Here is a 72089-nt window from a genome sequence, read left to right on the forward strand (position 1 = left end):
CCATATCTCTTTAGTCTTCCGTTGATGCGGTCATCTTAGAGAGACATTGTGAAAAACCTATATTTACTTATTTTTTCAAAAACATCGGTCATCTGAGGATGGTAACCGACAAGAGGATTTATTGTACCTATATTTTCTTTTTGTAAAATTCTGCGTTTACATTTTCTAGATCTAAATTTAAATTTGATCTTTCTCAAAAAAATAGTGTGAAAATGAATGCATTTCCGTTAATAATCTATTCCGTTAATAACTCTATCTGGCTGCAGTGGTCCAGAGGTAAAGTCGCTGGTAGCTAGACCCAGCTAGACCCAGCACAAAAACACGCTGCTTGAGAATTTTGTGGTTTTTCTAATGTGTAATGTGCGTACGAAACTTTTCCTGAGAAAGTCCTCCCCAAAGTAAAAGAGCCCTAACGTGCTCTTCCAATAATCCAATAAATTTAAATACGGTACTGAAATATTACGTAGTTCATCCTGACTTGTGTCATCACAACTAACGAATCGCAACATGCAAAGGATACTTATATAAAAGGATTACTTTGAAGAAGCTGAAGGAAAAAGAACAAAAGAAGTCTTAATTTTATTCAAAGAACATAATATTAGAAATTTCATACATGCATAAAACTTTTAAATACATTTAATCTAAAGTAAATGCTCCTTTTCCCTTTTTTAATTTTTTAAAAATATATTGTTCATGAAGAACTGCCAATACAACTTTATGAAATGACTTAATTAAATAATAACGTTTAATAGGTAAGTAAATAAATTTAAAATTCTCTTAAAATAAAAAATAAAAAACTGCGTAGTACTCCCATACGTATCATTAATTTTCTACTTCCTTTCAACTTTTCAATGCAAGAGTTCCTTCTTGGATTTTTAGCAAAAAATTATTAATGAAAGGAAATATATGAAATATAGAGGTAAAAATATTCCTCATTCTTACTCGCACCTAGAATTCATTATTCGAATACGCACCAGCACCTTTTAAAAGTAGAAAAGATATATCTGCAGAATAATCGTCATGCGATTATTTTATTTACTCTCTTTTATAGGAATATATTTTCCACGACGATATTTTTAAACTGCGAAGTTTTGGAACCGCTTTCTGTTCTTCGTCGATGTTTTGTACCACGATTGTTTTCTTCGATGATGTTTTAGACTTACGATATGTTTTCCTGCCTTCTTTTCTCCCACATGTTTTCTACAACGAAGTTTCCGTCTTACGTTGTTTTCTCCGCTACGTTTTCGTCCGCGATGTCTTCGTCGGACCTCCTAGAATTCACTCGCAAGCAAGCGAAGTAATCGTTCCATTTAGACTCTTGTCCTTCGATAAAATAATACCTGGCCCATTATGGATTTATGCAAATGTACAGAGACGTATAAGATTATGGGGTTCATTTAAAAATGACTTTTCAGTCCACTTTCATATTAGTTTGATTACCATTAAAAACGAACATGAGAAAGGTGTCTAAAAATTTGCGTCTTATAATTAGGAATTTTTGAATAAGATTACAATCAAATTTTTTTTCTTATGGTTGGCACTTGCCTATGTCGGCATCGTCCTGCCCTAAGGCCAGATCGGTAGTCTCTTTATCATGGAGGCGCCTAGTAGGCGGGCCATCATTGCCTCCTATGAAGGGACTTACAATTTTACATCCATGCCTTCTCCGGGATTCGAACCCGAGCCCTTCGGTATCGCACTAAGTTTTCCTAACCACCATAACGCTAAAAAAGGCTTGCAGCTACAGATTTGATTTTATTCTTGACTTATCATTATAATCGTTAGAATATTTTATTCTCACAATTAAATATTGTTTTTTTTTTCTTTAGCTTGTACAACGATGATTCAAATTTTAGTGTTTTTCCAGCATCAATGCGGTGCGCACATTGATTACAGACATGTTGTTTAAAAAAATAAAATTTACGAAAAAAAATGCAGATCAATTTTTTAACAGTGGGAATCAATTTTTCGTAACTATTTCAGTAGTGTCAGTTAGGTCAGACTTGTAGAGATTAATATTAAAATATTAAAACTGAGACTCGGTCTTTCAGAAAGCCTCACAAGTACTTTCTCTCTTTCCATAACAATGTATGTTATTGTCGTTATGTCTGATCAATACCAGTATTGATCACCGATAATTTTTAAGAAAATCTGTGATAACTCTTTACCGACTTTTAAACAAAGGAATGAAGCTTATACAGTGTGAGCTGTCAAGTACTTCAGAAACTGTGCTCTTAAACGTTTAAAAATATTTCATATCTTTTAATGAAATACATCTGACACTGAAGCATGTCTCCATTCGATGTTGCCACCGATGCTTGAAATTATATTCACAGTTTCAGCATGTTTATAATAAAAATTGTAACCAATGTGCTACTCACTGGTTTTCTCATATACTCCTGCGCTTTATGTACTTTAAAATTACAAACGGCTACAACTGTGTCTCTGTTCACCTTGTTTATTTAATCAAACTACTTTGTCTTTAACTGACAGAGTGTTGGCTTTATAGTAATATATACTTCTCACACTTCTGCTGCTTTGTTTTGTGTTAAAAATGTTTCTTCAGTTTTATTTGGACCGTAAACTCTTCAAGAAAGTAATTCAGAAATCTGATTTAGAATGTGCGTGTTGATGATTGACTGATTCAGATGCTTGATTATTTTCTGATTAGATCTCATTTGCGTCTGCAAGAAGTGCCAATAATTAGGTAATAAATCTATGCAGACTTTCGTCAGAACTCGTTGGTATGCAAGTAAATAAAATGCTTACACAAATGAATAAAATACTCCTCATATTACCATTTCGACGTTTCATATACAGATAATTTGACTAAAACCTGATAATAATTTATATTTTCTCTCTCATTGTAATGTTTCTTTATACTTTTATAAACGTTCTTCCAAATAAATGTTTCCACAAAATTATTACAATAGGTTCTCAAGCATTACCCTCTTAACCTTCTAAAACCGGGCCGTAATTCTCATATTATAGCTTTCAGACCAGCGCGATCCGAAACAGTTTTGCCCCCTCTTTGACGTTTTCCTAATGAGAAAAGTCGTCAGTTCTCCTCCATGGATGAAGTAAAATTTACATGTTTGTCGGACGCCTACGTCCCATAGTAGAGGAGTTGCTAGATTTGCAATTTTTTCGATGATTATTTTGCTTTCATATTTAAATGAAAGCAAAATTCTAAATAAATAGTGCATAAATAAATGTGCAGTACTGGATGCATATCCAGTGCACACTTTATTTAGAACAAAATGTATGCAATGTTTATATTTCATTCATTATTTCTAATCAATCTCGTAAATAATTTGTGAATTTTTTAACTTTGTTTTCACTCTTCATTTATATTCGCGTATTTTCGTATTAGAAATTAGAAAGCGAGAACAAAATTTAATGAAATATAGTAAATACAGACTAGATCTGTAAGTCTGCAGGCCGGAATGCGATTTTTAATAACATATTTTCATTAATAAAATAATGGTAATGACTAAGTTAATGAAAAAATAATAATAATATTTATTACCATTAGATGATTAGAATGAGATTCAATACAATTAGATTTTGAGATGAACTTACAGCAATAGTAAAGCTTTACATAACAATAACAGAGATTTAAATCTGCTTTTTTCGATAATTTTGTTATTATAATATAAAAATCAAAATCCGAGATACATTGGTTGCGTTTAATAATTAATTTTAACAAATATTACATTGGACTATCAGGCAAAGAAGGTATATCTTTAACGAGAATTTTTCTTTGTAAAATTGGCTTTTGTTTATGTTAGCCGAGAAAAAAATTCGTGACTTATACATGCAATCATCAAAAGAATTTTGAGAACAGTTTTAAATGTTCATGAAGAATTAATTATACGTCAATTTCTTTCCATAGGTAGAAATTTCGTCTAAAACTATCGTTATATCCAAAAGTTGAAGTCTATATCATTTTCAACGAATATTCTATTTGCACATAATATATTTTCTAATTTATTTTAGAAAGAGTAATCTTTCACGTTTTCAAAAGATAGGGAAATATTCGGTGTAGATACCATGTAGTAAATTTGTTTTTTATATTTCTTCCAGTAATGAAAACGATTACACTGCAATATTTTCAAAGCAAAATTAAGAAAACCGTTTACGCCAAATTTTGCATAAAGTATCTTCTCGTGTATATTTTTATTTAAAGTGTGGAATTTTCTCTTTGAAAATATCAAAAATCATGAAGAGCAAAATTAATTCATGAGAAATAACTTTGAAATGCAATAATTCCATTGTAATATGACATAGTGGATAAAAGTCCAATACAGTTTATTTATTCACAAATAATCCCCCTCATATGCGTAATTTATATACTGCCGATTGAGAAATATAGGTTAGTAAATTAAACCGGTTAATTCAATACTTTTCCTTTATCAATATTTTTACCTGCTCTTCAGTAAAGCGGTAAAGGTGGCTGAACACTTATAGCTCGCTTGGATTTGAATCCCGGATAAATAGTTGGATTCATGGTTTTTGTGTAACGTAAATGCAAGCCAGCTTCTCTTAGAAAGTCCTCCGCGAAGACATAACTCCCGTTATACAGGTAATCGTTGGGTGCTTTGATGTAATTCAGTAAGCGAACAAATTAATCCAATCAATACCGAAAAACGGGTTGATTACATGTGGAGTTTTCCACCAGGAATGTAAATGCGAGCAATTTTCTCTTAAAAAGGTTTACACGAAAGCATCCATTCCCTTAAGCAGATAGCGTTCGCGTGCTTTTCCGTAATCCAATCCTAATTTTCATACATTTAGTAGTAAGTTGACATACACCTTATTACAGACAAAATAACAACTTTTTTTAAGATATTTTTTATCAACTTGTCTGAATTCTCTCTATCTCTTGAAGAGTATAAGAATTTCAGCAAATAAAACTGGCCAAAATTTTATAACATTTTACTGATGTTTTGATTCAGTTTAGAAGTAACGTGAGCTTTACTGATATTTAAATATTTTTTGGCAGATCTCATCCTAAAATAGGGTGTAAAGATAAATTAATTTTATTTAATTTACAATCAATGAAAATCATTGAAAGCAATCACTGAATGAATGAAAATCAGAAAAACTCTTATTTAATTGTCTCTTATTTATCTCCTGATAAATCAGACAAAATTGCCTGCATAATAGAAGCACTTTGAAAGAGTTGACAGTTCTTAAGGGTTTTATGCACTCCACAAAACAATGTCAAAATAAAATCTTATTATTCATAAGTATGAAAATGAAGTAAACAAGTAAACGATAAAAACGGTTTTACCTATTTTCTAGAAGGGCATTAAATCTAAAATATTAATCTATTCTTATTTGTTATGATTAAAGAACATTAAATATGGTATGCTTAAAGAGCGTGCAAAATCGCTGACGTTTTAATCATAGCAAAAGTCAGTACTAAAAAAAATAGCATTAAAATTATGAGACAGATTGAGAAAGAGATGGCCTCTATTTAATTTTCAAGTATATTCGCGCGAGACGAAACCTGCGGTTTTTGCCAAAATGTAGCTAAACTGATAAGAAGAGGGAAATAATGCGTAGCCAGCGGCTACACTGAGCAGCGACAATGGACCACCCAAAGATCTACAGATAGGCGATTCTCTAAAATGGGGAGGGCATGGATGGTACGACAGTTGTACCAATGCCGGCGTCTGAGAAAGTCATTCTCCTTGTTCAACTGCTGTACCAGCCGGCTTCGAGAGGTTAATCGCATTTACGTTTACTCGACTGGAGAACTCAGTAAAGGACTTCTTACCACAATGCCCACAGTTGGATAATCTTCGGTTTCTGGCAAGTACTATCTTAGCTGGTAAAAGGCAGCAGACCAACAATAAAGTGCTATTCACATTCAATGTTCCCATGTTTAGCTATTGTCTATTTTGCCTTTCTGCTCCCTTTTCGAATATTTGATTTTGAGTGAAACGATCGTTAAGATAGTAGGTGCTTTGAAATTTATAATCATTCATCCTTTGGTATTTAAATAGGAAAATTCTCATCGGAAGACTCAGTGTGAAAGTAATTCAGCTGACAGGGAAGTACTGCAATATGCGGTAGAATTACATTTGCATAAAGGTATAAAACCGGCCCTTTAAAAGAGCTTCAATGTTTTCATATGAACGTGTATTTCTGTTGAAATTCAACTAGTTGCAAAAGCACAAATCTTCATAATTTATTTTGAGATGGTGGAAAAACAGTGCTGATGTGTTATCAAGCTAAAAAAAAAAGGGGGGAGGACTGTGCTATATCTCCCGTTCTACTGGGCCGATTGACAAAATTCAAACTGCGTTTTTCATGTCTCGAAAGCGCGACTTAGGAATATATTAGATTTATACACAGCACTATTCTAACATAGGCATCTAACATAGGCATGTGTTGAAATCTTACTCCAGCTTTGGATTAGCGTGAAACGTGATTGCTTACAAGCTCTTTTGCGATTTCTAAATTTCTTTTGACTTTTTTGAAGGTGCTTTTATTATAACATTGCAGTTTTTGTTTAGTATTTTTATCACCTGATAATTATGGAAAATTGTAAGGAAGATGTAAAAAATAAAAGGTCTTATATTCATCGACCAAAGAAAAGAAAGTTCCAGGGAAATCAGCATAATGATACAATGAATAAGAAGTGTGGTGTCAGTTATTCGTTTAAAAAATTATATAGTGACACTGTTTTGCCACCAAGAGATAAAGATAACTTTAGAGCCTAATTTTAGTGGTTATAGACTATTTGATTTGGATATCCTATTTCAATTTATTGAAAATAATTTATGTTGTAAAATTTGTAATGTTCATTTAAGTGAACTATTTCATCATGGTTTAAGCTCAAAATTTGAGTTACTATGCTCAAAGTGTTCATGTGAAAGAACTTTCAGAAACTCTAATATGATGGGTGTCCGAAAAAATATATCAGAGCTAAACAGAAGATTTACGTATGCAATGCGAACTCTTGGTCAAGGGAAAGCTGCTATGCAGAAATTCTGCTGCGTTATGGATCTCCCTCCTGTGATTGCACATCGTTCTTTCAAATTCGTCGTTAAATGTGACTGTAAGTGGAGACGGTACGTGGAAGACTCGAGGACATACGTCTTTGGTTGGAGTCTGTTCCGTAATAGGGTCAGAAAGCAACACAGTAATCGATACAGAAATACTGTCTTTATATTGCAAAGGTTGCGAGTCATTTCTAGGAAATGGCGTAAGTGAACACAAGGCCTGTTTGGAGAATCATGCTGGTTCTTCAGGAAAAAAGGAAATGAATGGAAAGATAAACAATTTTTCATGTTCCATGGAAAAAAGAGGTGTAAAATATACTTCTTATATTGGTGACGGTATCAGGTTCAATGTTCTGTCTTACTTTCTTCGGGAACATGCAAGGACCTGACTCGGAACAGAGAGCTTACTAAAGCTATGTTCAATAACTGTGGGAAGTAGACAGGATACACAAGAAGGGTATACAAAACCCTTTGTTTTTCTCTCTTTACAATAATTTCCGTACTTTGGAATACAAAGACACACTACTTGTGGTCTAAACGTAAGAATATAAAAATATTTAACTAAACTCTAACTTAACTTTGGAATAATAAACGTGGAAGATTGGCCGTATATTAACAGGAAGCCGTATGTAGTACAGAGAACTGTTAACACTACAATACGTTTAAACATTATCACGAGGATTAAAACTCTGGCCTGGAAGGCAACCAGCAACTGAGTAAAACTTCTAAGGTAAGCGGCCTGCTTCGACTAACTCCTTCCTCTCTCTCGCTTGGCAAAAAGCCACATCTTAAGTACTTGGCGTTCTCCAGACAAATTTTGCTTAAATAAGTTAACGCTTTTAATTCTGGCCGGAAGTAGAAAATAAGAAGTGATAGTAAAGATTTAAAATAAAATAAACGTTAGTAAAACTTAAGATCCTTACATACTTCCCGCCAGAGTTAATTAGTTTTAAACTGAGGTCTAAAACGACCTTGTTGAAAACTTTTAGCTCTAGAATCTAACGCGAGGCCTAATCTTTTACAAACATTTCTCACTAGAAACTTGAAATTAAAAAAAAAAAGAAATTTGTTTTTACAATAGCAGCTCCAGTTTTTTTTTTTTTTTTTTTTTTTTTTTTTTTTTTACATCTCAGAATTTGTTTCTGAGCTCTGAAAATATTTTCCCAGCCGATCTCATTTCGTTTTTCGACTTTCACTTTCAACTCTTCTCTTTTTTATAAAAGTATTTCGAGTTTCTGTTCAAAACACTGTGGGCTGTTGAAAAGGTAACACATCTCCCTCTCTATATTAATGGGGAATCCTAGATGTTGTAAAGAAGAATTCTTTGAGAATCTCTTAACCTTTCTGAACTTTAGACGAGCTAGCTGGATATTTCTTCATTTCTTTTTCAAGTATGGGTTCAAAGGATTCTTTTAAATAGTTGCAAGTAAGACGTTGTATTATTTTCTGTTGATCATGAATCTATTAAAAAATTTCAATGCCTAATTTTAGGGCTACCTATACTCGGCATGATTCATATGTTTTACTCTACGTTTTAGATGAGACCCTCTCTTAAAAACATGATTTTCCTATTCAAAGTTGAAATGAGTTTCCAAAAGCATGATCCTTTTAAAAAAAACATGTGTGTTTGTGTAGGTGTGGTGGGACGGTTAGCTTTCTTCCTTACGAGATAGTCATCTCCACGAGATGTGTTTTGGATATCTTCTCCAGTCTCTCTCTTTACCCAATCTCATGATATTCTTTAAGAATTTCTTAGCCATTTGTCAAAGAAAAGGACTATAATTGAAGAATTTATGAATTTGGGAACATGTCACCATGGCAAATCTAAAATCTTGGCACTGGATACTGGAAAGCCCCGCTCTGATTATAATTCTGAGTTCTAGCATGGGACATTTTTTAAATCAATAAGCTAAACTATTTTTCTAGTCTCATATTCTCTCGTGACTAGGGTTCCAGATTTGGGTAGAGAGAGACATGTTGCCTCATCAACAGCCCGCACTGTTCTGAACAGAAACGTGGAATGCTTTTATAGAAAAGTGAAGAGTTGAAAGTGAAAGTCGAAAAACGAAATGGGATCGGCTAGGAAAAATTTCTCAGAGCTCAGAAAAAAAATCTGAGATGTTAAAAAAAAAAAAACAATCTTTTTGTTAATTTTTATCATGTCTTCTAGACATGATAAAAATTAACTCACCCCCCCTTTTGTATGGGAATGTTGTCTCCCACTTTCTAAAAATAGACAATGACTCATTCTTTCTAAAGAATACAATTCCAAGAAAAGATTGGATGAGTCATGGTCTATTTTTAGAAAGTGGGAGACAACATTCCCATACAAAAGGGGGGGTGAGTTAATTTTTATCATGTCTAGAAGACATGATAAAAATTAAAAAAAGATTTTTTTTTTTTTTTTTTTTTTTTTTTTTTTTTTTTTTTTTTACATCTCAGAATTTTTTTCTGAGCTCTGAAAATATTTTCCCAGCCGATCTCATTTCGTTTTTCGACTTTCACTTTCAGCTCTTCTCTTTTTTATAAAAGTATTTCGAGTTTCTGTTCAGAACACTGTGTGGGCTGTTGAAAAGGCAACACGTCTCCCTCTCTACATTAATTGGGAATCCAAGATGTTCTAAAGAAGAATTTTTTGAGAATCTCTTAACCGTTCTAAACTTTAGACGAGCTAGCTGGATATTTTTTCATTTCTTTTTCAAGTATGGGTTCAAAGGATTCTTTTAAATAGTTGCAAGTAAGACGTTGTATCATTTTCTGTTGATCATGAATCTATTAAAAAATTTCAATGCCTAGTTTTAGGGCTACCTATACCCGGCATGATTCATATGTTTTACTCTACGTTTTAGATGAGACCCTCTCTTAAAAACATGATTTTCCTATTCAAAGATGAAATGAGTTTCTAAAAGCATGATTCTTTTAAAAAAACATGTGTGTTTGTGTAGGTGTGGTGGGACGGTTAGATTTCTTCTCTTACGAGATACCTCTCGTGGTCGCTTAAATCTCGTGATGGCTCAAGTGAAAAGAGTTCATTTATTTTGACTCACAACCACGTTATATTTTTTTGGATATCTCCTCCAACGACTCGTGGAACTCTTTTCCCTGAAATGAGGTATGTTTAGCAGTGCACGCCCTCTGAAGTGAAGCTCGGAATACTTTGACAAATCCTGTCGAGTGGATTATGAAACCATTTTTAAAGGACCTCAGAGAAACACCCATGAAGACCATACCAACGTGTCGTTTTTCAGAAAGCATGAAGGTGGTTCATGGTGAGAGATGAGATGGTAAAATAGTTTTTTTCTTAGAAAGTTGAAAAAATGGAGAGTAGTAAGACACAGTCTCTTTTTTTCGAAACTGAGTAGGAGGGTCATTTTGAGATGAGCTGGAAAATATTTTCTGAGAGATTTAAAAAAAAATTTTAAAAATAAAAAATATATATATTATATAATATATATATTATAAATACTTTTTGTTCATTTTTATCATGTCTTCAGACATAATAAAAATGAACGACATCTCTCTTTTTTTCTTTGAAACCTCTTTCAACCTATCTCGTCCTGTTTTTCAAGTAACATTCCTTTCCTGAAAAGCTAATTTCTTTAGAAACCTAAGACAACTCTTTTCCTGAAAAGCTAATTTCTTTAGACACCTAAGACAACAGGTAGAGACATACTTCGAACCAAAAAGAGAGTAGAGATCCTTTTGAATAATGTCGAATAGACAAAACACGAGTAGCCATTCTAGTTCTATGCTTTTTTTCCTAGGGACGATCCACGAAAGGGTCCTCTTTTGTTCACGACCCGTGGTTCACCCATGAATTAAACACGTAGGCTCGAAACATCTCTACCTCCACGGTGCAGTTTGAAAGGAAGGTGACCCACCCATCACCCCAGCTATGAAATGAAACGTCAAAATAGTGCACACGTTCTAGAATAAGAACCCTTGTAGACATTTGGGGGCTCTACAGCACAGACTCAACAGAAACAAAACCATAAAAACTTTCATAGATCCCAGAGAGTGGATGCTTAAAAATAAGGTGATGTCTCGTCGATCAAATCAGCTGTAAATAAATGTCTAAGAGCTGTGAAGAATGGATGGCCTACCTTCACAAAAGCTCTTTCTAGGAGGGAAAAGTGTGTATCCAAGCAGAATACAGAGCACACACTGATGTTAAGTCGAAACTGGAGTGATTTCAATACACAAGTATGAATTCGTTCTAATAACACTTTAGATAGGTCTCGTTTGACTCGTCGAGTCGAGGGGGAAAACATTGACGTGTTGCCTTTCCAACAGCCCACACTGTTCTGAACAGAAACGTAGAATGCTTTTATAGATAAGAGAAGAATTGAAAGTGAAAGTAAAAAAACGAAATCAGATCGCCTGGGAAAATTTCTGAGCCGAGAAAAAATTCTGAATCAGAAAAAAAAAACTCTTCCTTTTTCTTTATAAATTTGATGTCTTCACTTTTTGACTTTCTACAAGGTCAAAAGAGTGAAGACATCAAATTAATAAAGAAAAAGGAAAAGGTGTTTTTTTTTTTTTTTTTTTTTTTTTTTTTTTTTTTTTTTTTTTTAATCTCATAATTTTTCTTGAGCTCTGAAAAATTTTTTCCCAGCCGAGATCCCATTTCGTTTTTTGACTTTCACTTTCAATTCTTCTCTTTTCTATAAAAGTATTCCGCGTTTTTGTTCAGAACAGTGTGGGCTCTTGAAAAGGTAACACGTCTCCCTCTCTCTTTACCCAAATCTGGAACCCATGATGATCTTAAGAAGAATTCTTTAAGAATCTCTTACAATTCCTGAAATTTAGACAAGCTGAATGTTTCTTTTTTGTATTTCGAAGCTATTGATGGATCAAAGAAGAAGATTTCAATGGAATGACTTCATCGTTCTAGGATAGAATATTTTTTCGAAATCTCTTCCTACTTTCGTCTACACAGAAATGCTTTTCACGAAAGTTTGGTCCTCTTTTACATTTACTTTTTAAATAGTTGTTCAAAGGGATTTTCGTTCTGCTGATTCAGGTTTCCCGCCCTTCACGCTACCCATCCTCACCCATTTCTAAAGGATCTCAGAGAAAATTAAAAGGGAAAGAAATAGCCTCCAGTGAACACAACTCCAACAACGACAGTGGATAGTTTTTTTTTCTGTCCTTCCAGAGATATCACCGGTGACCGATAGGTTGTTCAGCCACACGGGTGTCGTGAAAAGGCACACCATGCCTGTTTCCCTCCCGAAAATGTTTCTTCGGAAAAGGGAAAGTTTTTTTCCCACCCCTTTGGAGATTCCTTTTCCGCATCGATACCCAAACCCATCGGCCAGAAAAATAAATTTTTTTAAGAACATTTCCATTCTTGAAACTCAATATAAGATACGTATTCATTTTAATATTTTTAATAAATTATGCATACATGTATTTTACGAGCTTATCTATTATTTCTTACAATGCTTCGTCAATCTTACGTAAAGTAGCTTGGAAGAACCGTATTATTATTTCTTTCTTCTAACCTCTTACAACTATATTGTTTAAAGTTTCTAAGGAATTTCTAATACATTGTATATACAATTTAGTTAAAACCTGTGACAAGATGAATTTAATTCCCCCCCCTCAAAACAATTTATATACAGTCAGTTTGAGTTAGCTGGATCCGTGTAAATAGTTAGATAATATTTATGTCGCGTAAATTATTTGCTAACATAACATATTTTTCCTTCTTATCATGCTATTTCAACCATTTTGTTTAGCAATTTTCCATCTCAAATAAAAAGGATTTGACGAGACACAATATACTTAAAAGATTGATGAAATAACACTAAAATCTCATGTTGTTGGAATCATTTAAGAAATTTAGAGTTTACAGACTACTTCATCCAATGAAGGTAAAATATTAAAATGAATACGTATGTTTGTAATATATTTCAGAAACCTAATGTTCTTAAAAAAAATTTATTTTTCTGGCCGATGGGTTTGGGTATCGATGCGGAAAAGGAATCTCCAAAGGGGTGGGAAAAAACTTTCCCTTTTCCGAAGAAACATTTTTGGGAGGGAAATAGGCATGGTGTGCCTTTTCACGACACCCGTGTGGCTGAACAACCTATCGGTCACCGGTGATATCTCTGGAAGGACAGAAAAAAAAAACTATCCACTCTCGTTGTTGGAGTTGTGTTCACTGGAGGCTATTTCTTTCCCTTTTAATTTTCTCTGAGATCCTTTAGAAATGGGTGAGGATGGGTAGCGTGAAGGGCGGGAAACCTGAATCAGCAGAACGAAAATCCCTTTGAACAACTATTTAAAAAGTAAATGTAAAAGAGGACCAAACTTTCGTGAAAAGCATTTCTGTGTAGACGAAAGTAGGAAGAGATTTCGAAAAAATATTCTATCCTAGAACGATGAAGTCATTCCATTTAAATCTTCTTCTTTGATCCATCAATAGCTTCGAAATACAAAAAAGAAACATTCAGCTTGTCTAAAGTTCAGGAATTGTAAGAGATTCTTAAAGAATTCTTCTTAAGATCATCATGGGTTCCAGATTTGGGTAAAGAGAGAGGGAGACGTGTTACCTTTTCAAGAGCCCACACTGTTCTGAACAAAAACGCGGAATACTTTTATAGAAAAGAGAAGAATTGAAAGTGAAAGTCAAAAAACGAAATGGGATCTCGGCTGGGAAAAAATTTTTCAGAGCTCAAGAAAAATTATGAGATTAAAAAAAAAAAAAAAAAAAAACACCTTTTCCTTTTTCTTTATTAATTTGATGTCTTCACTCTTTTGACCTTGTAGAAAGTCAAAAAGTGAAGACATCAAATTAATAAAGAAAAAGGAAGAGGTTTTTTTTTTTTTTTTTTTTTTTTTTTTTTTTTTTTTTTTTTTTTTTTTCTGATTCAGAATTTTTTCTCCGCTCAGAAATTTTCCCAGGCGATCTGATTTCGTTTTTTTACTTTCACTTTCAATTCTTGTCTTATCTATAAAAGCATTCTACGTTTCTGTTCAGAACAGTGTGGGCTGTTGGAAAGGCAACACGTCAATGTTTTCCCCCTCGACTCGATGACTCAAACGAGACCTATCTAAAGTGTTATTAGAACAAATTCATACTTGTGTATTGAAATCACTCCAGTTTCGACTTAACATCAGTCTGTGCTCTGTATTCTGCTTGGATACACACTTTTCCCTCCTAGAAAGAGCTTTTGTGAAGGTAGGCCATCCATTCTTCACAGCTCTTAGACATTTATTTACAGCTGATTTGATCGACGAGACATCACCTTATTTTTAAGCATCCACTCTCTGGGATGTATGAAAATTTTTATCGTTTTGTTTCTGTTGAGTCTGTGCTGTAGAACCCCCAAATGTCTACAAGGGTTCTTATTCTAGAACGTGTGCACTGTTTTGACGTTTCATTTCATAGCTGGGGTGATGGGTGGGTCACCTTCCTTTCAAACTGCACCGTGGAGGTAGAGATGTTAGAAAGTTTCGAGTCTACGTGTTTAATTCATGGGTGAACCACGCTTCGTGAACAAAAGAGGACCCTTCGTGGATCGTCCCTAGGAAAAAGCATAGAACTGAAATGGCTAGCCGTCTTTTGTCTATTCGACATTATTCAAAAGGATATATACTCTCTTTTTGGTTCGAAGGATGTCTCTACCTGTTGTCTTACGTGTCTAAAGAAATTAGCTTTTCAGGAAAAGAGTTGTCTTAGGTTTCTAAAGAAATTAGCTTTTCAGGAAAGAAATGTTACTTGAGAAACAGGACAAGATAGGTTGAAAGAGGTTTCAAAGAAAAAAGAGAGATGTCGTTCATTTTTATTATGTCTGAAGACATGATAAAAATGAACAAAAAGTATTTATAATATATATTATATAATATATATTATTATATAATATATATATTTTTTATTTTTTATTTTTTTTTTCAAATCTCTCAGAAAATATTTTCCAGCTCATCTCAAAATGACCCTCCTACTCAGTTTCGAAAAAAAGAGACTGTGTCTTACTACTCTCCATTTTTTCAACTTTCTAAGAAAAAAACTATTTTACCATCTCATCTCTCACCATGAACCACATTCATGCTTTCTGAAAAACGACACGTTGGTATTGTCTTCATGGGTGTTTCTCTGAGGTCCTTTAAAAATGGTTTCATAGTCCACTCGACAGGATTTGTCAAAGTATTCCGAGCTTCACTTCAGAGGGCGTGCACTACTAAACATACCTCATTTCAGGGAAAAGAGTTCCACGAGTCGTTGGAGGAGATATCGAAAAAAATATCACGTGGTTGTGAGTCAAAATAAATGAACACTTTTCACTTGAGCCATCACGAGATTTCAGCGACCACGAGAGGGTGGAGATGACTATCTCGTAAGAGAAGAAATCTAACCGTCCCACCACACCTACACAAACACACATGTTTTTTTAAAAGAATCATGCTTTTAGAAACTCATTTCAACTTTGAATAGGAAAATCATGTTTTTAAGAGAGGGTCTCATCTAAAACGTAGAGTAAAACATATGAATCATGCCGGGTATAGGTAGCCCTAAAACTAGGCATTGAAATTTTTTAATAGATTCATGATCAACAGAAAATAATACAACGTCTTACTTGCAACTATTTAAAAGAATCCTTTGAACCCATAATTGAAAAAGAAATGAAGAAATATCCAGCTAGCTCCTCTGAAGTTTAGAAAGGTTAAGAGATTCTCAACGAATTCTTCTTTAGAACATCTTGGAATCCCAATTAATGTAGAGAGGGAGATGTGTTGCCTTTTCAACAGCCCACAGTGTTCTGAACAGAAACTCGAAATACTTTTATAGAAAAGAGAAGAGTTGAAAGTGAAAGTCGAAAAACGAAATGAGATCGGCTAGGAAAATATTTGAGCTCAGAAAAAAATTCTGAGATGTAAAAAAAAAAAAAAAAAAAAAACAATCTTTTTGTTAATTTTTATCATGTCTTCTAGACATGATAAAAATTAACTCACCCCCCTTTTGTATGGGAATGTTGTCTCCCACTTTCTAAAAATAGACCATGACTCATCCAATCTTTTCTTGGAATTCTATTCTTTAGAAAGAATGAGTCATTGTCTATTTTTAGAAAGTGGGAGACAACATTCCCAGACAAAAAGAGAAGGGAGTTAATTTTTATCATGTCTAGAAGACATGATAAAAATTAACAAAAAGATTGTTTTTTTTTTTTTTTTTTTTTTTTTTTTTAACATCTCAGAATTTTTTTCTGAGCTCTGAGAAATTTTTTCTAGCCGATCCCATTTCGTTTTTCGACTTTCACTTTCAACTCTTCACTTTTCTATAAAAGCATTCCGCGTTTCTGTTCAGAACAGTGCGGGCTGTTGATGAGGCAACATGTCTCTCTCTACCCAAATCTGGAACCCTAGTCACGAGAGAATATGAGACTAGAAAAACAGTTTAGCTTATTGATTTAAAAAATGTCCCATGCTAGAACTTAGAATTATAATCAGAGCGGGGCTTTGCAGTATCCAGTGCCAAGATTTTAGATTTGCCATGGTGACATGTTCCCAAATTCATAAATTCTTCAATTATAGTCCCTTTCTTTGACAAATGGCTAAGAAATTCTTAAAGAATATCATGAGATTGGGTAAAGAGAGAGACTGGAGAAGATATCCAAAACACATCTCGTGGAGATGACTATCTCGTAAGAAAGAAAGCTAACCGTCCCACCACACCTACACAAACACACATGTTTTTTTTAAAAGGATCATGCTTTTGGAAACTCATTTCAACTTTGAATAGGAAAATCATGTTTTTAAGAGAGGGTCTCATCTAAAACGTAGAGTAAAACATATGAATCATGCCGAGTATAGGTAGCCCTAAAATTAGGCATTGAAATTTTTTAATAGATTCATGATCAACAGAAAATAATACAACGTCTTACTTGCAACTATTTAAAAGAATCCTTTGAACCCATACTTGAAAAAGAAATGAAGAAATATCCAGCTAGCTCGTCTAAAGTTTAGAAAGGTTAAGAGATTCTCAAAGAATTCTTCTTTACAACATCTTGGATTCCCAATTAATGTAGAGAGGGAGATGTGTTGGCTTTTCAACAGCCCACAGTGTTCTGAACAGAAACTCGAAATACTTTTATAGAAAAGAGAAGAGTTGAAAGTGAAAGTCGAAAAACGAAATGAGATCGGCTGGGAAAATATTTTCAGAGCTCAGAAAAAAATTCTGAGATGTTAAAAAAAAAATAAATAAAAAATAAAACAATCTTTTTTTTAATTTTTATCATGTCTTCTAGACATGATAAAAATTAACTCACCCCCCCTTTTTTATGGGAATGTTGTCTCCCACTTTCTAAAAATAGACCATGACTCATCCAATCTTTTCTTGGAATTCTATTCTTTAGAAAGAATGAGTCATGGTCTATTTTTAGAAAGTGGGAGACAACATTCCCAGACAAAAAGAGAAGGAAGTTAATTTTTATCATGTCTAGAAGACATGATAAAAATTAACAAAAAGATTTTTTTTTTTTTTTTTTTTTTTCATCTCAGAATTTTTTTCCTGAGCTCTGAGAATTTTTTCCCAGTCGGCTTGATTCACAAAACCAGATATATTCAAATTATTTCTATAGAGGGTTCTCATCTATTTAAACCACTCGCGTTTCTGCTTTAAATCAGTCTGTGCTGTGCACTGGAGCTGAATACACGCTTCTTCCTCCTGAAAAGAGGTTTTGTGAAGGTGTGTGGAGATATTGTTTTCAGCTGTCAGACATTTTTTCCAACAGCCGACTCGATCGTTCAAATGACACCGTGGAAGTTGGAGAGAGGTCAAGTCGATTCGGAGGACGGTAAAGCATTTGAGGGCTATTTGCCTTAAGAAATGCCTTCGTGGAGGACTTTGGAAGGGAAACTGGCTCGTATTCACGTTACACATGGGGAAAAACCACGAAACAAAACACCCATGCAGCCAGCTTGAAAGTCAGTCGTTCACGTTTTACAAAATATGAAATGGATTTTATAAAAACATATTGGGATCGTATTCAAAATTGGATCATTCTGTTGTTTTATCAGAATATGCCAGGTATACGATTGAACAATTCTATTGAATAACATGATCTTGCCTTCTTGAAAGTCATTTGTTAACGTTTTACAAAATATATATCAGTATAAGATGGAACCATCGTGATCCGTTATCCTGACTGATGGAGTCAGCTGTGAATCACAAGACCTTGCCTTTTTTGAAAAGGATTTGTTAACGTTCCACAAAATATATTAGTATACAATGGAACTATCGTGATCCGTTAATTCTGACAAGTCTAGTCAGCTGTGGATCACGAAATCTTGCCTTCTTGAAAGTCATTTGTTAAAGAAGTTTCACAAAATATATCAGTATACAATGGAACAATCGTGATCCGTTAATTCTGACAAGTCTAGTCAGCTGTGGATCATGAGATCTTGCCTTCTTGAAAGTCATTTGTTAAAGAAGTTTCACAAAATATATCAGTATACAATGGAACAATCGTGATCCGTTAATCCTGACTGATTGAGTCAGCTCTGGATCACGAGATCTTGCCTTCTTGAAAGTCATTTGTTAAAATTTCACAAAATATATCAGTATACGAGGGAACAGTCGTGATCCGATTATACTGACTGCTCTAGCCAGCTGTGGATCACGAGATCTTGCCTTATTGAAAAGGATTTGTTAAAGAAGTTTCACAAAATATATCAGTATACGATTGATAAAATCGTGATCCGTTAATCCTGACTAGTCTAGCCAGCTGTGGATCACGAGATCTTGCCTTGTTAAAGTTTCACAAAATATATCAGTATGCGATGGGACAATCCTGATCCATTGATCCTGACTGCTCTAGCCAGCTATGGATCACGAGATCTTGCCCTGTTGAAAGGGATTTGTTAAAGTTTCACAAAATATATCAGTATACGATTGATAAAATCCTGATCCGTTTTTCCTGACTAATGGAGTCAGCTGTGGATCACGAGATCTTGGCTTCTTGAAAGAAATTTATTAAAGTTTCACAAAATATATCAGTATAGGATGGAACAATCGTGATCCGATTACACTGACGGGTCTAGCCAGCTGTGGATCACGAGATCTTGGCTTCTTGAAAGGAATTTGTTAAAGTTTCACAAAATATATCAGTATAGGATGGAACAATCGTGATCCGATTACACTGACGAGTCTAGCCAGCTGTGGATCACGAGATCTTGGCTTCTTGAAAGGAATTTGTTAAAGTTTCACAAAATATATCAGTATATGATGGAACAATCGTGATCCGATTACACTGACGTATCTAGCCAGCTGTGGATCACGAGATCTTGGCTTCTTGAAAGGAATTTGTTAAAGTTTCACAAAATATATCAGTATATGATGGAACAATCGTGATCCGATTACACTGACGGGTCTAGCCAGCTGTGGATCACATGATCTTGGCTTCTTGAAAGGAATTTGTTAAAGTTTCACAAAATATATCAGTATATGAAATAATAGCATGTTTTCTATAAAAACAGCTATTGAGTAAAACATTTCTAGCCTTGAAAAGCAAAAACAGTAGCAGGGGGAAAAATATTACCCTACCTCAAAGTATTGAAAGGAAATAAGAATACATTTCAATAAAATGGGTGACTCAATAAATATTTGTAGTCTATGAAATACAAAAGAGTAAGAAAAAAATGTTCACATACCTTCACAGAAGCTCTTCCCAGGAGAGTGAGAAGCGTGTATCCACGTTGAGTGCACAGCACAGACTGATCTGAAACTGAAACGCAAGTGGTTTAAATACATTAACGAGTTGCTTCTAGAAACCGACTGGGAAAAATTCTCAGAGCTCTGGAAAAATTTTAACACATTTAAAAAAAAAAAAAAAAAAAAAAAAAAAAAAACCTTCCTTTTTTTCTTTCTTAATTTGATGTCTTCACTTTTTTTATTTCTACAAGGTCAAAAGAATGAAGACATCAAATTAAGAAAGAAAAAGGAAGTTTTTTTTTTTTTTTTTTTTTTTTTTTTTTTTTTTTTTTTCCAGCTTTGAAAATTTTCTTCCCAGTCGTTAACATTTCGTTTTTGGACTTTTACTTTCAATTCTTGGACCCATGATGTTCTTTTCTTGATGTTCTTGTAGTATATTTCTACACAAATTCACTCCTTTTCCCCAAAAAAGATACCTTTTTTTTTATTTTTTTTACCTTCCAATTTGTATAGCTATATACTGAAAACAGGCATTAAAGTCAGTTTGTAGTATATTCCTATACAAATTCACTTAATTTCACGAAAAAAAAAGATGTATTATTTTTATTTTTTTTTACCTTCCAATTTGTATAGCTATATACTGAAAACAGGCTTTAAAGTCAGTTTGTAGTATATTCCTATACAAATTCACTTAATTTCCCGAAAAAAAAAAGATGTCTTTTTTTTTATTTTTTTTACCATCCTATTTGTATAGCTATATGCTGAAAACAGGCTTTAAAGTCCGTTTGTAGTATATTCCTATACAAATTATCCCCCCGAAAAAAAAAAGATGTCTTTTTTTAATTTTTTTTTACCTTCCAATTTGTATAGCTATATGCTGAAAACAGGCTTTAAAGTCCGTTTGTAGTATATTCCTATACAAATTCACTGCCTTCCCCCCGAAAAAAAAAGATGTCTTTTTTTTAATTTTTTTTTACCTTCCAATTTGTATAGCTATATACTGAAAACAGGCCTTAAATTCCGTTTGTAGTATATTCCTATACAAATTTACTCCCTTTTCCCCAAAAAGATGTCTTTTTTTTAATTTTACCTTCAAATTTGTATATCTACATACTGAGAACAGGCGTTCAAGTCCGTTTGTAGTATATTGGTATACATGGTCTATTTTTAGAAACAGTGAGACAACATTCCCACACAAAAGGGGGGTAGGGTTAATTTTATCATGTCTAGAAGACATGATAAAAATTAACAAAAAGTTTTTTTTTTTTCTTTTTTTTTTTTTTTTTTTTTACATCTCAAATTTTTTTTTTTTCTGAGCTTTGAAAAATTTTTCCCAGTCGGCAACCAAGTGAAAATTCTCCAGCCAAGACGATTGGTCTTTTACTTTCACTTTCAACACTTTTCTATAAAAGTATTCTACGTTTTCTGTTCAGAACTGTGCGGGCTGTCCAAGGTGCAGCATGCTTTTTCTCTCTCTACCTCATCTGGACTCAGGACCACTCTTCTAGAAAGAGCTTCTGTGAACACAAGCTTTTTTCCAATTTTTGACGTCTCACAGAATAGAAATCATTCCTCCGTTTAGGGGAAAATGTTTCCCATTTGAAAAGCTAGGACCCCTCGTTTGGATTTCATCGACGGACATTGAAAGATATTTTCCCATGACGAAATCTCTCTATCCCACACCTTCTTGTAAAGTGAAGTTAACGAGATTTTTCATACCGGGTTTTCAATTTTCACCTCAAACCATACCGTTGACGACGTGTGACACACAAACCGTGACATAAATTTCAGTTTCCATGACAGCTAAGAGTCTTGAGGTTTAAACAAATGTATGAAAGAATTTATTTTTGATCCGTTTCAGCGATTGAGTGGGCTGGGAAAAAAGGCTCTTTCCATGACAGCTAACACGCTTGAGCTTTAAACATGTATGAAAGAATTTATTTTTAATCCATTTCAGAGATTGAGTGGGCTGGGAAAAAAGGCTCTTTCCATAACAGCTAACACGCTTGAGCTTTAAAAATGTATGAAAGAATTTATTTTTAATCCATTTCAGCGATTGAGTGGGCTGTGAAAAGAAAAAGCTCTTTCCATGACACCTAACACTCTTGAGCTTTAAAAATGTATGAAACAATTTGTTTTTAATCGACTTCAGTGATTGAGTGGGCTGTGAAAAGAAAAAGCTCTTTCCATGACACCTAACACTCTTGAGCTTTAAAAATGTATGAAAGAATTTGTTTTTAATCGATTTCAGTGATTGAGTGGGCTGTGAAAAGAAAAAGCTCTTTCCATGATACCTAACACTCTTGAGCTTTAAAAATATAGGAACGAATTTATTTTTAATCCATTTCAGCGATTGAGTGGGCTGGGAAACATTTTCTTAGAGCTCAGGGGAAAAAAGGCTCTTTCCATGACACCTAACACGCTTGAGCTTTAAAAATGTATGAAACAATTTATTTTTAATCCATTTCAGCGATTGAGTGGGCTCGGAAAATTTTCTTAGAGCTCAGGGAATGTGTCTCCAGGTTAAATGCACAGCACACACGGATGGGAAGTCGAAACTCGAGTGGCTTAAATAAATATACGAAATTTGTGTCATCGAGTGACTAGGAAAAATTCTCAGATCTCTGGAAATAATTCTGAGTTCAGGCATCGGACATGAGAACAGAAATATATTACAATCATCATGTCCACGTTGTTTTCGAAAGCCAAAAGAATTCCTCATGAAAGAACATCTTATTTTCCTGGTTGTGGGATGGAGTAGAGTTGCTGCATCTTGAACAACCCACACTGATCTGAACAGAAATATGAAATGTTTTTATAGATATAAGAATGAACTGAAAGTGAAAGTAAAAATGAAATTGTATTGGCTGTTGAATGGGGAAAATATTTCCAAAGCTGGAAAAAAAAACTCTTTCTTTTTTTCTATTAATTTGATGTCTTCACTTTGTTTACTTTGGAATGTCCTAGAATGAGTCATGGTCTATTTTGAGAAACAGGGAGACAACATTCTCACACAAAAGGGGGGTAGGGTTAATTTTTATCATGTCTTTAACAATTTTTTTTTTTTTTACATCTTATATTTTTTTTCTGAGCTCTGAAAATTTTTTCCCAGTCGGCAACCAAGTGAAAAATTTCCAATCGGCTTTTACTTTCACTTTCAACTCTTTTCTATAAAAGCATTCCACGTTTTCTGTTCAGAACCGTTCGGGCTCTCCATGGTGCAACATGCTTGTTCTCTCTCTACCTCATCTGCAGCTCTATGACAGCTAACACGCTTGAGCTTTAAAAATGTATGAAAGAAGTTATTTTTAATCCATTTCAGCGATTGAGTGGGCTGGGGGAAAAAAATGCCCTTTCCATGACAGCTAACACTCTTGAGGTTTAAAAATGTATGAAAGAATTTATTTTTAATCCATTTCAGCGATTGAGTCTGCTGGGAAACATTTTCTCAGAGCTCAGGAAAAAAAAGGCTCTTTCCATGACAGCTAACACTCTTGAGGTTTAAAAATGTATGAAACAATTTATTTTTAATCCATTTCAGCGATTGAGTCTACTGGGAAACATTTTCTCAGAGCTCAGGGAAAAAAGGCTGTTTCCATGACAGCTAACACTCTTGAGGTTTAAAAATGTATGAAACAATTTATTTTTAATCCATTTCAGCGATTGAGTCTACTGGGAAACATTTTCTTAGAGCTCAGGGAAAAAAGGCTGTTTCCATGACAGCTAACACTCTTGAGGTTTAAAAGTGTATGAAACAATTTATTTTTAATCCATTTCAGCGATTGAGTCTACTGGGAAACATTTTCTTAGAGCTCAGGGAAAAAAGGCTGTTTCCATGACAGCTAACACTCTTGAGGTTTAAAAATGTATGAAAGAATTTATTTTTAATCCATTTCAGCGATTGAGTTTGCTGGGAAACATTTTCTCAGAGCTCAGGGGAAAAAAGGCTCTTTCCATGACAGCTAACACTCTTGAGCTTTAAAAATGTATGAAAGAATTTATTTTTAATCCATTTCAACGATTGAGTTTGCTGGGAAACATTTTCTCAGAGCTCAGGGAAAAAAAAGGTTCTTTCCATGACAGCTAACACTCTTGAGCTTTAAAAATGTATGAAAGAATTTATTTTTAATCCATTTCAGCGATTGAGTCTGCTGGGAAACATTTTCTTAGAGCTCAGGGGAAAAAAGGCTCTTTCCATGACACCTAACACGCTTGAGCTTTAAAAATGTATGAAAGAATTTATTTTTAATCCATTTCAGCGATTGAGTGGGCTGGGAAACATTTTCTTAGAGCTCAGGGAATGTGTCTCCAGGTTGAATGCACAGTACACACGGATGGGAAGTCGAAACTCGAGTGGCTTAAAAAATAAATATACGAAAGTTGGGTCATCGAGGTGACTAGGAAAAATTTTCAGAGTTCTGGAAATAATTCTGAGTTCAAGCATGGGACATGAGAACAGAAATGTATTACAATCATCATGTCATCATTGTTTTCGAAAGTCAAAAGAACATCTCATGAAAGAACATCTTATTTTCCTGGTTGTGGGTTGGAGTAGAGTTGCTGCATCTTGAACAACCCACACTGATCTGAACAGAAAAATGAAATGTTCTTATAGATATAAGAAATGAATTGAAAGTGAAAGTAAAAATGAAATTGTATTGGCTGGAAATATTTCTTGGCTGTTGAATTGGAAAAATATTTCCAGAGCTATTTAAAAAAAAAAACTCTTTCTTTTTTTTCTATTAATTTGATGTCTTCACTTTGTTTACTTTGGAATGGAGAAACCCAAAGACTTTTTAAAACATATCCTTTTTAAAAACTTATAAACTTTAAACTCATCCTTTTTAAAACATATAATTCCTAGAATGTGTCATGGTCTATTTTTAGAAACAGTGAGACAATATTCCCACACAAAAGGGGGTAGGGTTAATTTTTATCATGTCTAGAAGACATGATAAAAATTAACAAAAATTTTTTTTTTTTTTTTTTTTTTTTTTTTTTTTTTTTTTTTTTTTTACATCTCAGATTTTTTTTCTGAGCTCTGAAAATTTTTTCCAGTCGGCAACCAATTGAAAAATTTCCAATCGGCTTTTACTTTCACTTTCAGCTCTTTTCTATAAAAGCATTCCACGTTTTCTGTTCAGAACCGTGCGGGCTCTCCATGGTGCAACATGCTTTTTCTCTCTCTACCTCATCTGCAGCTAGGGTGTTTTTCCTTCTTCAAGAAGTGGAATTCTTTGGGAATACTTTACAATTTCACGAGCTAGCTGTTTCTTATATTTCGAGGAGATTTCAATGGAATTGTTTATAGATGTCACCTATTGCAGATGGGGAAATAGTCTATACTGGATCGCTGGAGACATCTCATCCAGATAGGTCACGTTATATTTTTTCCCACACCTAAATAAACTGGACATGAGCCATCCTTTTGTTTTCTCATTCAACAAAGATAGACACTGCAGACCGTTTTGGGTTTTCACTCTTCGCGAACCGAGACGAGCCGCAGCGACACTTTGCGTTTTCTATGAGCGCTATAATGGATTACGTGAGCAGCCATTTTGTTTCCCATCTCACCCAGATAGGTCATGTTGTATTTTGTTTCATGTACCTAGCCAATTTTGGACATGAGCCATCCTTTTTTTTTTTTTTTTTTTTTTTTTTTGCCTATCGAACCAAGATGGACTCTGGAGACAATTTTGTTTCTCAACGGAAAAGTAAATTTTCTGAATGGGTACCGGTGTTCGAATACTTTTGTGGCCGACTGTACGTAATAATTTAAAAGGCAAGTCTTTGTCATTTGTGTAAGGTTTTCAAAATTAACTCTCATTTTTAGTTAGTTAGTAGTTTGCATATTTTTATGTTCAGACCACAAGTCTTTGTATCCCGAAGAGCGGGAACGCCAGTAATATCGTGGAAAAAATAAAGAGTAAATAAACCCTTTTCATCTTGTCGTCTCCCCTACACTTCATATGACATAGCTTGTAGTCAAACTCACCGTCTATTCAGGAAACGTCATGTTCGCCTAGGAGATTAGGAGAATTTAAGGATTAGGAGAATTTAAGGAGAAATACAAGTCCTGACAAAGAAAGGTTCTTGTTACGAGAGTAATGTAACAAGCAACTTGTTTTCGTACAACTGCTAACGCACAATTACACGTTGCTTTTGAAATTTGAAATGGCATTCTAAAGACTCTGTTTTGACTGAATCGATTAGACTTTCACTGAGCGAAAACAACAGAAGCTCCTCTTTTGCACTGCCCATATGTTGAAGTCAAGCAATAGTATCAAAACCAATGAGAATGTTTTTTGTAAAATATAGGGCTTTATAAAAATATCCTAGTTAGTAACAATGTGTCATTTTTTTTGGGGGGGTGGCATCTTTTTTTAAATATAATATGAATTTCGAAAAGAAAATATTATCTGGAATAACTTCTTGGCAGGTGGAGATGTTTGTGGAAAAAAACAGATAATTCAGTTCTGGTAAATTAATGGCAGACATATTAAATCAACGAGGAAAGAAAGGAACAACTGGATTATTACTTAAATATGATGGCTGGCGTCCCATAAAAATTCCTGAGTGATAAGAGAAAGATATATATATATATATTTTCACTGAGAGATTACTTGTTTTTTAACACTTCTTGTACTTACATAAACCAATATCAGTTGTAGAAATGCACGTGCATTAGATATTATTAAAAAAAATATATATGCAACTCGATCCTTTATTTTTTGTAGCTTCATTGCAAGACAACAGCTTAGAATATAAATAAACGGCATTATTAAGGAAACAAAGTTTTATATAGGTTTTATTGTTATTCTGATCACTAGGATTAACTTCAATCATGAAATTGTTTTTAATAGAGGTATGCCTATTAAATGATATAAAATGCAATTTTGTTTATTTGCAGTTCTAAATGAACTTTGCATTTTCGTTACAATGTACAACTTATCACTTAAAATTTCTAAAATCTCCTTCAGATTTTTCTATATAGTGATTTCGAAGCTCATTTAAGTTTATAAACTTTTCAGTCCCAAGAAATTATCTATATACTGTCTAAATTATGCAATTTTAAAAAGAAATTTTATTTTTATAGTTGCTATGAACAAAACAAAAGATTGCAGCCCAATCTGATGGTATATTCAATGATAAATTTATGTATAAATTGAATGATTAGTTTGATGTTTTAAATTTCATATTGAAGATAGAGTATACTTATGAATGGCTAAGTTGAAAGGCACATTTTACATTTATGTGGAAGGTAGCATTGACAAATCTCTTGCATGTGGTTTGCTTGATTTTCTATAGACTTTAATAAAATTGTTAACATTCAACAGACAATTCATTTGGATATGATTTATTCATAACAGACATTTCGAAACAATATGGTGTAAAAATTTACAAGGGTCATGAAGAAATATTAATGAATTTAAAAAAAAAATTGAAACACACCTGCACACCTAGGAGAAAGCTTTATTTTTATTTACTTATTTATTTATTTATTTATTTATTTGTAAAAGCTTATAAGAGAGAATAAAAACAAACATTATTTAGTAAAAATATGAAAATAATATTTCATACTTTGAGGATGGATAAGTTTGTCAAACATTAAACTGGATCAGATTATGAGTATAAGTTTTTAACACGCATGTGTGAAACGAAATAAACACTTAGATAACTTTTACTTTCACATACCACATACCATCTTGTCGATTCTTAAGACAAAAGCCTTATAGTTTGCATTCTATCCCATATGATTATAATTTGTCAATTAACTTACAATGTTACAATGACTAGGTATGTAACATTCATATCAGTCATCATTAACAGAGAGGAAGGACACGGGTGAAGGCCATCTAAGACATGAAAAACTCTGTGAAATAGAAGAATTTTGAATATTGTTGGGTGGGTCATCGTAACAAGCGATTGTAATATTCCTAAAAATGCCTTCCTCGCGTGGTAATTTATCAAGAACTTCATGAAATAATACTTTGATTAATTTTAATAATTTACTTTTTAAGAAAATACGGTACCACTCATCGCCATATCGATCAGAGTGGAGTATTGAAAAACGCAGCATGTGACTAACTCGAATTAGACTAGGCTGAAAGCGTTTGGATTTAGAGGATGCCTCTTAAAATTTCTTGAAATTTTAACAGATTTAGCAATTTTACCAGATTAGGTTTAAGAGCAAATCAAGCTTTGATCAGCTAATTAGTAGATCAGTCAGAAATCAAGATTTAAAACTCTGGGGATTATCCACCTTACTCTCATTCGCAATACAGAAAGCCAGTTTCCGAGTCAAGTTTCACAACAGAATAAACTAATTTTCATTGCGCACAGAGATTCAAGTTTAATGTTACTTACTAAACTGAATATCTCCGATAATTTGATGGGTTTTAATAATGGCTAAATCTTGCGGAATATATTGATTTACAAGTACAATTAGCAAAGATATGGAATATTTTTGGACTCGGATTTCTTGTATTAATATCGAAATCGGATCTTATTGACATGGAAATCTTCTGATTTCGAGGTCAATTAGATGCATCGACATGTACAGAGGCTGTTCGCACATTTTTTAGACAATTTTGGAAAGCGGTAATAAAAATTGTTTGCTGCAAAAGAAGTAATTGAAATTGTACTATGTTTTTAAAAGTCCAAATTATCGTCTGTGGCTTGAAAGTTTTGTGTTTATTCAAAATGGCGAATTTAACAAAGCAGTGGTTCGAAGGCTACATTTGCGCTCTTTCCGAAGAGATATATGCATACTCCGTTATCCAAAAACGATGTGAGAGTCACGGTTTTGTGATATATAAAGCGTCGATAGGTAATATCATCAACAAGAAAGGAAAAAAACATCAAATTGGAGCCCCAAGTGGGACAAAAATTCCAAACAAGTATCCAAGGAAAAAACGGGCATCTTCGACTATTGCAAAGGTACGTTGTTTAATGTTAAAAGAAAATCCCGCTAGTCAAAGGACAGTTGCAAAATCATTAAAATGCTCGGTGTCCACTGCAAACAAAATGATAAACGTTGATTTAAATCTTAAGAAAGCGAAGAAACGCAATGTGCATCGTCTTCTTCCAAAGCATATCGCTCAACGCAGGACACGCTGCAGAATTCTATATGAAAAACACTTATCCAAAGAAAAATGGAAAACGGTTGTCACAATAGATGAAGCATGGGTGTATTTAAATGATTGTAACAAAAAAAGAGCCATTTATTATCATAAAAGGGGAGAAAAAAAATTTAAGTACATGGTTCAAAGAATCGAAAGAACGTTTTTCTAAGGGATTCATGATTGTTGCTGGTTTTCTTATAATGACAAGTTAAAAATAAAGAGTGCAAAAAAATGTCAAGATTAACTCCAAATACTATCACGAACATATTTTATCGCCAATTTTTCTGAATGAAATACCATCGCTTTATCAGGTTCAATGTTCCGTCTTACTTTCTTCGGGAACATGCAAGGACTTGACTCGGAACAGAGAGCTTACTAAAGTTATGTTCAATAACTGTGGGAAGTAGACAGGATACACAAGAAGGGTATACAAAACCCTTTATTTTTCTCTATTTACAATAATTTCCGTACTTCGGAATACAAAGACCCACTACTTGTGGTCTAAACGTAAAAAATAAAAAATAAAACTAAACTCTAATTTAACTTTAAAATAATAAACGTGGAAGATTGGCCTTATATTAACAGGAAGCCGTATGTAGTACAGAGAACTGTTAATACTACAATACGTTTAAAATTATCAAGAGGATTAAACCTCTGGCCTGGAAGGCAACCAGCAACTGAGTAAAACTTCTAAGGTAAGCGGCCTGCTTCGACTAACTGCTTCCTCTCTCTCGCTTGGCAAAAAGCCACAACTTAAATACTTGGCGCTCGCCAGACAAACTTTGCATAAATACGTTAACGCTTTTAATTCTGGCCGGAAGTAGAAAATAAGAAGTGATAGTAAAGATTTAAAATAAAATAAACGTTAGTAAAACTTAAGATCCTTACATACTTCCCGCCAGAGTTAATTAGTTTGAAACTGAGGTCTAAAACGACCTTGTTGAAAACTTTTAGCTCTAGAATCTAACGCAAGGCCAATCTTTTACAAACATTTTTCGCTAGAAACTAGAAATTTAAAAGAAAGACATTTGTTTTTACAATAGCAGCTCCCAGGACACGCAATTTTTTCATCTGTACTGCATCTAAACAGGAGCTTTTATTCAAATCTGGTTCCTACCAGAGATCTGGAAGGAAAACTAGTTTAATAAAATGTTAAACAATGAAATGGCAAGTAACATGTATAATTATATTTCTCTTAACATTCTTATTTCATTCATGACTATTTTAACTATCTCTCCCCGTGCTCTCTGACATGTGTTGTAAAAGAACACCAAACACGAATGTGTTTATGTCTACGTGTTCAACACTTCCTCCTATAATCAAAGCACTAACGTGTTAAAAATTCAACATACCAAGACCTCGTAACACACCCTAACTTCAACTGTAAACCCTGAGGTACTATTCTGAAAGTGGATAACTCTGAAGTGTAGCGTCAGAGAGCCTAACTACATTCATTCAACCTTTAACACATATTCACCATGATTTGGTCTTTTTACAGTCACACGAATAACAAATTTTTAACATTACTTTCACTTTTACCATATCACGGTATTTCTTAACATTTGAAATAACAGTTCACATTATATATAAGAACATATTAACATGCCGTTAATTTTACGCATTTGACAACATACATTAGTAGTACATTGTTAACTTCTATTCTTTTCAAAACAAGTGCCAATGCTTTCTACATTGAAATACTACATTACAAAAAGTCTTTCAGACTAAAACTTCTTTCTTGCCAGAAAGTTTTAAATAAAATTTATACAATAACATTTACAATATTTAAGTCTTTACACATCGCTATTATACATCAACTTTAGTTTTACACGCGAGTAATTGAAAAACATAATACCAAAATCGGTAACAACTCATTTCTCGCCCTTTTGGCGATAAAGGTAGACCTCGCATGAGGTAAAACTTCTTGAAATCTGCCACTTGCAGTAAGAATGAAAGATTAACTTAAGTTTGCAAAGTAACATAAAATTTTACTTATCTTTGTGATATTCGGACATTCTTTTCTGAGCCCAGTCCTGGAAAGTAGCGTAGATTCTTGTTTGATTTATCCTCCTTCGTGTGCGGGCTCGCCCTTCAGTGCCTTCCTCTAGAAGCTTTCTTTTTTTTCCAGTTCGGTCACCCTTGAATACCTTCTTTTTCGCCTCTGCCTGTGGTCTTGGCCGTTTGATGGCAGCTGGTCTTGGCGGAACCGGGAGACTTCTTTCGCGTTCCTGCTTGGACCTCGTTGCTGGCCGTTCAAATTTTCCTTGTAACTTTTCCTCTGCCGCTGATGGCCCTTCCGCAGTTCAGCGACATTTGCTGCGGAGAGTCCTGTCGGATGAGTAGATCTTCCGTTTTAGAGCCGGATTATAGTTGCCGTCATTTCTCCTGGCTCTCTTTGCATACGTCGTCCTTCTCCCTTCTTCATTCTGGGGGTGTTCGTGAGCTCTCTTTTCTGGACGGTGGAACGGCTTCTTTTTCTTGTTACCTTCAATTTTCCCGCGGGGAAACTTTCTTTTCACTTGCTCCTGCCTCTTAATGGCTTGCCCTTGTACTTGTCGTTGTTCCACCTCTAGAGCTTGTGCCTGCGGTGTCTGCCGTGCCAGATCCTGCAAAAGATTTTGAAAATTTCCATTTTATTACGATCATAGTAGGGTTTGATTTGATCAATGTTTGCGGAGCAGGTTTCTCCATTCCTGGCTTTTAACACTACTACAGCGTGAGTTATTTTTTCTATGACATATGGTCCTTCAAATCGTGGAAAAAAATTGGCAGTTTTATCTTCTGGTGCTGAAGAAAGTGAATGCTTAATTTTTAATACTTCATCCCCTACTTTATAAGTTACTTCCCGTCGTTTCAAGTCGTAATACAGCTTTTGTTTTCTCTGTGCTACTTCCGTATTCTTTTTTGCTTCTTTAATTAATTTTTCTATATCACCCATTTTAAATTCTGGGGCTCTTTGTTGCACATAAAATAATTTATCTAACGGCGTTATAATCTTTCTGCCTAAAAATAACTCAGCAGGAGTTTTGCCCGTTGTATCATGTTTTGCGGTCCTAAGGGCGAAAGCAAATTCATTGACATAGTTATCCCAGCTTTTATGAAAATTTTTAACATAACTACGGATAATTTTCACTATATTTCTATTGACCCGTTCCGGTATATTTGATTGCGGCCGATACGGGACCATTTTTAAATGACGTGTGCCCAGTTTTTGGCACATGTCTTCAAATACATTACTTACAAATTGAGGACCATTATCCGATATAACTTTTAGGTCGCCCCGTATTTTAAAATATATTTATTTAAAATAGAATCAGTAACTAATTTCGCGGAGGCTCGTTTTAAGGGAACAATTTCGGTCCACATACTAAAATGATCAACCATAACAAGGAGATAGCGACTTTTATTTAACTGACTTTTTGGGAAAGGGCCCAATAAATCGATGCCAATTATTTCATTTGGAAATTCGGATTTAATACTATTTAGAAACCCGGCCGGGCGGAAATTAATATAATTAACTGCTTGACATGTTGGGCAGGACTGGACATACGCCCTTGTTAACTTTTGCAGTTCAGGAAAATAGACTGCCTCGCGTACGCGTTGGATAGGTTTTCGAATACCAGCATGAAAAGCTAAAGGGCTGTCATGGAGCTCCTGCAGGATATTTAATCTAAGACTAGCTGGGATAACAGGTCGAAATTCGTTGTTGGAATTCGTAGTTTTTGTATAAAATAATAGACCATCTATTAGTTCGTAATGGGCCGCCCTATTTCTTATCGCCACAATATCTTCGTGGCTAAAATTTTCAGGATCCTTTAAATACTCATAAATGCTTCCAAACTCAGGATCCTTACCCAGTTCGGTTATTACAGTTTCTCGGGAATTTATTGTACATGCTGTGAGCATTGCCACCTTTACAATATTACCTTCTTCATCTATTTTAATTCTGGATAGGGCATCTGCTACGATATTTTCCTTTCCGGGGATATGCTTGATTACCAGATTATATTCTTGTAGCTTGAGTGCCCATCATATTAACCTTGGGGATAAGTTTTTCCCTGAGTACAATCTAGTTACCGCCGCATGATCAGAGTACACTGTTATTGGCGCCTTTCCAAAATAGACTCGGAACTTTTGCACTGCTAACAGAATTGCAAGTGCCTCTCTCTCGGTCGCGGAATAGTTTCTTTGTGTTTGATTTAAAGTTCGGCTAAAAAATGCCACGGGCTGCTGATTTTGCGAAAGTACCGCTCCTACCGCATAATCCGAAGCATCCGCTGAAATTTCTAAATTCTCATCCTTTTCAGGAAATTTCAACACAGGGGCTTGCGTTAATGCTTGTTTTAATTTTTCGAACGCACTATTGGCTTCGGCCGTCCACGAGAATCTTGTCTTTTTCCTTTTTAATGTTAACAATGGCTCAGCAATAGCTGCAAAATCTTTTATAAAGGACCTATAATATGAACAAAGTCCTAGAAAAGAAGAGAGCTTCTTCGCCGTGTTTGGAGTCGGATACTTTTGTACAGCGATTATTTTTGATTCGTCTGTCTCAATTCCTTTCTGAGATATTTTGTAACCTAAATATTTTAATTCAGGGGCTGCAAATTTGCACTTTTCGACATTAACTTTTAGACCGGCCTCATTTAATAAAGAAAACACCTGTCTTAAATCCTATACATGTTGGTCGAGATTATCACTAGTAATAATGATATCGTCTAAATAGATAAATGTGGACTTTCCAAGAACAGGCCTTAACACAATGTCCATACATCGCTGAAATGTTGCCGGTGCCCCTGAAAGGCCAAACGGCATACGCAAAAATGCATAAGTGCAAGACTTGGTTATAAAAGCAGTCTTAGGCACGTCCTCAGGCCTAACCCCTATTTGAAAATAACCAGTCGTTAGGTCTAAAGTCGTCATATATTTGGTGGTTGTTATGTTCCTTAGAATTTCTTCAATAATAGGTAACGGATATACCGGATATTTAGTTATGGAGTTTAATTTACGGTAGTCAATTGCGAATCTCCACCTTTTTGGATGTGTCAAAGGATAGTCATTATTTTTATTACATAAAACCACCGGGCTAGCATAACTACTTGAGATGGGCGTTATGATCTTTTTACGTAGCATATCGGTGATATGCCATTCTATAATTTTTTCCTTATTCTTATCATACCGGTATGCTTTGTGGCGAACTGGCATTGAATCTCCGGTGTCAATACTATGGTTAGTAACCTGAGTAAATCCTGGAATATCACTAAATAACGAAGCAAATTCACTTACCACTTGTCGGATTCTTCGTTGCTCGTCATTAGGCAGGTGGTCAAGATTTAACATCGGCGGTTCAGCCTTTTCTCCACGAACTGGTTTCATCGTCAGCTTAAGGGACGCTTCATTAAAATCCAGCGTTGCCTGTGCCTCTGAAAGAAAATCTATTCCTAAAATTATATGTGCTTGCAGATTCTTTACTATAAAAAACATCACCTTTACTTGTTCGTCCTTGATACGGACATACAGCGGTACTTTACCTATACACTTACATTTTTCTCCTTGCGCCGCTAACACTGTCGTATTATCCGAATTATATATGCGGTATTTCCGAAAATACTTCCTAAAAAAATCTTCTGCCACACAGGAACACTGCGCGCCTGTATCCAGGAGTGCGGTGGCTGGGATAATATTCACCAACACTTCAATCTTCGGAAGAGTCAAATTTTTCACCATTACTGTATTTAACTTGAAGGAAGAGGGGTTTTCGTGGCCTCCCGTCAGCAGAAATCCGTTTTAGTTTAAATTATTTTTCATTTCCTTCTTTTTCCACTGGCCTTGAGACTTTTTTCCTGGATTGCTATTGAACTGTCGACGTTCGCCGGCTGTTTTTGACTGCTCGGGTTTCCTTGCCCACTGATTCGCTTTGCTTCTGTAGCCGTGTGCTTGAGTTTGCTGTAGTCTTGGCGCACCAAATTGGTTTCGCTGTTGATATTGGCGTCTTCTTTCAATGTCCGCCGTTCTTCTACTTTCAAACTGGATTGCTAGCTCAAATAACTTTTCCACTGTAGTCGGATTTCTAATTCAATAAAGTCTTGCACTTGGGGCAGTAACCTCGGCAAAATCACTTGAATTATCTCAGGATCCGGACGGTTTCCATACAAGAGTTTGAAGACGTGAATTTTTCTTAAAATAAAGCTTGAGAGATTTTCGATTCTTTGCTGATATATACTGAAAAGTTCCGTTTCTAATTTCGCACGATCCCTTACAACAGGAAAGGCTTTTAGTAGGGCAGTCTTGAAATTTTCGTAAGTATAGGTGGGACTTCCTGCTTGACCCAAGAGACTTCTGCCTATACATTTGAACCAGTTAAGCGCTTGGCCCCTCAAAGCGCTGGTAGCTAAGGTAACTTTTTGAAATTCGTGCACGGGGTAGAGCATGAAGTGGTCATCCAATTTTTCCAAAAAACTGGTTACCGGTGAGTTTCCATTAAATGTTGCTTCTGGTTTCATCGAAGCGCGCATGGTTTGGACGATGTAACCAAATCCTTCCAGGGCGGCAGCTGGCATTTCTGGATTCTGAGCCGCTTCTGCAGGCAGCACAGGTTCTTCTTGAAACTCGGCCATGGTTATTCTTCTTCGTTGGACGCCACTATCAGGTTCAATGTTCCGTCTTACTTTCTTCGGGAACAGGCAAGGACTTGACTCGGAACAGAGAGCTTACTAAAGCTATGTTCAATAACTGTGGGAAGTAGACAGGATACACAAGAAGGGTATACAAAACCCTTTATTTTTCTCTATTTACAATAACTTCCGTACTTCGGAATACAAAGACCCACTACTTGTGGTCTAAACGTAAAAATATAAAAAATAAAACTAAACTCTAATTTAACTTTAAAATAATAAACGTGGAAGATTGGCCTTATATTAACAGGAAGCCGTATGTAGTACAGAGAACTGTTAATACTACAATACGTTTAAAATTATGAAGAGGATTAAACCTCTGGCCTGGAAGGCAACCAGCAACTGAGTAAAACTTCTAAGGTAAGCGGCCTGCTTCGACTAACTGCTTCCTCTCTCTCGCTTGGCAAAAAGCCACAACTTAAATACTTGGCGCTCGCCAGACAAACTTTGCATAAATACGTTAACGCTTATAATTCTGGCCGGAAGTAGAAAATAAGAAGTGATAGTAAAGATTTAAAATAAAATAAACGTTAGTAAAACTTAAGATCCTTACAGCTTTACCCACAGTGCCATTAATCTGTGAGACTCCATCAGGACAAATCTAGCAGTCACACATCAAAATCCACTATAAATTTCCTAAAAGAAATGGAACAAAAAACTGGTATCAAGGCCATACCCTTCGCTGATATCCCTACTAAATCTCCCGATGTGTCACCCATGGATTTTTTTTCTTTCGGACTTTTAAAAACTGCATTATCCAAACGTTGTCCCAAAACCCTGACAGGACTCTGGAAAGCTGTTCGGGAAGAATGGGATAGAATACTTCTTCTGCCACTTCAAAAGGCATTGTTATCCTGGAAATTGCGGTGTCGAAAGATAGTTCAGAATAAGGGATGTCAAATAGAACATTTAAAACACAAGAATTTTATGTAATTTAGTTTTGTGAGTACAATATACATCGTCTAAAAAATGTGTGAACAGCCTCTGAATTACAGTTGTATTAAATTGTTATAGAAATCAATATCAACAAGATAATTAAAAACTAATTGGGAAAACTAATTATACCTTTTAAAAAATGGATTATATTTCACAATATGTGTGATGAATATTTCCAGGACATCAGTCTTTCTTTTATTTCTTTCGTTCTTATTATGGAACATGGATAATTTAGTATGGAATAACATATGTTACGATTTACAGCTTACTGTGGCAATGTGCTGATGTAACATGATCTGATGAAATAATGCGATATGTGATGGGCTTTCATATTTAATTGAAAAAGTATTTGTAGTTCCGAATTTCTACTTTGTTCTACCATTCTGAGGGAATTTACCAAAAGCTTATGCTCTCTCTGCAAGAGATGGAAAATATCTAAATCTGAGTTTCGTATGCTATATTCCAATTACGATGTATTCGAAATACCATATTTACAAAACTCCGAAAGTCAAATTGTAATCCTCAAGAGAATTAAAAACATATTATTTTGGACAACAACCAGGTATCCCAACGAAGAATTTATCGAGTAACCAGTTTGTTATTCATACAACTGATGAAATCTTCTTATTAGCGGATTATATTTCACTACAGGAGCTGTGGCAACAGCTTTTCTTGGCCTTAGGTTTAACTTTATTTTTTTTTTTTTAATTTTTTTATTCTCATTTCCGTAATCCAATATGGAATAATATAAGATGCATGCTGTAGCTTTGACGTACCAATGAAATTTCATATTATCTTTTTAAAATTAAATTTATGCTATGTTATATATTGCGTATTAAGAGATGCAAATAAAAGTAAAGTCTATTGCCATGACGACTTGCACAGTTATTTGCCACATAAAAACCAGAACTTTAATACGTTTACCCAGTATGATGTGGCTACTTTTAATTCTTCCCATGCAGTTTGATTCTGTTCCTACATAATGATTTTGGTTTAGAAATTTACGCAAAGTAAATTATACATAAACTGAAAAACCTTCTCATAAAAACGCGACTTACTCAGAGGTACAAAAAAGAACTATTTATTTTATAGTAGTTCCGCCCTTTGCCCATAACTGCCGTAAAGCTTCTTCCAGATCTCGACGGTAAATGTCCACCGAAGTGGTTAAGCTTAAATGCAGATGTTGGCAGTCCGGTTCTTTAAATAGGAAGGCATCGTACAGAAATTTCCGAAGAGCTCTATTTTCACTTTTTGCAATTTGCAGCTGATCCTGAGCGGCCCTGAATTTCAACGCTGTCATCTTTCCGACTTTAGGTTCTTCTCTTTCCCTAAAACAGGGGACCGAAATGGATTTTTTTTAGTAACATGAGCAGAAATATATGATTACAGTTTTATGGTCATTTTAAGCACAAAAATTGACGTTACAATTTTTTTTTTTTTTTTTTCTCCTCTCAGCACAGAAAAGGTTACAGCCGAAACCATCGCGCACGAAAACGTCGCGGAGAAAACAACGCAAGGCGATAACGTCGTGGTACAAACCATCGTGGAAGAAAAGAAAACAAAGAGAAAACATCGCAGTAAACATTGTGGTACACAATATCGTCATCAAAAATAAATCGGTTCAATAACTTCGCAGTTTAAAAATATCGTGGTAAAAAATAAAGCTCCTACAAATCATCACATCACGATAACATCGCAGGCATGGGTTTTTCAGGCTTTAAAAGTTGTAAATGCATATTCACATAATGATTTGTGAGCGCAAGAAGGAAAGAAGAATATATTTACTTTTATAATTCATAATTTTGAATGAACTAATACATTATTTGCTAAAAAGGTGAGAAGAAAACCTAAGTATTTAAAAAATGAAAATAAATAGAAAATTAATGCAACTTATAGATAGCACTTAACAGAAGTTTTGAACTTACATAGTTAACTAATAAAGGTCTATAAAAGTTGCATTAATTTTCTGCTCATTTTCAGTTTTTAAATGCTTAAGTTTCCTTCTCACTTTTTTAGCAAAAATGTATTAGTTAATTCAAATGAATTATAAAAATAAGTAAATTCTTTCCTTCTTGCGCTCACAAATCATTATGCGAATATGCATTTACAATTTTTAAAGTCTGAAAAAAGCATATCTGCGATGTTATCGTCATGCCATGATTTGTAAGTGCTTTAATTTTTACCATGATATTTTTAAATTGCGAAGATACTGAACCGCTTTATTTTCGGCAACGATATTTTTTACCACGATGTTTCCAGAACTGTGATGTTTTCTCCTTGCTTTCTTTTCTCCCACGATGTTTTGTACCACGATGTTTTTGTATTACGTTGTTTTCTCCGCGATGTTTTCGGCGGAGACCCACAGAAATATAGTTATACTCTAAATTTCTATGTGAAAAAATGCAATGCTAGTCATATTTTACCTTTTCGGGTATATTTAACTGATTTGCTCAAAAAAAAAAAAAAAAACGAAGATAACTTATTAAAAAATAATCTGCACTGATGTTTTTAAATAATAAACTACTCATGGGACTAATCCTAAATTTTCTCGAATCCGAATCATAAGTCTCTCGAATCTTTCATATAAGAATAACATGGGGCGAAACCTCTACATAATATTAAAAATTTTTTAGCCAAACCTAAATCTGAATTCTGCATTTAACAAACCACAAAATTATAGTTCAAAATATTTTACTCAATAATAGTACAGTCAAAAGTCGTTAATTCAGACACCCATAATCCGGAATGATCTATAATCCGGACCTCAAAGCTACAAACTTTCTGCGCATGCGTCGCGGCTTTTACGTGCGTGCGTAAGACCTTCACGGCTGCGAATATGCTTGTGCGCATGCTCATAAAACGTTTACACATGCGCGTTTAATATATAACAGACGGTGTAAGCTAAGCTAAAATTATCTAATTCAGTTAATGTTGCAGATTGCGTTGTTCCTAAATCTTCGAATTGGATCCGGATTATTATTTTTTGCAGACTGTTAGAGCAATTTTATAAAAGTAAGCTTGAACTTTCGATTATATCAAATAGAATTTCCGATATATATTTGTTAATATGTAAAGCATCTAAAGCGAAAGTATGTTTCGAAATCCGAAATCTGTTTATCAATTTCCCGCTGCTCGGTGGGGGGAACGCCGCGGCGCGCAATTAATTGGAAGTTAATCTGTCAGCACTATCCTTATCTTCAGGGCAGATGTTTTTATTTTATTTGGCTTATAATTCCTTACCAAATGTAGTATTTCATCTCGATGTACTCCGTCTTTGATATGATTTAAAAAAGTTCCTCGTCATTATAATTCGCTTCCGATAGTGAAGAAAGTGACAGAGGTTATTGAAAACGAAAAAATTTCGATTGACAAATTAGTCGGTACTCTCGACACAGCAATTATAGGACTTGAACAGCGGAACTTTGTAAATAAACAAGAAATTATGTCTGTTTAATAGAATTAAAGAGAAAGTATTATCACATGAAACGAAGCAACTTAAACAACTTACATTGAAAGAAATGTTTAATAAAGTAAACAAATAAATATTAAGCTTTTTCTTTTTGTAAATTTTGATACCCTTTAGATCATAATTGTTCTTTATTTCATAAATTACGGTTTCATATTTTTAATTTTGTAATTTCTGCATGCCATCTTACCAGATTTAAACCGATGATCTAAAATCCGGAAAAATCGATAATCCGGAATCGCCGAAGTCCCGACGAGTCCGGATTAACGACTTTTGACTGTATATCAGTATTTACTTAGAGAGAGAAGACACAGAGGACAGTTAAAATTCTCAAACTTTGAGGCTCGTTTTCTCAACGTAAGTTAAAAAAATATTTGAATAACTATATAAATTTTTTAAAGCAATTTTATGAATTATTTTTAAATCAAGGCAAGTGTAGAAGGGAAAGCATTATTTCAAGATTTAACAGAAATAAGTACTAAATACGGAATAATATTTATTTCCAGAAAATTTTTTTTAAAAAATAAATAAAAACTTGTTTATTCGTAAAAGTGTATTTTCTGTGGTTCCACTCCATAAGGGTGCCAGAACCCTTACACAGGTCCGCCGCCGCTCAAAAGATAAAAAATCCTTCGTAAGGGTGCTTCGGCATAACGGTAGGTGCGCACTTGTCAAGCCTTTCATCCCTTGATTTCCATAAAAAAGCAACCTTAATAAGGGTGCGAGCAGCCTTATACAAAGACGCTCTTATGAAGTGGGATTTTCGTTTGCATTATTGATTATTTAAAAGAAGAGGGTGAAATAAATCTTCCGCAACTTTATCAGAAATTGAGACTTTGCATAAGGGTGCTCGCATCTTTATTAAAAACCCTGAATTGTCATAAAGCTAGGTGCAGATTTATTGAAAACATTGGCTTGGAATGTCACGCAGATGATATAGTGGTTTGGGGAGCCTACTACGGTAACGGTACCGAAGGGCCCGGGTTCGAATCCCGGGTAAGACATGGATGTCTGTATATAGTGTCGGTGCGACATGGCGGCACTTTAAATATGCGACGAGCCAAAAGTCCTCTCGTGTGGACTGGTGGGAAAGGACAGGGGTGGGAGACCCCTGGATCCCCTCACGGGGTGCTCTCCCACAAAATCGGGGGTGGAAACATAAATAAATTGAAAAAATAAATAAAATTTCATAACTTTGGGATTAAACACAGTGATTGAATTTACTTTCTTATCTATCATATTGACGTTTATCATTCATCAACAAACTAAGTCGTCCCAGATAGAAAAAAGCTCTATCCAAGCCATTAATTTACCAAAGTAACTGAGTTCCCCATTCCAAACCTAGTCACTTAGTCATTTGTATTTTCATATCACATTATACAGGGTATCCCGTAAATGTTGCGACAAACTTCTGGGGAAGATAGGACACATCATAAGGATTAAGAATTGCATAGGAACCCATGCCCGGAAATGCCAGGGATAAGTTGTAGCAGAGGTAGAAGATGGGAAAAAAACAACATTTAGTGGTGTGAATGGTGTGACAGCTTGAATGCTACAACAGGTGCTCGAAGTTTGCACAATCAGACGCCAAACATGCCTGAACGGATCTTTTATTGCTGGACATGTTCTTTGATTGCAGCAGGTGCGCAGGCGAGTCTTCCAACGAGATTCCTTTCAGACACAACAAGCACGACACTTTTGATGGCTTCCAACAAAAAGAAATCAAGGCTGGATATATCCGGTGAACGTGGGGGCCAGGGAACTAGTCCACCACGCCCAATCCATCGATGCGGGAATAATCTGTTAATCTACTATCTGTTAATCTGTTAATCTACGAACATACAGTCCACTTCTTAATGACTCGCAGTCGCACAATCTTTAATGCAGACTTGCAAACAAGCCGTGGTTTGGTTGATGTCTGTCGGAGAAGCGCTCTCGGTAAATACGTGCAGCGGTTCGTTCATTACCCTCAACTATTCCATACACTGAGTGCATGTCTGCAAGCTCCCGGTTTGTATATTGTTCCATGCTCTTCATATGGTACTTACCGCTCGAATGAGGCAATCCTCACTTTCCACTAGCACTCTCCTGTACAGCACTCCCTGATGGTGTACGGTGACGTTTCTGGCTTCCTATGCAACCCAGAAATGCGTCGAAGCGTTTCTGGGTTCGTTTCTATGCGTCGAAGCGTTTCTGGATTTCATGGGTTCCTATGCAATTCTTAAACCTTATGATGTGCTCTACCTTTCCCAGTTGTTTGTCGCAACATTTACAGGACACCCTGTATAACGGTATGTTACCCAAGTATACAACTGTATGGCCGAATAAACCACCAACTAAGCTATTACATGCAGAATGTGCGTGAATAGATACTGTAAAACTGGTCAGATTGTGTCGAAGGTTAATTGAAAGTACTCTGCATCTTCTTTAAAGCAAATATTTAACTCATTTTCGGCTCCGAATGCTAAATTGTAAATGATTGTGTAATATGGCGATTTCTATGCATAGATAATTTTTTGGATTGAAAATTCGGCACATCTGCAAAATCTAAGCTTTTATGCACAACTTTATATTCTGTACTTTTATCTGATGTGTGAGCTACAGTTTCCTAATATATACCGGAATGAAGGTTAGCTTTTAAAGCCGTCTTTAAAATAATTTGTTTTAAAAGGTGTTGGAACCCAAAAATCTTCAAAAAAAATTTTTTTTCGGATTTTTGCATTTTCAAATTCCTTGCACTTTTATCTTTCTAAAAATACCATTCTTTAATTTCTATGAAAATTAGAACTGTAAAAAATATATTTTTAATTTGTCATCGAATGCTTTGATATATGAGGAGTTTTACATTAAAAACGCGTTTTCCTCCAAACGTGATTTTTTTATACTCGATATACCTTTTCTCAGGGACTACTGCTCACAGGTATCTAAACTTTTTATGGTCGTTTTACTGAAATGAGCTTTTTGTTATAAACTAAGAAAAAAAAAATTTTTTTAAATTTTTGTGTAAGAAAAGTGCTAAATTTTACTCTGCCTAACAAAATATTCTGTAAATTACTCTAAAATTCAAAATGTTTCAAAAGTTCATTTCAGTATAGGGTGGCCCAGAAGTCACTTTACATTTTGAAAATTAAATAACTTTTTCTTAAATGACTGTATTTAATTAATTCTTTCTTATTTTTTGCTTATTCACATGTCCATTCAAATGGAAATGAGCTTCATCTCCCATGATCAACTTGTGAATAAACTCATTGTCATTTCTTGCAGTTCTCTGAAACCTGACAGCATAATTTAATCGTTTCTGAAAGTCTGCTGGTTTTAAAGATTGCTCTAATTGAACCTTGAAAACGCGTCACTAAGTTCCTTATTGCAGGCCTACTAGGGGGATGTCGAACATTAAAATGGCGCATATATTGCGTTACAACAATTGACCGTCCATTTTCAAAGTAAAATTCAATTATCTTCGCTCGTTGTTCTGTTGTAAACTTATCCATGCCAAAAATTTCCAGGGATTATATTTTTTAATTCTGAAAAGAGAAAAAGAAATATATTAATAGAAAAAAAGTTATTTAATTTTCAAAATGTAAAGTGACTTCTGGGCCACCCTATATAATCAAATAGGTATACTTTAATTACACAAAAAAATTCAAGCGTGGATCTACAGCAGATTTTTAGAAAAGGTACATCGAAAATGGGCAATTTAACATTGCTCAGTATAGGGGTTGCTGATACCCCTTAAGTTTCTCTGCGTGAGTTTTTTGTGTAACGACATAAGCATGATTCTATTTATCAGTATCCCAACAGATTCATTAGAAGTATTCATTAGTAAAATAGGAAGTGGATGTAATAATGAAAAAAGTAGAGCATGAAATGAAATTCCACCTTTTAGTGATTTTTGGCGACTTCAGGCTTTGGAGCTCTCGCTGCAGCTCTTGTATGCGGACCACATTGCGAGCACACAGTCTTTCAGCTTCGATTATCTTTTTCTTCGTATCTTCAATCCTTTTCCTGAACTGGCACATCACTTCTTTCGCTGTTTCCTTTTCCTGCTCGTTAGCCTCCCACTTGGCTTTAAAAGTTTCCAGCTCATTGTTCTCGAGAGAGGACTTTTTCTCTAAAATCGAACAGATACTTTCATAATTTCATGAAGAGTGCGTCATATATGTAACATCATAGCTATCATATGTGTGAACCAGTACTGTGCCAAAAATGAGACGACTGAAGCTCTTTCCTTAGGTAAAAGTTACGAGCGAACCCAAATTAAAATTAAAAGGAATTTTCAAACTCTCCCCGTGAGCGTTCTTGTGGAATGATTAGCCCGTTAAGTTAATCATTAGAATCTGTGATTCGAATTACCGAAAGTACAACTGAGTTTTGCCTGTTTCCATCCTCGAAAGCCTAATAGTATTTAGTGGTGCTCGAACTAAAATATAATGGACACCACCTGAATTTGGCTGAGTGGATCTCTTTCCCCACGCGCTTTAAGTAGGGGAAAATATAACTAACTATTGTATTCCTTCATACATATTCTCACAATGTAAAAGAGCTTAGCAAGTCCAACTAGCACATGGAGGATTCGTTGTTCGAATCCTGCGAATGCATGGTCATTTTTCATGTTTCCTACTTCCAAAAATATAGACGTCTCTGCAGTGATTTCCAAATTTAAATATGGTGGGCACAAATTTCTCACCACCTGGACTGTCTCATTTTCCTCTCCTCATGAGTGATTTAGCAGTGTAAGTGAGTAACATGTCCAGATGGCAAAGGGGCAGATCTTGGTTCAAATCTTTGCTACGGCACAGTTGAGTTTTTACGTTTCTAGCTTCAAATAGCCTTATGGTTTCTATAAAGTATAATGAATGACGAATTGATATGAAATAACTAAATACAAATAAGATTCAGTAGGCTATAATTTTGAGATTCGCCTCAAGTGATAAAATCCTGCCAAGATCGCTGTGGAAAGTAAATATGACGTAGAGTTTTAACTACACATAATACAACCTCAGCTGCATCTCTAATACATTAGTAGAAGTGAGCCCAACTACATAAACTATTTACTTTCTATAGTTAGATTAGTAGATATAACATGGCAGCATCACAATGGATTTTATTTCTGCCTTGTGAATCCCACCGTCTTACTATTGTAAATAATCGTCTCCACCAGCGGCCGAACAGTAACGTCGATGAAGGCAGGCAATTCAACTCTGGTTCGAATTCCGACGAACAGGCAGGCTGCATAAGAATTTTCATGGTTTTCCCAATGTGAAACATGTATCCAATTCAGTTTCCCTTAACCTTTTGATGGTCATCAACGAACTCAGCTCTCATTCCAGTTACGCACTACAATAGGCGCAAATGAAAACAATTCGCATTACAAATTTACCACTGATATAGATACACTCATGTCCATAAATTAAGGATAATGGGGCAAAGGAATAATAAAATCAGGCAAAGGAGGAGTTAGAAGCAAAACAAATTTGACTTATTTGTAAAGTTATTTATTAAACAAAAGGTAAAGAGCAAAAATGATGTTATATGTTTAATATTATTAAATAAATTAGCAATTTTTTCTCCCTGGAGCAAATTTAAAAAAAAAAAAAAAACCATTTACAAAAAACCAATATTACATGGTTGGTATGATTGTTAATACATTGTATGTCTCCCAGACGACGCAATACAGTCCGTACAACGCCTAGGCATGCTGAGTATCAAATTATCGATCTGATCTTGGGGGGATATTACACCACTCAAAAAGCAATGCTCTCCGAAGTTCCGGTAGACATGTAGGAGGAAGTTGACGGGCTGCAACTTGTCGGCCAAGCATGTCCCACTCGTGCTCTACTGGATTGAAGTCCGGTGAGAGAGCTGGCCAGTCTATACGGGTGATATCATCCGATTGAAGGCATTTGCTTACGAAGTTTGCACGGTGAGGACGGGCGTTGTCATCCATAAACACAAATTGTGCGCCCATGGCGCCCCGAAACAAACGTACATGTTGTTCCAGAATGACGTCCCGATAGATTTGGCTTGTCATGGTTCCAATTTGAACATGCAGGTCAGTTCTGTAATCCAGAATAATTCCACCCCAAACGAGCACTCCTGCACCACCGTATCGGTGTCGTTCAATGGTGGTAACGGGTACCTGGAGCTCTCCATATGAAAGTCCGGCGAGAATCAGACTGCAAGCTAAACCTGGACTCGTCGGAAAACATCACATAAGCCCACTGTTGCGGTGTCCACAATGCATGCTCTCTACTCCAGGTTAACCGCAGGCGACAGTGAGTTGCAGTAAGTGGAACGCATCTGACAGGTCTACGATCATATAGAACAATCTGCCCTAAGCGTCTGTACACGGTCTGCCTTGAAACTGTCGTACCAGTGGCTGAAGAGAGCTGACGAGATAGGTCTGAGGCTGTGCTCCGCCTGTTTCTTTTGGCAGTAACTGCCAAATACCGGTCCTCATTCGGTGTTGTAACTCTGGGGCGACCTGTGCTGTAACGTCTACTCACATTACCATCATCTTGGAATCGTTGCCAAAGCCTGGAGATGACACTCTGGTCAATTCCAAGTTCGTCTGATACTTCCAGTTGGGTACGCCCACATTCCAGACGGCCGATAATTCTACCACGTAAAAAATCATCCAAATGCGTCCTTTGTGTCATAACTATTCGGTTATTGCTCTGAAATGCTTATAAAACGCCTGCGAACAATTTTACTTCTTTGCCTGTATTCCTTATATATCACTCTCTTACACTCTCGTCATTGTGACGTACCATCGGTGTCATCTTCTTACTTCCTGAAATTTGCATATGATTCTTGAAGATGTGTGTAGTGATTTTACAGGTGATATATCTATTTTAGATTTCGATTTCCACGTGACTCCGAATTATCCTTAATTTATGGACATGAGTGTATTTGGGAAGAAAGAATATAGCTTAATTTCGCAACCACGGAAGGATTAGAAAGTCCTCCACAAACTCCTCTCACAAGCAGATAGCCGTAGAGTTCCGTTATCTAAACCAATTAACTTAATTTCACAAAGTGTTCCGAATTTAGCATGCCTGTTCATACTCATGTACCATCTCTCGTAGTTGAACTATATTTATCAATCTTATTTAAACAAAAATTAGATAAATTATAACTACTGTGGGAAAATAAATACTTTTATTGCCAAGATCTTCACTGAAATTAATTTTCTCGAATATTTGCTAATTTTTTTTAAAATCCTGATGATCTAAATTATAATATTAGGACTTCAGGCAGATTCTTAACAAATTTTGCACAAGCTTGCACATGTTTTGCTTGATTACCTTTCAGACCGACTGTTCGCATCAGTTATTAAGCTACGTAAGATTCCCGCTTCCCCTTGAAGGTATATATTTGGTTTCTAATTATTTATTGCTGCTTTTGGATTTTCTAGTTATTTACAGCTAGAATAGGGCGGAACTAAATTTGTAATTGTATATTAAAATTAAGGTCTATGTTTGCACTCGAGTTCAAAATATTTTAATTCAAAAGCTGCATAAAAATGAAAAGCATTTTTATGTTATGATAATAATGCGAAAAAATGCATTTATTTCTTCTCATAGATAAAACTTGTACAGATTGACATTATTCCTTAAACGTAATAATATAGAATAAATTCCATGCATTTGAAATAAATCAGATTTAAAGACTATCCCAGAAGATGAAGGAATACAATTGTGAAATGCTAGTAATTTTTCACGTCGACTGCGAAATGTATTCTTTGAAGAGGTTTGCTGTAAGGGATTATCCCAATACGAAATGGGAATAAAAGCAAGTTTTCCTTTAAGACTTCTTCGAATGTTGTCAATTCAATCGGTAGATAGCTCTTTGCCTTTTGCCTTAACAAACTTGCTAGAAAATGTCGTCCGTAGTGGTTAATATAGCAAGAGGACGGTGTATTTTTAATGTTCCTGCCTTCCAAAAGGCTAATTATATCTGCAAATTAGCCAGTCAAATTAAATTCAATAATTATTCTGGAAGGAAGCTATTTCTCACCTGTTTCTTCTGAATCCACTTTTCGGTTCGGATCGTCCAACGTTAGTGTTACTGGATGAGAATCAGAAGCTGGGCGTGTTATCAGGAATTGCATTAAAAATTTGTCTTCTTTTGCCTTTTCGCGGACTTCATCTATCTGGAAATACATTGTATGAATTATTCTTACTGCGCAAAAGGAAAAAAAAAAAAAAAAAAAAATGGGTGGGGGGACAGTTCTATTTCTCCCGTTCCTACTGGGTCGATTGACGAAATTGCGTTTTTCATATTTCGAAAGCGCGACTTAAGATATATATTAGATTTATATATAACATTGTTCTAATATAGTATGATCTTTATTTTTTAATTCCCTTAGTGCGAAATCGAGTTATTCTACTACTTGCTCATTTGCTGCAAAGTAAGTTAATAATAATTTATTTACTAAAGAAATATTGATTATATTATCTCTTAAGATTAATTTCAGTAAAATTATCTTAAAAGAGTGAATCCATAGTTAGTAAGTTCAATTTCGAAAATTGAACTTGAATGTAAATTGTTAAAAATGTTTAACGGGGACTTGAATTAAATCATGAATAACAAAATTTCAATTGTAAAAAGAAATAAATTAAAAGCAAGTAATTATAAATGCAAGAAATCATTGCCATTGATCGGAAATTAGTTGACTTTTCAAGGGGAACAAACCGACTCCCGCTCAATGAACAATAATTAAGAAACAAATACGAAGGTGTTTCGTCTTTTACTCAGGTAATAAGGCGATGCCAAACCGGCAATTCAAGCTAGGCCAAATATTTCTGTGAACAGAAGGCATCAAGAACCAATGCAGAGCACCAAAGAACTCATTCCGATTAAGCATTTTAACTCATTAAATTTTGAGTGAAAAGCAATTTCGGCAGTAAAATTTGATATTACTCGAGTAATTGTCCCCCGACACCCTCGTGTTTATGCATTTTAATTCAAAACTATTTGTAAAAATTAAACATTGGAAATTTGCATTATGAAATAGAACTCAAAGTAATTGGAACAAACATTAGAAAATTACAAAATATAAGAAATATAATGCAATCTGTAAAAACAAATTAAAAAAAAATTTAAATTAAAAAAATATATAATAAGAAAAAGGAGTGTACGTGAAGATATAAAAGGCCAGAAAAAGCATTAATTAACTTACGTTCTTTCTAGTGGGAAGTGGGCAAAGTGTTTTCTTCGCGTCTGACTCAGAAGGGTTGTGCTTCCGAAATTCTTTATCGGCAGCGGGGGCTTTGAATTATATCAGTCAGTAAAACTTGTGTAAAGTAATTTATGGGAGTGGGAGGAACTAGTAATTCTTGAGGGACGTATGTTGTGGAGTTCTTATTTGAGTGAAACCGTCTGTTAAAATTTTTTTTAAAATAATAGTGAATGGAAATTAATTAATTTCTGGCTAATTGTCGTGTCGTAACGAGGAAGAAATTAAGAAAAGGGAGAAAAAAAGGAATTTTCACTGTCAAAGAGCTATTTGACATACTAAAGATTATGAAATAGGCCCATTTTTTTAGTAACAGCATAAGTCTGAAGACAATTAGCTTTTTACATTATATACAGCTTTGTAATTATACTATGTACAAATCCTTCAACTGATAGTCATCCAACTTATACCGCCTTCTCAGGTTTAGGAACAAATTATCATATCCCTATCAGTTAAATGATTTAGAGTATTTAACGCCTTCTCTTTTAAGGCAATGGTTAATAAATTGATTAGGTATTTGATTATTTTTAAGAATTTTAATAAGGAGCAACACAAAATCGGACCTTTTCTGAAATGACATGGTAAGTTTTTTCCATATTTCAATTCTACGGCTCAATTTATGCCTAAATATTAAATTTTGCAAAATTTAGGGCGAAATTCACGAAGAAATTCAAAAATTTATCTTGGCGCAATTATTTTAAATTTCCGCCAAGAAAAATTCACATGGCGAACTTCTTAATTTACGGCAACCTATTTTCCTTTCCCTTTCTGCATTGTGAATGAGCGGAAAAAAAGTCACATCGTTCCTACTTTCAAATAATTTTAATGTCAAATGTGCGTAAACCACATTTGACGTTGGTGTCTCTTTCAAACAAATATGTCAAATTTCAAAACGTGCCAGTATATAAATTCAAGTATATCTTTTGAAATTTCGAATAAAAAAACTTTAATTATTTGCAGGTATGCTTAGAAATACATCTACTTGATTGAACATGATATTAAAAATTTTATAGGCTATATAATACAAAAAGTTTTTCGAAAAATTTATAAAAATTATTTAGAAATACAAATTTTAAAAATAAATCATAAAAAGCGGACGAATGAACTGAGTGTATCCATCCAAAGAAGCATATTGACATACTGCTAGAAGGTAACTGGTTTCAAAGAAAAGCTACGAATTCGATATCAACCCAATTAGAAGATGGAATATTTCTATTTTTCTGTCACTCGAAGAAATGGTTGATAGTAATAAGTTTGTAATTCCAAAGCGTTTGTGCAGCAATTGTGGATCATTTCAAAATATTATCGAAGTTATTTGATGAATACTTTAAAGGAGGACTGAATATTTCGGAAACATTGGATTATAAACTTATAATCTTTCAATTTGGATGATACTGATAGATAATAGAACTGATAGATGACAGATCTTTTACAACCGCTCACAAATCGTGCTCTTGAAATGCAGTTTGAAAGCAATACTTTGAAACTATATTGGTGTTCGGCAATGGATAGGTTCATAAAAATTAGTGAAAAGGCGCTAACTCTGCTCATCCCATTTGAGACGACATATTTTTGCGAATCTGGGTTTAGCACCTTTTTCTGAATCAAAAGAAAATTCAGAAATCACTTGGATGCACAAAGCGGATATACAAACTGCTATCAAGTGCTGCACTTTGAAAATCGCTTATGTAATAAATAAGAACACAAATGTGATTAATTTTTTAAAGGTTTGCATGCTAGTTTTCGTAAAATTTTCTGATTTCCATATTTCATTTTTTGTTTATAATTAAAATTTGATTATATTACTTTATCTTAGTTTTTTTCAGAAATTTCTTTAGAGGGTGCGAGAATATATTAAAAATGTTTTAAGGGTGCGGGACATGAAAGAGATTGGGAACCCATGATATAGATATGCCGGTACCCTTGAAACGATTCACTTTTCTTTCTTCAATCAATTTTTTAGAAATATTTTGCTCACCGCACATGTAAACATATATTCAGCTGCGATATGACAGAAGAACTGACCAGTCATTTATGGGCCTTAAAAGAAATTTCTGATGAAAATACCTGATTTCCGAAATTGGCCTTGGAGTCGCCAGGAATGCATCTCTTTAACTGTAAGTGTCTTTTGTTTGTAAAACTTTTTTTTCCACTGCCAGAGAGTATAAGAGGTTTCTTCTCCTTTTATCTCGGAAAATTAGCGTGCAATAAACTTGCATTTAAGATCATTTATACAAATTATTCATATGCTTTTTCTTTTACGACGTCTTCTATAAATATGCAACCAAATTGTTTATAATTATGGAAATTGAGGAAAAGGTGGTAAGTAATCCGGAAAATGCCTTCATGGTGCGGCATTTTCTGTGTCAAGTAGTGTATTAGGCAGGTTCTTTTTTGTTCAATACGAAGTAGCATAATAAGGCTAAAAGAAAAGGGAGAAATTTAGGGTTCGAAAATATTGCAAAATTCAGCAATTCTGAAAATCATTTTATTGTAATTCGTATTGAAGACCTACACTGTGCAAAAGACACTTTGTTTTGTATGTGTTCCGGTGCACCGGAACAGAACAACTCAACCTGACTCTTTCGCTTTTGGAACTATGCCAAAGAACATTTAATTCAGTTGAACAGTCAGACTCAGACGAACGATTTCGCATGGCAGCTGGAATGCTGTCTATTTTTCATTATTTTTGTTGTGTTCTCGTATTTATATGTCATTTTCTTGTTTATACTTGTATTGTGCAATTATTTAATATAAGTTTTGTGTTTAAAAAGAGGACATGTATCGAGTTCATTCACATTACATCGCAACAGTATGTGAAATCAACTATTTCGCTGATTTTGCATTAAATTTGAAATATACATTAGGAACCGTATAAAGCAATAATGTATTTTACAACAACTGCATTCAGAGAAATGAATAAAAAGAGCAGTTTGAGACTTGGTAGAAAACTGGAGTTTGTGTACCAAATACAAATCATCCTCAGCAACAATTTGTTGTCATAAGTACCTAACCAGAAATCACTTATCTGAGCAAAGAGTTAATAAATTTGATTATTTTAATTAAATGCAGATTGCAAATTTGTTGAAATAAATTATAAACAAGACATAAAAAATTTTAAAAAGTTTGCTCATTATAAAATGGACAATACTCAATTAATTAGCTGCAAAATAGATGTAAACTGAACGCTAAATACATAGATATAACTATGTTTGGTAATGTAGTGCTGTTTTGTCACTTTCTGAAATTTCAAAATTCTGCTAGATTTCATCAGAAGGTTTTGCTTTGGTTACCAAATGTATTTCACAATTTTCCTGGGTTGTGTATAGAGATTTTACAGTGAATTTCATCTGATATAATTTTTGCAATGCACTGAACCATCTACATTATTTCCCTCCCCCCAAATCAATCTGGAGCTGAAGGTTGAAATGGTAAAAAAAAATATGGTTTTCCTGAAAAGCGAAAACGTGTATGTATGTATTACCTGTGTCATGCTTTAAAACAGAAAACTTTATGACTGCCTCTTTGTTGCTTCAGGACATTTTTACACTAAGGCACACATATATTATTAAATTAATTTTCGTCAAGAAAACTTTATGACCATTCTGTGCATTGGGATAATCATCTTTTAACAAACCCAGATACTTCTATAGCAAGACACGCCAGAAGAATCGTATTATTAATTTTGAAGCAACACTGGTTTCCACATTACCTTCTTTTTCAATGCCTTGATTTCTTCTATCATAATCCTGTTGTGCTTAAGTTTTTCTTGGTAACTGGTCTTAAGCTTCATGTATTCTTCTATGCTTTCTGCCGCCCTTTCCTCACCCTCTGTGCGAAAAACACAGTAGTCTTCGTAAATCTGCTTTAGAGATTTGCGTTGCTTTTCGGTAAGAAGGTCTTCTGCAGAAGCGGAGGTCACCTCTGGATCACACTCGGGATCAACCAAGTTGCTGAGTCCAGTTTGTCTCAAGGCGTCCACAAGTTTCATCATTCCCGACTTTAAGCAAATGACTTCTTGCGCCCTGTCTGAGAAAATGTTTTATAAAAAATAAATCTACATTAATTGGAAATGAATCTCATCCACGGGAAATGTTACTCAGAAGTTTGGGCCAAAATATAAAAGAAAAACCTGGATATGCACTAATGGAAAATGAAATTTCAAACCCAAGAAAGAGTTAAGTTGTACTAGATAAATGAAATTTAGGAGGCGTTTTATCACATATGAAAGATGACGTCTATTCAAATTTTGCGCTAGACGAATAAGTGTGGAACTAGAAACCACTATGAACATGCAAATCATGTTTGTTTTAAATAAGCGATGTTAACTTCGTGTGCTTTATTTATCTTCCGCATTTGGCTTTGTGAGAGAGATTTGAGTCAAGAATGTCTTGAAGACGACGAAGAAGGTAGTATCAGCCGCTTAATGAGTTTGAAAGACGCCGTGTAGTACCGCTACGAAAATGTGGATTTTCTTTTCACGATACTGCAGAATGACTTGCCAGGGATCTATTCACTATGCATGCGTGTTGACAGCAGTGGTCAAGGAAAGGTACTCTTTCAAGAAGGCAGGAGTCCGAACGCACCCGTGCAACCACTTGAAAGGAAGACCATCGTACTCGCCGTATGTTTGTGGCTCATCGCACTGTATGTGCAGCAGATGTTATAGTTTTACTGTCATCAGAGTGACACAGAGAACTATCGGATGCCCCAGAATTCTTCCCCTGACTAAAAATATTCATAAGGCTCAAAATATGACAAATACATTTTATCTTGAATTGCATGTAATAATTTCAAGTTTTGGTGTACATGCTCACTATTACTTTAATTGTTGGATTACAGTGCTCGTTATGACTTTGCTATCTGAGAATAAGAAAGATGTTGATTATCTGAAAAGTTGCCTTTTCTCAAATGAGGCCACATTTCATTTGAATGGTGATGTCAATCGACACAATGCTGGAATCTGGAGATATTAGAATCCCCCCCCGTTCCCGTTGTGTTTCAGACCATCAGGGAGAGCCCTAAGCTGAACGTGTGCGATCTCATGCACAATCAAATCATAAGATCATTTTTCTTCACGAAAAGGCGATCACAAACAATACCTATCTTGATATATTGCAGTTATCTGTTGTGCCACAGATTCAGGACACTCTGGATTTAGTTTTCCAACAAGATGGCGCGCCGCATCATCATTAGATGTCTGTGGCTATTTGGATAGAACATTTCTGGGAAGATGGGTCGGGCTTGATGGTCCCATAAACTGGCCTCCGCGATCACTGGACATAACACCAATGGATTTCTTCCCTTGGGGTTATGTCAAGGACCAAATTTAGCAAACACCAGTGAACGACATCGCAGTATTACGGTGCAGAATTCCTTAAGTCATAACATCCATTCTTTACGTAATATTGATCAACACATGTAATTGGAATATCGCCTGGATATTCTTCCAGCAACGAATGAACCACACGTAGAAATTTATTAATTGGGTACACAAAAACTTGAATATGTTACATGCATTTCAAGGTAAAAAGGATTTGTTTATGTGTCATGCCTTGTGAATATTTGGAATCGGGAAAAGAATTCTGAGACACCCTGTATAACAATCGATTACTTGAGGGACAACTTTGTAGCTGCCTTACCACTAGCTCTAAATCCCCGCCATCTGCGACTTTTGTGGTGTCAAGCTAGTACTCTTTGGAAGGCGGAGTGGAGATCTGTTATTTCTCAGATGAGAGTCGTTTTTGTGTTGGTGTCAGTAGCCGTATTGTTACGCTTTTCTCTTCCTGACACCAGTTGTTACGTTATTTTCTTCCTTCACGTTCGTACGGGTTCGTAGACTTAGGGTGAATAACGGCGACACTTGATGAAATATCGAAACGCACTTTATTGGCCAATATTGTCAGGACCGCTCCAAAACACGTTTTACAGTCGTCGAACTGTTATAGACACGTTCAGCGACACAGCCTTCACACTGTCAGGCAATAACGGTGGAGACAGCTTCACCGCAAAGCACCCGAGTACAGCTCCCAATTCTGCTTGGTCATTTTCGGAATTCCACGTACTCTTGAGACTCCACGTGATGCACTCGACGATACACAAGAGTATAGCTCTCGACTCAGCACAGTCTAAGACAAAACTCGACGATGCACTAACTCGCGATGCACTAAAAGACTCTCTCGATGCACTCGACTACCAACTCGACGCTAGACTTCGAGATACTCGCTCAATGACTGACTATCAGCTCGCTAGAAGAGGCACACATACTCTAACTGATTGCGGAACCAGCTGGGTTTATATAGCTTTCGGCTTGTGTTCGGGAACATTCTGGGCTAAACCGGTAAGAATTCGTTCCAGAAGGTTCTCCGACCGTCCATGGTATATCACCAATTTTCTCGCCAAATGTGGCAACCCTGTCTTCCCTTGCCATTTTATGGCAACCCTAAAACCGGTTTTTTGGGAAACCATCTTACCTCGCCTGTACATTTCGTAACAGTATATTAGTTAGGAGGAGGCAATGTGAGAGCTTGGAGCTAAGTTGTTTGCAGCTTTTAGACACATTGGACAATCTGGCGAGCTGGAGATAAGAATATTTTTTGACAGTGTTACCATTTCTCCCTTTCAAATCGCTGAGTTTGTTATACAAAAATTTGTTAACATCGTTTCATTATTCTGACACCGGTATATTCTGTCTATATGTATATATGGAGAGAGAGAGCTTTCTTCGTGAGGAAACGTAAGCAGTTCTGGAAGCTTTGAGCAAAATAACTGTCAAATATTCGAAAATGCATTTTATGGAAACTTTCAGAATATCATTAAGTTGGAGATAATAATCCTCGCCAAGGCTAGTAGAAGTGTTTTGTCTATATCTTTGACTTCAATGTAGTTTTCCTTATAATTCAAGTATTGATTGATTCAGAATTACAAAAAATTGTAATGTAATTTACAAAATAAACACTTCAAATGCAATAAGCGACCATAAATTATATTGAATTAAAACAAACAGAATTTTTTTATATTATAACGATTAATTTTATTAACAGTTAAATTTTGAGTTAAACTCCCTTTCCTATCGCTTCTTAATTTCAACTTACTACTTCCGGCCAGAACGTAATCTTAGAATCACGTCTGAATGCTAATGAGGAAGAGCGGTATTTAACCGCGAAGTTCTACTGTTTTAATGAGAGAGATACCAGATATATTCTGGCTGCACGCGTCCGCCTTTTTAGACTACTCTCTCGTAAGCTATTATTACGCTCGGCCGTACTTTAGGCCCTTGATGGCTTCGCAGTCAATTAGCGTTAAAGAACCAACTCTGTTAGAATCTTGATAGCTTCGGCTATACCTCTTTAGTTTAGTTGATTCTTAGTCTCTTAAGTTCAAGCCCAAGTGTCGGCTTTATTGTACAATTCCAAGACGGAGTTCTGTTAAATCTTATTTGAATAATAAAGGGTTTTTTAACCCTTTCCAAGCATACTTATTGTCTCATGAACTCAAGCCATTATTCGCTTACTAGTTCTTAAGATTTTTCACTTTTAACTGTAACACAGTGGAGAATCCGATAATATAATATACTAGTCTAAATAACTAAGTAGATAAAAACGACTACTGCATAATAATACGAAAAGACACGAAAGCAGAAAACAATTAATGAATACAAAACTTTATATAAATTTACAAGAATATTCTTTGTAAAGCTATTATATTTAATTATAATCATTGTGATCACCTCTCCAGTTAGTTCCAAATACCACTTGTTCATGAGGATTGACATCCATTCCCAGTTCTTGAGCCATAACTCTTTTGTAGGTGGCGACGTTCCTCCGCATGTCGACCAGCTGCTTCTTGGCTTGTTCCAGCTGTTGTCTTGTACTCTGAAGTTCCTCTTGAATCTTTTCCATTTCATCGTTCCTTGTCTCTATGGGGAAACAGTTGAGATTCCAAAGTATTTTGTAAAGCGTAACAACATAGTCTGCATTTGTTTTCATTTTTACCCCAAATAGTTGAAACCTAAATTTAGTTAGTAAAGTTAGAATGCATTATTTAACTATGGCAAAGCGCACTAGGGCTATCTGCCTATACTTAGGGCTATCTGCCTAAGGAAGGAATGTTTTCGTACAGGCTTTTTTAAGGGAAATTGATTCGCACATGTGAAAAACCAAAAAATCGCCCATATAACCAGACCGTTCGACCACATTAGAACTCCAGTCAACTATCACTGCTCAGCTGTCTTATCCACTCGGCCACTAATAGGCCTAAATTTGTTTTTATAAAAAAAGCAGTAAGAATATAAATAAAAAACTTGTACAGAGAATACAGGCATAGTTTTCTTGTTTAAAATGCATTAGAAGCGAAATAAGTGGCTACCTCAATGTGAGGCTTTCCTTCATGTGACCTAGATCACGGGTTCTCAGCCGCTGGTACGCGTACCACTGGCGGTACGCAAGAGAAAAATAGGTGGTACGTACGCAAAGAAGCAAAGTATTTCTAACTATAGTAGAACGTTGTAGTGGTGGTACTACAGGTTTTCAATTTTTGTTTAGATGGTGCGCGTTAAAAGGTTGAGAACCGCTACTAGATGATTCCCGAAAAAGAAGACAAAAAGAAAAAAAATAATATAATATATATATACTATATATATAATTACAAAATAATTCTTTTGAAAACAAAACACAAATATGCCTAGTTATTTTCGCGCATTCAGCTGCAGAAAAATTAAGGACATCAAGTAAGAAATTTAGAACTAATATTTCACAAAGACCAGAAATTGAAATTCATAATTAATAAATTTCAAATAATCGTAGGAATGCAATAATAAATTTAAAAATTTTAAAACCAAAACATTTCAAACAAGCAAAACCTCTCTTCAAAAATTATGAAATTAAAAGAAAAATGAACAAAAACAGAAGAGGAATTTAATCAATCTCAGTGTCACTTCATCAGGGGGAAGGAACCTTGAAATTAATTGAAATCTCTTCTACAAAAATCCTTGCTTAAATTTATTATTGCATTTCTATGATTATTTGAAATTTAGTAATTATGAATTTCAATTTCTGGTCTTTGGGAAATATTAGTTCTAAATTTCTTACTTTATATATTTAATTATATATATATATATAGTGCCATTTACAGCACGGATTTTGCAGTTAACACCCACAGATGGTTCCCTCCCGGTGGGAAATAAAAAACTATCTGTTGGTGCGGGCAGTTCTCTGAGAGAGTTTGAATTCTTCCCTGTTGTATTTCCGTTACTCGTTCTCAGTGACGCCATATATACATATATATATATATATATAAATTCTGTAAATATTTGGATTAATAGGAAATAGCTGCGTAGATACATAAAAAGATAGCCACAGACAGACGTGGCTGAATTCAGCTTAACTTTTTGATAGAACCTCCAACACAAGAGTACCAATCTGATACAGAGCACTGAATAAACTGTGTTAATTCTAACACAAAGAATAGTAAAACATTTGACAATAAGCACCAAGCCTTTGTCTAGGATATCCTCGATGCACAGAGAAAAATTTGCCAAAGTGTCCAGAGCCTTCGTCCATATCTAAATCACAAAAGCATACCATGGACAAACGAGATTATTCACTGCAACTTATAAAGATTGCTACAAGCAATGCCAAGCAAACTATGGCATAACTAAAGGCTGACGCTAGAGCCTTTCAAGAATCATACATTAAAAACAGCTTTATACCTATTGTCCCAAACCATAGAAAAACCTTTTTTTCTCACATTCGACTAGCTGCAGTAATATATGAGGGAGTATTTTGACGTATGCTAATTAGAACAATGGACCATACAGTCACCATAAGAATAGAATCAACCATAATATAACTCTATAATATATCTTTTCAATTTCTTCTAAATGCTGCCCCTCCTGATCTTAGTATATATGATCTGAGCTTCTTATATACTTCTAGAACTGCTGATTTCCAGTGATTATCTTGATAATCTCCTTTGCTTAACAATTGTAATGCTTTTGTATGACGATCATTATATGACTTCTGCTAAGTTCCTTTTTGGTTGATTTTTCTTTCACATTTTCCACAGCTTGACCTTTCAGTAATTATTCTGATGTAGGAAGTATTGTTTTTGTTCATAAGTCGTTGAGCTAGGGGTCCTGATATCTCATTACATGGAGTGTTCCTATACTACATTGTTAAGTAAGGATCAGAATGATTTGGTCTAGCATTTTTCAACAATCTTTTCGCCGTTTATACTGAACGCTCTGCTAATCTGTTCCACAGTGAATTGTAAGGACTGCTCGTTATATGTTTAAATTGGTATTTCTTCTCGAATTCCACAAATTCTTTAATTGCAATCTGAGGTCCTTTATCAGGTATCACTATCAATGGTCTGCTATAGCTTGCAAAAGGAGATTTTATATAACTGAATCACTGTCTTATATCAAGCAGCCGGTAATTTATTGCTTTCAGAAAAGTTGGAATGATAGTCGACGATTAACAAGAATACATCTTTGTCAACACCTGTAAGAACACGTGTTCATTATAATGCAAAGGTGCACATGCGGCCATTGTGACCATGCATACATCTGTAATTTTTTTTACCTAATTTACTATTTAAAAACAACGTAAGACAATAAAAATTTAAAGAACGTTTAAAATAACAAAGATTGTTAAACATTACTGATAATAAATTTATTACAATTCTGAACTTTTACAAAAGCATAAAACTTGTTGTTACCAAATATTGATGTATTATATACAGGTGTAATGTAAAGTTCACAAACTCTCTCAGTTCCTTTGCTAAACCAGTGCTGCCAAAATCAGAGCGTAAAAATGTCCATCGGTCAAATTGGCCGATGTGTACTTACTTATAGGCGTTAATCTCAAGGTAAATTAGAAACATCCATTGGCATCATAGGTTCCCATACGGTATTTTTGTTCTGATATTCATTGCATATAGAACATTTAGAAATATTATTTTCTATCTGCTTGTTCATAAGTGACCAAACAAAACATCTCTAGCTCTTTTCTTACATTTTGCTATACTAAAGTTACCCTCATGTATTAAATTTAATATCTCTGCAGTCGCAAGTTACTTTAACATATGATTTTAATTGATCTTCCCTTTCTGGCCAGCCTCTCAGATTTGCATCACATTCACTCTCTTTCCTAAAATTCGGGATTTTGTCACGCAAATTTCTGCATCTTCATCACATTCGGTTGTATTCAAGAACTTCTACTTAAAAGTGTCTACTATCAGTAAGTCTTTTTTCTAAGTAAAGGTTTCTGGTGAGCTTAACATGTTCAAGGAAGTAATAACAGGAGTCAAAACAAGTGTCTAATACACTTAAACACGTTTAACCCTAATTTAATTTAGTTTTCAAAGCCCTAAAATGTCCCTTTAAGAATTATACAGCTCAAAAGTCCTAATGTAGAAAATATCCTAGAAACTTACCAGAAATAGCAACAAGCAGCTGCTGATGCAGCTTATTACAGATTGCTTCCTTGGTCTTGCTTTGCATATTATCACCAATATGAAGTATTCTTTGCCTGTAAGAAGGAAATTTAGCAGAATAAAATTAATGTATATATACAATGGTGTTCAAAAATTAAGGACTAGACGGTTTTTTTCAATATAACTTAGTACAAAAGCTTTCCAAATCAACACATTTAACACCGTAAGATTACCAATACGTAAGGACATGAGTAATGTAAGCAACACTTACTAAAAGAGAAATCAGAGGGATAAAAAGAAGCTTTATTGAAAAAGTAGCATGGAGCGCAATGCGACTGAAGGCCGAAACATCCCTGTGATGGGTGTCCAGCAAGAAACATCCGGTCTTTAATAGGGGATATGATCTCCCCTGACTGCTAGGCAGGTTTCACAGCGTCTGCCCATGCTGAGAATGAGGGTGTCAATGAGTTGTTGAGGCATTGCTGCCCATTCGTCTTGCAGCGCCAATCGAAGCTCCGGAATCATTACTGGTGGTAAGGTACGAGCTGCCAAGCGTCTGCCTAGAAAATCCCATACATGCTCGATGGGATTGAGATCCGGAGATCGTGCCGGCCAATCCATACGTTCAATATCCTCACTTTCTAAGAGCTGTTCGGCAGCTACTGTGCGATGACATGGTGCATTGTCGTCCATGAAAAGGAACTGCGGACCCATAGCGCCTCTAAAAAGACGCACATATGGAAGAAGAATCTCGTTACAATAACGGGTCCCGTTGACTGAACCTGCGTCGAAGATGTGAAGGTCTGTACGACTACCAAGCATGATGCCTCCCTAAACCAGAACACCGCCACCTCCATACCTGTCCCTTTCAATGATGTTCGAGGGATGATTGCGGCTTCCCCGCTCTCTCCAGATGAGTATGCGATGAGAATCGCTACTCAGACTGAATCTGCTCTCATCTGTAAAGAGTACTCGTCCCCATTCATTGTCTCTCCAATTCCGGTGTTCCCGGTACCACAGAGAACGCCTTCTCCGATGGGCAGGCGTTAGAGGTACACACCGTACAGGGCGTCGTGCAAACAGACCACCACCGTGCAGTCTTCTGGCCACGGTAAAACGCGATATCGGTCGTCCAGTCCCCTGTGTCGTGTGTCTAGCAATTTCTCCCGATGTCTGCCGCCTGTTTCTTCTGGCCTGTAAGGCAATATACCGGGTGTGGTTCCTTGTGGACGACCACTACTAAACCCCCGGATAGCTGTTCCTGTAGTTTGAAATTGTCTCCAAAGTCGTGAAACGATGCTGTGAGCAATTCCGAACTCTGCAGAAACACTTGTCACACTGCGGCCTTCCTCCAACTTCCGAATGATTCGACCTCGGGTAAAAGCATCCAGATGTCGTCTAACAGATTGATTATTCGCCATTTCTCGCTGAGGCAGCAACTCGGTGTGATTTTAACTGCTATACGGCGTGCAATCTCTCTGCCAGAAATACTGATCTTACACCGACAACATGCTTTATACTACTTAGACACTCCCCTATTACGTCTACCTGCATATCTGCGCATGTGCTACCGTACATCACCTTACTTAATCTCTTGATTGGTCTTTCTGTCCGCTCTGCCTCTTCGTTCACCTGATATGCTAATTTTTCGACTTCGTCCTTAATTTTTGCACACCAGTGTATGTAGGTTTTCAAACGCGCATTTTTATATGTAAATGAATCTTTTAGTGTGGATAAAAATAATTTCTAAGATACCTAAAGTAAATAGCAGTATACTCTAATACGCCTGTACATACAATAGAAAATATACACACACGTGGAAGTTCATTGACAAGGGTCATGAAACTTTTTGTGTCTATATAACCATTTACGTCATTAATTTTAATCTATCTTTATTATTTTATAAATTATTAAACATCAAAATGGGTCCGGGACTTTATAAACACCCTGATTCAAATAATTCTGATGTGTTGAATTAACCTTTGAATAACTTACTCAAATTAAAAAATAAAAAATAAACTAAAACTTCCCAAGGGGGACGAAATTTGAGAATAAATAATTTGACAATCTTTTCTTTATTTATTAAATTTTTCTTAGACACACACAGAAGAATGTATACATTTAAATGTAAATAATTACTTCTTTATTTCTCTCTACAACTTTCAGCTACACCTAAAGCTTTTCGATTGTGGATCAGGTTTGTAACACTGGGAAATTTATTAGAAGCTGTAGAAGCTTATCAGCAATTCATTTTGTTTTTAACTATGGAAACACTAATCACACGTAAATGAACTCCCAAACAAAGCGATTATTTTTGTTATCAAAGTTTGGTATCTTTGAACAAGCTACTCAAATCTGTATCTTCAAATTTTTAAATGAGATTTGTATTACAGAGTAAATTAATTAGTTCTTTGAAAATTTTCTTAGACGTTACATTCTTTTGTTTTTGCTAATGAAACTAATATAAAACTGGTCTCTGAATCATTAAAATCTTAAAATTTTGCTTCGAATTCTTGACATAATGATACTGATTAATTTATGGGAAATTCCTTCGCGGGCCGCATAAAACTGCTTCGGAGGCCGTGCACGACCTGCGAATTTGAGACCACTGTCATACTCTACACCGAAGTTTTTAAATTGCAGTCCAGTCCTCCCTCCAAGTTCCAGTTTCTTTTCATATTTTTAAACATTATTTACCATTTCGTATCAGTCTTCGTTTATCCCACTGTACATTCCGTAATATACAGTAATTTTAATATTTTATAAGGTATTTTCTCTCTCCTTTCTGGATGCCTCCGTGGTGTAACGTAGCCCACTCGGTGCGTATTCGAGAGGTCCAGGTTCGAGTCTCAGCGAGGGCATTGCTCATTCTTCTTGTCTCCTGCTTCAAAAATCCTAATGAGTCTATAATTTCATACTTAATTTTTTTATGTTTATGAAAAAAGAGGCGAAGTTCATTATTTACATTATTAAACTTTTAAAGTCTAATTTTAGGATTATGCAGTTAGATTTTGAGGCTTTACAGTTTCTGGCATAATTTTACTTCTTAATCTGTTAAATAACCAAAGATTAATGCAATTTTATGATTAGTGCAATAATTTTATTGCGGAGAAAAAAGGTTAAAATTCACGGTGCTATCGTTGGATAAAGTGAAAAAATTCGCGAAATTTTCACGGTCTGGATTTAATGGTCAAGGCCTATGGATTTAACAATTTCCCATGACGAAGAGTCGGCAATAGAATTTTGGGTAAAGTGCAGAATCATCCACTGCTTGACGCGTTTATAAGAATTGCACATACGCGGTATCCATGTACACATCGACCTATTTTCACTTAAAAAAAATCCCAGAATTGTACAAAAATGGCATTGCGCACTCCCTTGACTTTATCCATGTTCACATCGACCTATTTTCACTTAAAAAGTCAAAGAAAATTAACAAATATCCAATTCTTCTTACTCTTGTAAAAAGCGCCAAACAAACGCCAATCAAATAAGTGGAGGATTCTGCACTTTAGCCCCTTAAGTAAAGGGCTGTATGGTATAAACCATAATAAAGCTGTCGTGAGATGTGTGAGAAAGGGTTCCGTTAATCTTTCAATTGTGAGTATGAGATTGGGGACTTTTGGCCAAATATTTATTAAGTGACAATTTTAACAAATAAAATACTGCATCTTGCTTCAGTATTACTGGAGGGAATTTTTTTTTATAATGCGTAAATGACTCCAACATTTTTTGAACGGGCCTCATATCCCAAATAAAGATTATACGCTTTTTTTAGTCTCATGAATCAAATTAAAATGCCTTAACACGTTAAATGCAAATATTATTCAGCTTTTGTTGCAGCTTGCTTCAAAACGTATGGATGTGCCAAAATCTTCTTGATTTTGTTTCAAGTTTAACAGCAGGAACTTAACTTTTACAGCAGGAAGTTAACTATTTAAAGATAAATAGTTAACTTCCTGCTGTAAAATAATGTTATATATTAGTCTTACTAACATTTAAATTATTCAGCAGGTGTTTCTAAACGTATTTTGTACATACCTGTATATAGAATCTTGTGATATCTGATATCTTCCACATTTTGAATTTTGATACCATAAATGAATCAATTTCTGAATTTATCTTGATTTGAAAATGTGCGCAGTATAGTATATGCGATATGTTTTGCATGAAAAAATAATGTACCTCGTGAACAGTGCACAAAATACGCGAGCATTTTAGGCAAACTCAGTTTATATGTCTAAAAACACATCCAGCTTTTCATGAGGCTGCACAAACATTCAAATCCTCTGAGAAACTGTCCATTCAGTTTTCTCTTTAATTACCACCAGTGAAATAGTTTTGTTTTCAAACAATAGGAAAGGAATAAACAATAGTACCTACTTCCTTTCCGGGGAGAAAGATGACTTTCTTTCACTTTGTTACAGGATAATTTTATTGTCCTAGGTTAGCTTAACTGAATTAAAAAGCGACTGCGAATGCATTTAATAAAATCATAATGTGTTTTTTTTTCTTTCTTTCAAAAATCTGAATTGGTTATTTTTGTATTTTCTTAGAGCCAGCAACATTTTCTTGCTAAAGTGGCCATCTAACGCCTACCTCTGTTAAAAAGCAAATCTGTTATTGATGCATGCGCAGAAAATATATTTTGCGCTCACACCAATGTCGTGCATGTGGTATTTAAGCAATTATTTCATTTATTTTAAATAAAATTGAGCCCCTGCCTCCCTAGATTACTACCTCGCACCTCCGGTTAAGAATCCCTGCTTTAGATCATTCGGGCTTATATGTACCGTTACTGCTTCTTCCTCTGGCAAAATAATAAAAATTCTTAGAACTTGCCTTCGTAAGTTGTTTCAAATAGTGCTTAACAAACGAAGATGAGTTCGATTATTTTCTGAATAATTAACCCACACGAAGGAAAAAGACCAAGCCAAGACATCAAGCTTTGATAATGTATATCCAGCAGATGGTGCTCCATTACATTAAAAGGAGGAAGATTAGTTTAGGAGCCTACTCCTGTCGACTCCTCGATTTAGGTAACAAGAAATGATGCAGGATCATTAAGTATCTCTACTATACTATCAGATTTCGATTGCAGAAAAAGAGACTAAGTACTTCCTGGTTCGAAAATTTTATATATTCCTTCAAACATATCAGAAGCGAAATTTTCCCTTTAACCCAGAGAATGCAGAGGGGCTTTCGGGATCGAGATATATCTTTCCATATGAAAGCTTAAGGCTTGCATTCTTTCCTGATATAATGCTGAAAAAGGCTCTTGATCAAAAGCGGACTAAGATTTTCGTCACTTTGTAAAATATACCTTATAAACAGAACATATTTGTTACCGTTAATCTTCTGAGGCAATAGAAAAGTTACCTCTGGAAAGGTGTTCCAAAGGTCTCTCTTGTGTGCGTTTGAGACTCTTTGAGTGTTGTACATCCATCACAGGATTTCTGTGCATCAATTTTAGCCTTTCCTAGAAGGAAAATTTACACGTTTTAGGCAGTAATGTTGCTACACCTAGCAATATCCCTCAGAAGCATTACTGAAAAGCATTTAATAAACGGTAGGGACCAATGTCTTAAAGGAGCTTCCACCTGTTTCATTTTATTCAAATAATAAGGATTCAACTTAATCATTTTTAAACGTATGAATTTATATCTGTTATTACAAACTTAATCTGTTTTTTCCCTATATAAACAATCTTTTAATTTTTAAGATAAGCACATATGAATGGCTTGGTTTGTAAAGATCATTAAGATTTTCTGCAGTGGCGTGGGACAAAGGGGGACTTCTGTCCCTGGGCGCAGCATTCAGGGGGCGGCAAATTGATGTTACGAAATTTTAGAATGAAATGTTTTCCATTCTTGCCACACAGAAAGGGGCGCAAAATCTTCAGTTGTACCCGAGCGCTAAAAACCTTAGCTACACCTCTGATTTTCTGTTGCAGGAAACATTAAAAAATCTACTGAGCCTGCATGGGATTCGAACCACGGATCTTTCGGTTGCAAGCTAGACATGCTAACTATTTGCACCATGAGAATGCGCATCGGAAACTGCAAAAATTTCTTTACATTGTCTCTCAATTAAAGGGGTCTCTCGCAATTAAAGGCACGAGAATCAATCAACCAAATCCAATTGATAACCAAATTTAGTTCCATACCGCTACTAATTCTATTAGGCTTTTGCAATAAGAATCATGAAAGAGTAAACTGTGCCCTCATCATATTCAAGCCATGAATTTCCAGTTGCTAACTAGACATATTTACACTTACACCACGTCAGTATTCACGAAGAATGTGATAATTCTTTATGGCGTTATCAGACTTATAAAACCGAAACTCAGTAGCAAAGCTTTTCGAGAAAACTCTTCCTCCTAGACGTTTAAACGACGGATTTCCACCCGCAACTTTGGGGAAAATGTTGCGTTTAGCAATCTGTTTCATGTAGAAATCCGCAATCTTTTATGACGATGAAGAAAAATTTGAGCTGGAAGCTCTGTTTCCAATACGTCTACCAATCAAAGAAAGATTTGGCTTGTTTATGATACTCTCCTGGGAGTTCTTTCTTTATGCTTCTCGAAGAAAAGCGTTTCCCGTAAAATTTCCTTACTGCATTTCGCGTCCGTAAGCCTGACAATGCCGTTTCGAGCTAACAACTACAGTCCTTTTTACAAAATTTAACTTTAACGGAAGGTAAGTATAATCTAAATTTTATGTGTTATTCAAAACAATTATTAGTACTATTCGGTTTCGAGGGCCGTAAATAATCGTCAAACTATTGATACCTATAAAAATCCTAATAAATAGAAATATCTTTATAGTATCGTTAGCAAGTGTCAGTTTAACTTTTCCAAATATACTTCTTAAATATACAATTTAAAACTATTCCCAGCTCTTTTTGGTAAGTTTGAAATCACAAACGCAATGCACACAAAAGACATTTATCAGCATCCATACATTACTTTCCTGTGGAATGCATTGCGAAAACGAGGGATAAAAAACCACCCAGTAAATGTTGCAGTCATCCAATCTACCGTATGTCGTCCGTGACGAACTTTTTAATCCCGATTTTACTCGATCTTTATCTCTTTTCATGAATTATTCATGAAATTCGAATGGAGTGGGGGTTTTTCTGGAGGTATTTTACAACTACTGGAGGGATTTCGACCATTGAGGACGAAATGTATTTAATTTCTTTAAAGTTAAGGCAATAATGGTAATGCGCTCTTGCTCTTTTGGGATCGCGCTACTGCTTTTAAAGCTCAATATTCCTCCTCGTTTCTTACATTTGGATGGAACAGTTGAAATTCCAATGGACGGGGATCATGAATTCCCATTCAAAGTAACTAGGCTCATTTCCAAAATGTTTTGCGCATTTACAGTGATTTCATTGCGGGTGCATCATTGTTTTTATTGCATTCTCTCTGAATCTTTTCTTATAAAAGCCAGAATTTTGAATGTAGCAAATCCTGTCACACGTAAAAATAACAGCCTTTAAAATCTTTTTTTTTTTTTTTTTTTTTTTTTTTTTTTTTTTTTTTTTTTAGCTTTGTCCCTTGTGGTTTTGAAAATTAATTGCACTGCAGAGTAATGCTGAAACTTGTCGCAGCATATTTTCTAGAAAAATATAGTTGAAATGAACAAGTGCTTTGTATGTACGCTCGATTGACTGCGCAAAACTCGTAAAGCTTGTCTACCTTAAGGGAATAGATGTCTTTGTGGAGGAGTTTCTAATGGAGTAAAATGATGGAAACAGCCAGTGAAGAAACATATTGCGTATTTTGACAATGCCAGTAATGACAATGTTTTATTTCTGTCATTATAACAACTGACTTTTCTAACTCTCAAAAATGTGGCAAATTTCTTTGTAATTCTAAAAGTCGTATCACAGCTCTACCATTTATGACGATTATTTTGCAGAGAGTAAAATTACATACTGGAGTAGTGGCAAGAGGAAGTTTTGAAAACGGCATCTAAAACATAAAATGAACAAAGTCAAAAGAATTAGAGGACTTACTCAAAAGAATTATAGAGCAAAAACGAAAATCTGAGTAGAGCAGGATGAAATGACTTGAGTTGGATGTCAAAAAGCAAAAACCGTAGCCAATCAAATTGCAACACGCGTAACTAACGGCTTTGAACATCCAGTTTTACACCAAATTGAACCCGGAGATTCTTTTTAGAGTTTTTGGGCTATACAAGTCGTTGTCCATATCAGGGGTCGGCAAACTACGGCTCGCGGGTTTAGAGCAAGTGATACCATCGAATCTCCGAGTTCTGCTTTAGCAGCGCATATGGTTTTATTCATCAATCTGTCGGTGTTTACCGACTATCAGCGCTCTTGGATATTTTCTTCTTTTCATTTCAATTTATTTATTAAGCACCGTTTCCATGCTTCAAGACCCGCTGAGAAGAGAAAAGTGGACTTCGAATGTCGTGGATTTAAAGCAGAATGGAGTGTGAATTATTTTCTCACAGAAGTCAGTAAAAAGTGTTACGTAATGATATAATAGTTATGCGAAAAGAATGCAGTATACGTTCGTCATTACCAAAATAAGCACTTCACATAATATTGGAAATTCACAGATAATGAACGCTCGCTAAAGATGAAAACTTTAAAACGGGCTGCTTCATCACAGCGCAATTTATTCATAAAAGTAAAAAATTATGATGAATCAGTAGCTAAAGCCAGATTTCGAATAGCTCGCTCATTTAGCTGTGAAATGGAAACCATTTACTGATGATGAATTAATTAAATCATATTTGCTTGTGGTGGCCGAAAAAACGTGCCCAGAGAATAATGGATTTATTTCAATCTTCCAGTCTTTCGGCGAGAACAACTTAGGAAAATTGGGGACATCGGAAGCTATATCCAGTGTCAAAATATATATGTTAGTTGGTTATTGATGAGTCGACAGAGGTTTCTGATACTGCCTAATTGCAGCTGGGCTCAACATTTAGTTTGAGGTGATTGAAGAATTTGCTTCTATGAATAGTCTTCATGCAACAATCGTAGGGAAAGATACCTTTAAGGAAGTCGAGAAACAGTACAATTTTCAGTTAAAATCTGTCGCAACTGATGGTGATAAAAATTTGTGTGGTACATTAGGAAATTAGGGGACCCAATCGCCAAATCCTGGGGAAGAATCATCATCCACCGCCTTTTAGCCCGGTCGTCACTGTAGAGTCATCAGGATTTTTTAAAGGAGGAGATGTGAAAAAATGTGCAATGCCGTCGCGGGTCTCTCAAACCGAACTCTCGAATACGCGCCGAATGTGCTGCCGTTACACAACGAAAACATGCAGAAATGCCTTATAATATCCTACTCTCATTTCTCAAAAATACCTTATGATATCATAGAAATAAAATAGGTACTTTTCCGTTTCGCCGGCAGAAATCTCGCCAAGCAGACTTTGTTGGCGACAAGATACAGCATACGTATAAAAAATGTTAGCGAATGTTAGTTCTAAGAATTTTTTATTCTGAAGGCATAAACATTTTAATATGGTTTAAAATTTTATAAAATGCCAATAAATAAGGACAACAAATTTGTGAAAAGACATTAATTAAAAAATTTACTATGCTTTCATGGTTCAACATCCTGATTCGCTGGTTCGTACCATGTGACCCCTAGTGATCTCATCTCACGTAAACTACGCTCCAAAAATCTAATTGTCTCAGTAATTACTTACATTGATTTCAAGTTAAATTTTAATTTGGAATGCAAGTTTAAATGCAAGAATTATTTCAATTCGTACAAATAGCTTACTCAGAAATTATATAAAACCCCAGTGCTTTACTTCGCTAGTGCATTCTCATTAGAATGGATGAATGTAACTCTTGATTTTACCTTTTCTATATTTTCGCTTTTGGGTAAGCGGTGTGATTGCATTCTAATTGACTTAATTACCGCGAATAGTCTTAGGGCATAAAATTTAACTATCTTGTAAAAATTCTATGTAATTGTATGCCAGTATTGAAGGAAACAATCAATCTGATAAGAAATAGTTGCGACTTGTTTTGAAAATCAGGCGTAAAAGGTTACCAGCGAAGATATTCCGGCATCAGTTGTACCATTATTGGCGACTTTATCGTTTGCGCCGGCAAAACGGAAAAGTACCATAAAATATATTATAATATCATATTTTCATACATATATAGGGAAAATACCCTATGATATCATACTTTCATGCATGTATAGAGAAAATACCTTATAATATCATACTATCATACATATATAGAGAAAATACCTCATAATATTGTTGCGTGCGTACCGATTCGTTTGTATTGAATGCACAAGTCCGATGAAAAATGGACAAAATTTAATATTGTCACAATAAAAATGCTTAAATTCCTCAGATATTCTTTCAGTATTGCAATATCTCACAGTAGTTATCTTTTAACTACTCAAACGTTCAAGAGAACTTAATTCAAAACAGCTAAAGAAAGCTAATCCGCGAATTCGCTACAGTCAACAAGAGCAGTTTTCTAAGCAAACTCTTGAAACAAAAAAAAAACTAACTAACTACAATAATGAGAGGTTTTCATACCGCTTATATAAGCTTTCTAAATGCGTGAGAATTTTCTAGCACTTTCTCGAAATCAAAAATCTGATGTGTACACCACATGACTTCCTTGTACGGAATATTAAATTATGCGCATTTTTTCTTGCATTTCGTTTAAACTTATTGGATTGAATTAAATCTACTTCGCCGCCGACAGCGCATAAACCACAATAGAATAAATGCATTCTTTAAAATTCACTCTTTTTGTTTACCATAGCGACACTCTGGCGCTAGGTTCACTTAACAGTATTATATTTCGTTCATATTATAACTCAGGATGCACAAAATTTATATCATTTAAAGAATTATCTAATCGTTGCCACAGGTTCTATTCAAATATTATAATAAAGCTAGAATGATGTATAAAAGAAATTAAGCAAACAAAACAAAAAAGAAACAGTTTTTCACAGACGATTGAGTATTTCTCATTCAATTAGTTCAGTTCTCACTTCGCGACAAGGCAAAAATACATAAAAAGTCAAAATATCTGTATTAAAAATAACGAAGTAAATCATAAACACTTATTTCCTCGAAAAAATTCCAGAAAGGATTAACCATGATTTAATTCGCAATAATAAATGAAGGCGTTATTTTTGTTGTTGCGAAGCTACGAATCTCTAGATTGGCAACAAATCCACTACTCTGCTGTTTTAAATGTAAACAAGCAATGCCCACAATGAAAAAAATTATTAGGCTTAGCGGCACTTAAACAACTTTAAAATTGTTGGTAATTCTAAAAATATTGCATACAGATTTACTAAAGGCATAAAAACCTTAACCGGAAGATAAGAACAACACAATTCAATCATTTTTAAAGTAAAAAAACGTACAATTTACAAACATATAAGAGTAAAGAAACTGAGATCGCTGAGCCGGGTAACAGAGTGGATATATATATAAATATATTTATATTCGTTTGACGCAGCCGATTGCAAACAAAATACGAGGTGCACATCTACATGTTATAGC

At 35.0% G+C, this 72089-nt stretch overlaps 1 protein-coding gene across 1 annotated transcript; it reads right to left on the reverse strand.

Annotated features, from left to right (window-relative positions):
- Window positions 1-37470: 37470 nt before the first annotated feature.
- On the reverse strand, window positions 37471-60643 carry LOC118202333 (uncharacterized). Its single transcript, XM_035374498.2, has 6 exons — window positions 60550-60643; window positions 56843-57031; window positions 52826-53142; window positions 47892-48027; window positions 43752-43983; window positions 37471-37734 (listed from the first exon to the last, which is right to left on the reverse strand). The coding sequence occupies exons 1-6, from the start codon at window positions 60614-60616 to the stop codon at window positions 37488-37490; spliced, it is 1188 nt and encodes a 395-aa protein (XP_035230389.1). The 5' UTR covers window positions 60617-60643; the 3' UTR covers window positions 37471-37487.
- Window positions 60644-72089: the final 11446 nt, after the last annotated feature.

This window comes from Stegodyphus dumicola, chromosome 5 (assembly GCF_044657685.1).
Source record: "Stegodyphus dumicola isolate Sdum_Otavi_A_Nest chromosome 5, ASM4465768v1".
In the NCBI taxonomy this organism is placed as follows: Eukaryota; Metazoa; Arthropoda; class Arachnida; order Araneae; family Eresidae; genus Stegodyphus; species Stegodyphus dumicola.

Bases quoted from the DNA above. Each gene is read 5' to 3' on its own strand.
- LOC118202333 (XM_035374498.2), bottom strand. From the start codon at position 60,616: ATGCAAAGCAAGACCAAGGAAGCAATCTGTAATAAGCTGCATCAGCAG. The intron at 53,143-56,842 runs GTGATCACAATG...ACATTTTCTCAG, and splicing joins ATTTGGAACTAACTGGAGAG to ACAGGGCGCAAGAAGTCATT. The intron at 37,735-43,751 runs GTGGAATTTCAT...CCCCTGTTTTAG, and splicing joins TCGCCAAAAATCACTAAAAG to GGAAAGAGAAGAACCTAAAG.